The 72089-nt window shown below is 30.3% G+C and overlaps 7 protein-coding genes across 7 annotated transcripts in view; 1 reads left to right on the top strand and 6 right to left on the bottom strand.

Annotated features, from left to right (window-relative positions):
• Positions 1-5279, bottom strand: part of LOC114422374 (lysM domain receptor-like kinase 3) — a 7117-nt gene extending 1838 nt beyond the window's left edge. Inside the window, exons 1-8 of the mRNA XM_028388691.1 lie at positions 4234-5279; positions 3111-3188; positions 2062-2364; positions 1057-1202; positions 886-975; positions 676-781; positions 219-370; positions 32-129 (exon numbers count right to left, since the gene is read on the bottom strand). Coding sequence (XP_028244492.1) covers positions 32-129; positions 219-370; positions 676-781; positions 886-975; positions 1057-1202; positions 2062-2364; positions 3111-3188; positions 4234-4837 — 1577 coding nt within the window. The 5' untranslated portion in view covers positions 4838-5279. The remainder of the gene's footprint in view (positions 1-31; positions 130-218; positions 371-675; positions 782-885; positions 976-1056; positions 1203-2061; positions 2365-3110; positions 3189-4233) is intronic.
• A 10922-nt stretch (positions 5280-16201) lies between these two features.
• Positions 16202-19398, bottom strand: LOC114423341 (auxin-responsive protein IAA16-like). The gene is made up of 5 exons (XM_028390066.1): positions 18771-19398; positions 17746-18032; positions 16964-17153; positions 16637-16701; positions 16202-16519 (listed from the first exon to the last, which is right to left on the bottom strand). Exons 1-5 carry the CDS (start codon positions 19148-19150, stop codon positions 16500-16502), a joined length of 942 nt encoding a protein of 313 aa, XP_028245867.1. The 5' UTR covers positions 19151-19398; the 3' UTR covers positions 16202-16499.
• Positions 19399-22512: 3114 nt separating this feature from the next.
• LOC114424667 (hexokinase-1-like) lies at positions 22513-28697 on the bottom strand. The gene is made up of 9 exons (XM_028391530.1): positions 28394-28697; positions 27357-27507; positions 27030-27212; positions 26385-26459; positions 26058-26213; positions 25837-25935; positions 25624-25754; positions 23755-23836; positions 22513-23000 (listed from the first exon to the last, which is right to left on the bottom strand). Exons 1-9 carry the CDS (start codon positions 28654-28656, stop codon positions 22662-22664), a joined length of 1479 nt encoding a protein of 492 aa, XP_028247331.1. The 5' UTR covers positions 28657-28697; the 3' UTR covers positions 22513-22661.
• Positions 28698-29760: 1063 nt separating this feature from the next.
• LOC114422372 (nuclear poly(A) polymerase 4-like) lies at positions 29761-35006 on the bottom strand. Its single transcript, XM_028388689.1, has 12 exons — positions 34443-35006; positions 34257-34334; positions 33708-33815; positions 33457-33519; positions 33204-33365; positions 32647-32760; positions 32485-32547; positions 32018-32347; positions 31737-31901; positions 30827-31639; positions 30375-30451; positions 29761-30287 (listed from the first exon to the last, which is right to left on the bottom strand). Exons 1-12 carry the CDS (start codon positions 34554-34556, stop codon positions 30260-30262), a joined length of 2115 nt encoding a protein of 704 aa, XP_028244490.1. The 5' UTR covers positions 34557-35006; the 3' UTR covers positions 29761-30259.
• Positions 35007-44860: 9854 nt separating this feature from the next.
• Positions 44861-47233, top strand: LOC114423619 (protein IQ-DOMAIN 14-like). The gene is made up of 3 exons (XM_028390444.1): positions 44861-45680; positions 46132-46338; positions 46455-47233. Exons 1-3 carry the CDS (start codon positions 45297-45299, stop codon positions 47091-47093), a joined length of 1230 nt encoding a protein of 409 aa, XP_028246245.1. The 5' UTR covers positions 44861-45296; the 3' UTR covers positions 47094-47233.
• Positions 47234-60964: 13731 nt separating this feature from the next.
• On the bottom strand, positions 60965-64189 carry LOC114422370 (stem 28 kDa glycoprotein-like). The gene is made up of 3 exons (XM_028388687.1): positions 63750-64189; positions 62299-62508; positions 60965-61367 (listed from the first exon to the last, which is right to left on the bottom strand). Exons 1-3 carry the CDS (start codon positions 64172-64174, stop codon positions 61187-61189), a joined length of 816 nt encoding a protein of 271 aa, XP_028244488.1. The 5' UTR covers positions 64175-64189; the 3' UTR covers positions 60965-61186.
• Positions 64190-66818: 2629 nt separating this feature from the next.
• On the bottom strand, positions 66819-68817 carry LOC114422369 (stem 31 kDa glycoprotein). The gene is made up of 3 exons (XM_028388686.1): positions 68372-68817; positions 67376-67585; positions 66819-67212 (listed from the first exon to the last, which is right to left on the bottom strand). The coding sequence occupies exons 1-3, from the start codon at positions 68743-68745 to the stop codon at positions 67032-67034; spliced, it is 765 nt and encodes a 254-aa protein (XP_028244487.1). The 5' UTR covers positions 68746-68817; the 3' UTR covers positions 66819-67031.
• Between the last annotated feature and the right edge of the window lie 3272 nt (positions 68818-72089).

The raw sequence follows: 72089 nt of genomic DNA, 5'->3' as shown, positions 1-72089 counted from the left end.
TTCAATAAAATTGTGAGCTTATGATACTTACTCTGGAGCAAGATATCCATATGTACCAACAACTTTGGTAGTTGAAATTTCTCCCTCATTTGCTTTTCCAACAAGTTTTGCTAACCCAAAATCTGAAATCTAGAGAAGCAGAAGAGATCCAAGACAAACAAAATCAACAAATGTGAAACACTTAAAAATGATGTAGTAGTGTATAAATTGTTTATTACCTTTGCTCTAAAGGAAGCATCAAGTAAAATGTTACTTGTCTTGATATCACGGTGAACATAATGAGTTTTTGTGTGCTCATGTATGTATTCAAGTCCCCTAGCAGCATCAAGTGCAATCTGGACCCTCATGATCCAAGAAAGTGGGGAGTGGCCTATAAGCAAGACAGAAAATGGACACAAACAATAAAGAGTGCTCTCAAAATTAATGTTGGAATCAGATTGAACCCCTTAAACCTACTGGGAAAAAGAAAATCCTTCATGTTATTTTTCTTATTGCACATTTGCCCATCTCATCACAATAACCAGGTAAAATGCTGCAAGCAGTTAATTTCCAAAATTGCACTGAAGAAAGCATTTCATTAAATTTTCAAAAAATTTGAAAATTTATAAGCACCAAGTCCACACATATAGTGATGATTAATATTCTAAAGACCAAAGCATAGATGCATAATCTTACCCTTATTTTGAGGATCATGCAAATGGCTTTTGAGTGAACCCTTCTGAGCATATTCATATACCAGGAAAAGCTCCTCATGACTAGCTGCATAGCCAATCAATTCTACCTTGACAACATCAATCAAAAGTACGACTCAGACTTTTGAAATGTGTAAAGCTATTGGCTCCAAAATCAATGCATATAATTTATTTTGATTAAAAAAGAAGTTACCAGATTAGCATGATGAACCTTGCACAAAACTTTCATCTCAGACATAAACTCTTTTGTTTTAGTAGCTGTCATTCTTTTAATAGCAACTTCCTACAAAGATTTAAGCAAAAATGATCTGAGATAAAATACTCACTTTATATCATAACAGACTTAAAGTATAATGCCAAAAACCTGATCACGGAGGAGGCTATAATAAACAGAACCATATGTTCCATGCCCAAGTAGACTTGTATCTGAGAAACCATCAGTTGTGGAGAAAATCTCTTCATATGTAAAAACAACAGGCTTATCCATGTCAAATACGTCAGGCCCAAGAGCTGCAATGATAATAAGCACATTATGCATAAATTCCAATTTTAAAGGTCAAATCATTAATATTGGTAGTACACAGAGATGTATAATAAAACCATCCAAGTTCAAAGTATTGCATGTATACAGGAGGTCATACTAATAACATATTAATGAATAAAAATATAAAACCAAGGGAGAGTTAGTTATAAGTTGTTAATAATACATCTAACTTTTGACTTTGCATCATAATGTTGAAAAATTACTATGGAATTCAAGTACAATCATCTTGACAGACAGAAAGAAAATGAATGCAAGTTATACAATACCCTCATATAGGAGTAAAGTTTTCTGATATCATATTTTAAAAATTGCAGGACCATATAATCTAGGACCTCATGTTTTATGCATGCACAACTATATTGGAGACTGGACCATATGACCACCAATCATCCAGTGCAATATCCATCAATACTCGACAAAATCTGATAAAAACCTGGCATTACAAGCAGGCAAACCCTTTCCCCTATTCCTCCATTAATCAAATTTGAAAAGGAATCTTTAAACAGATAAAAAAAAACTTCGTACCCCATTGCCCAGAGGCTCTTCGCTATGCGAAGGTATGGGGGAGGGATGTTGTACGCAGCCTTACCCTTGCATATGCAAAGAGGCTGTTTCCGGATTCGAACCCATGACCAACAAGTCACCAAGGCACAACTTTACCGCTGCACCAGGGCTCGCCCTCGAATCTTTAAACAGATAAGTACACAAAAATATTTTTAGTAGTGTGCTGGAGAAGATAGAATAAAGCATGGAAAACATGATTACATCATACTGAAATCATAGGTACAATATACAACTTGAGAATCGAGTAGGTAGGTTAGTTACTTGAAGCTTTGGGAATGGTAATTGTGTGATTGCTGGATTCACCATCTGTTTGCTTCTTATCAACATGTTTGCCACATATGTACCTTCCAGAACCACAAAAAAAACTTGGGTTCCGAAGAATATGGAATTTATGAGAGACCTTACCCTCAGCATCTTTCTCATGAGTTCTGGTATCAGCAAAACAATTTGATGATCTCAGACAAACACAAAGAATAACAGTTAATATTATTAGAACAAGCGCAACTCCTAAACCCCCAACGATCCATCCATAGGGTACATGAGCCTTATGATTGACTTGATCAGCTGTAACCAAAAAATTAAATTAATTCAGTAAAGTGTGCATTCTATTATAAAACAGATAACTAGGAAATCCGACCTAAGTTGAGTATCTAATCTATATAAAGAAAACCTCAAAATAATAAAAATAAAACTAGGTGAAATAGAGGGGGAAAAAACAAATATATACAAATGGGTGAAGTCCAAGAGATACAAATAACATGTAGTATTGTATTGCAATTTATTGAATAATGGACACAGATCAATAACTCAAAGCAGAATTTACCAAAAAGCTATTCACTAAAATTAATTTGCAAATGAGAGTATGTTTGTTACTCATTTTTATTATCATTGAATTTGCAGGGATTTTCAACAAGACTTGCGGCATATCCAGACCCCTCTACCACCTGATCCAAACCCCAAGACTATTACCATATGTCACAACTAAAGCCCCATATAACTACCTGTCCACACAAGTGTCTCCTTCATAGAGATCTACATAGCTGTTACATGAAGCTCTTAGTTTCACATTAGGCAATGAAGCCACAAAATAACACTGTTTTATTTGATACAATTGAATTAGAAGCATGGTCATTTTAGCACTGAAATTTCTAAGTTTCAAATAAACAATAAGAATCAGCTGAAACTAAAAGCAAAGGATAACAAACTAAACTTTAACCTCTTTAAGTTTGTACATAGATAGAGACATGACAAACAAACTACTAGCTAAAGGAAAAGTCATTTTCCTTTTTACAGCATATGTTGATCAATACCTGAAAAATTATCGAAGGATGGGGAAGGAACAGGAACTGGTGGAGCAGCATTATTTAGGGGATAAGGATCACCAGGAACTGCAATCCAATGAAATAATTCAAATTGCAGTCAGGATTGGAAGGTGCCTAATATTATTGCATTTCACAAATACAATTGGAACATTTGTAACAAATCCAATATTATTGCATTAAAGAATAGTAGTATGTATTACTTTATCATATCTGTCCCAAATGTAAAGAAAATAAAATAGAAATCAGAGATAATGTTCCTAGACTTAAGTTCCATGACTCAGACAGATGACATCAACATAGAGAATAGAATATTCTTCAACTTTCACTGTACGGAGTGACTAACATAAACCACTCTTTAAAAACAATCTTCTTACAAAGATAACACTGTAATTAAATTTAAAAGTTGATTTAATATTAAAAATTTTCTCATTTTGAAACAGTATGTCCAGAGAGAAAAGACAAGATGCAAAGAAAAATCTCAGGTTCAGAAATTTAACTGCAGTCTGCAATCCCTCCAATCTAGTTCCTTGTTAAAGCAACCGATGCATGAAGAATAGACAATGCTCTGTTTCAATTTTTAGCAATTGATAGTAGTAGGTATTTCCCATACACGCATGAGTTTCTCAACACATTAATTGCTACCAGCCTACCACTCATAACAAACCAAGAAATTTCCCAATTCCCAACTACTTGAATGAAATCACTTTCACTTCATAATCAGCTCATTAAATGTACACATCATCTACACACATTTCATTTGCCAGCTGCTTTATAAATAATAAGATATCATGAAATTCCCTATAATCTTGATAAAGTATATTTTATTTTTTTAATTACGTTAAAAATAACAACAATGCTCGAAACCACTATATCCAGTCACTTTTTTTTCCCAAATTCCAAATGCAAAACCCTCAACATCCCCAACTCTCACATCCCATCCAAATATTCCAAAATGAACTCGTTGCATAAATCAATGAAGACATAAAGTCTAAAACATCCTCCACCAAAAATGACCAAAACCAACCAAAGCAACCCTCTCAAACATATATATTCACAAATCACATACACACAAGAAAAGGATTAAAGAAGATTATTGGAAGGAAGGACTAACCAGAATCAAGGGGTATATAATAAAGTGAACCAACAGTGACATTATCAGGATTACCAATGCCATTCACACTCTCAATGCTATCCATACTAACCCCAAACCTGCTTGCCAAGGACTCAACACTATCTCCATCTCTCATCACATAACTGACCAAATAGTTCCATAATCCACTGGAACAGCCACAAAACAACGTCAGTGACACAACAGCACCATTCCTGGCCATCCTGGTTGTGTTGGGAAGGAAAGCTAGGCCATCATAGGCATCCATCACCATGTCATACAGCAACCCCTCATTGGATTTCACAGTGAAAGTGGTGTTGGACACGTAATTTTTTATGCCAGCAGCACAAGAACAGTTCTTCCTTATGAACATGTAACCCCAACCGGTGCCTTCAACTGTGATGTCACCAGGCAAAACATCAAACATGCTTTGAATCAGAGCAAGTGTGTGGTTCGGTCCAGGCTTGAAGGCCATGAAAGAAGTGCAAACACGGCTTGTGTCCGTACAGTTCATGGGTTCTGTGGGGTAGCAGGTGCTGCTGTGAAGCTGAAAGAGGAGAAAGAGAAGAAGCAACCCCCAATGGGGTTTTTGCAACAGAAGCATCATTGGCTGGTAATATACTTACGTGACGAGAATTTTGAACAAAAGGGTCAATGAAAATGAACCAAAAGAGCGAGCTTGATCCGGAGAAAGGAATGAACTAGATCTAAGTTAGAAGGAAAATAGTACAACGAAGTACAAGTTCCAGTTGGGAAAAAAGGGAAGGAAAATCCAGATTGAGCAGAAACTAGAAAGCAAAGTGATGGGATTTTGATGTTCCAGCTTAAAAAAAACTTGTTTTTGGTTCCTTCTTCTTTAACAAATCGATGAAAGATGACAAAAAAAAAATAGAAAAAAATCAGAGTTCAGGAATAGAAAAGGTGGTGGTAAGTAAGGGAATAAGAAGAAGAAAGGAATGAAGAGAGCATTTGTATTTTGTTGTGTATGTAATTGTAATTGTAATTATAATGGTTAATGCATTGTTGTTTGTTGTTTGTTGTTGTTTCTGGTAACTGGTAAACAGTAAAGAGCTTACTGGACACAGTAAAAAGAGAAAGCGACCTGCAAAGAGGCAACTTTCAGAACCACACACCAACCTCACCTGGCAGACTCTAATGTTTGAAGAGACGTTTTCCCTTTTGACACTTTCACCCCTTCCTTATATGGAATTGCCAATTGGAAACAAGTAAACCACCTTCTGAGATAATTGGGCTAAAAAAGGCAAGTAATTTTTTCTGTCTATATATATATATATATATATTATTTAAAAAATATTTTTAATTAATTTGGTAGATTGGCATTAATTTATTTTTTAGTTGTAAAAATTGTAAGAAGTTAATAATCTAAATATACGAATCATTTAACATAAATATAGTGATAATATAAATTAACACTAGTATCCAAATTTTGATATTGGGTATAAATAAATTATGTTGAGAGATAAATCGATAGTGATTAATCAGTTTCAACAATAAATATTTTGTACAAATATTATAATAACAAAAAAAATTATATTACAATTCAATCATTAATAATTAGTTTTTTTAAATATTTCTAATTAGATAATAATCTATTATAAGTTGATTCACACATTTAATATTAAAAGGATGATTTTGAAATTAATGTTAACTTTTCCAATGAAAAATTAGTATTTAATATTATAAGTTTTCTATAGAGTTAAATTGGGATTTAATATAATGTGATGTAATTTGACATTTCTCAAAACTTATTAGCCTCTTAGCACACTCCTGGGTCAATAGAAGTGTTAATTATTATTTATGCAAATGTTAATATATGTTAAAATGTTTTTTTCAACTAAAATAACAGTTTCGTATTTGCTCAAAGATCCAACGTTACAAAATATTTTTTTTAAACAAATTGATATGAAAATAATTTGTAGAAAATAAGATAATCAATTATCTGAAATTTAAAAGTTTCAATTAAAACTAGAGCAAATTATATATATATATATATATATATATATATATATATATTTATTGAGGATAAATGAACATATATAAATATGCACTTTGATGGTAATATTTTTAAATGCATGTATATATATTGATGGTAGGAAAAAAAATAAAACTACTATTAACATTTTATTGAAGGAAATTACTTTCATAATCGATCGAAATTCGAAATAGGCAAAAAAATCTTGTTTCATAAATGTAACAGTCACAAAATTTTAGAATAATATGTATGGTCAATTCATGAAGCCTTTGAGATTTTTATGGTGTGAGGATAATATGGGAAATAAACACATGGTTACGGAAAAGGGAAGGCACTATATAGAGAGCAAATAGCTGGCAATAGGCAAAAGAAAAGGACAGTTTTGGCAGTGGGTCCCACGCCAAAAACATCGCCGAGGAGTTCTCAAATCATCGGAGACTCGTCCCACAATAAGGTAAGAATTCGTTGACCTTTATGCTGTTTGACTGGGGAAACTTTATTATTACCTCACTGTAACACAGAGCACCACTTTCAGCAGCTCGTGATAAAGTGGGGAAAAAAAATACACTAACGAATTAAATAATATAATTTATAATTAAGGATCGCAATAATTGAATAAACATAAAAAAAAACACTGAACAAAAACTGAATTAAATATGTTTTTAATTTTACTAGTATTTTATTCCATCATTTATTATATCATACGAAAAACAATTTCATTATGGATTTTTAAATAAATTTAAATATTGACATTAAATCTGAAACAAGATAAATTAGGACTCCTTAAATTATTACATGTCAAATTACCTATTTTATAATCATTTTATTACATATGACATTTGATGATATTAGAAAACATAATACTTCGTATAAGAATTGTAGTGATTTCAGGTCAAATGACTGCATACATGATTGACTCTATGCACTTCTCATATCCATACCCTATGACATGTAAATGTAATCATGAACTTACACACATATTGGTTTAATACCTTATTTTCATTCTTATTAATAAATACACGAGACAACCAAGTCGCGTACTTATTATTCTTTCCATTTGACCTTAGGGCTTTTATCATGTTTAAATGAAATAACACAATAAATTAAATGTATCACATTCTTTGAATAAAAGCAAATAACAAATGTGAAAAAAAGTTTAGCCAAAAATACAATAACCTCTGAGGCTTCCACCAACATTATAGACTATAGTTTTGAAAATCACACTGAATCAGTCAATTCAACCACATTAATTGGTGACTCAGTCTAATGTTTGATCTAAATAAAAACACAAAACCAACAATATAAAAAATGGTAAAAAAATTGGAAAATTGGTTTAAAAAAACTAGTAAAATTGGACAAACATAAGCAAAAAAAATTACAATATATTAATGAAATTATTTAATACAATGTTGTTTGAATTTTTCTTAAAAAATGGAAAAATCAACCAAAAGTATTTGTCATTTTTTATTTTAGATTTGATTTTGTTATTATTAATGAATATTGTTGTATATTATTAAAATTAAAATTAAATTTAAGCATTATTATTTGATTTAGACATTTGTTTCTACTTTAATATCCAAGAACCTATAAAATGGTATTTTGTGATTATAAATTCCTGATATTATGTTTTTCAATATTATTTATCATTTCTTCTTATTACTACATTTTATTCATATCCGTTTAACCATAATTAAACTATTAAACTTTGAAATAATGTCTTAATCTAACAATTGTTTAAATTTTTTGTTGTATAATGACGTCAGTAAAATTTGAACCTATCATCTTAATACATCACTAGGTCAATTCTAACTAATATTATTTCAATTTTAAAAACAGTGTTATTAACCACTACAGTTTTTCTCTGTCCTCAAAATACCTCTAGAAAATTCAATAACCCTTCCAAGAAAAATTATAAGACTAAGAGAATTATATATGTCGTATTTTTATAACAAAATAATAAGCCAACATAAATTTATTTTAAAATTTTAAAGTGATTTTTTTAAAATATAAAAAATCTGAAAATAATTATGACTAAAAGAAAGAAGAAGAAGAAAATTATGAGTATTTATGAGTGCGGATCAATCCAACAAATCTAATGATTGAAATCAAATCAATTAAATTTGTTTAATTTTTTTCCTAGTTTGGCTTCAAACCAATTAGAACCAATGATTATTGGTTCAAATATTCGATTGAGAATTTTTAAATTTGAATCAAACTGAATGTATTATTAATTTTTTTATTTTTCAAATGCTAAAGTTATTTATATTTTTATGTCATTTTGTGTAGTTCATTTGTATTTTATGTCTATCACACACACTCACATAAACTTATTTTGACATTTTCATTTTTCTTTTTCACATAATCCTAAAAAGGATATCTCACACTCAAAGAGCCTCCTTAGGAAGGTTATTGATGTCGTCCAGCCTACTCGGACTTCCATCCATTTGACATTGGCAATATAATTTTAACCTCTAAACCTTCTCACGATGAATTTGGTTAATTTGGTATATATCACACGAGTATTTGTTAATTTGGGGATAAATTTCTTATGTTATGTTTTCTTTTCGAAACATATTTTATTGTTTCTTTTATCGTATATATGATGATTCGAATTGAACCAATTCGTTTAACATCAATTTGATTGAGTTAGGATTAGGTAAAAAAAATTAAAATCCAAATTAAACTAAATAAATTAAAATTCATCTATTTAAATTTTATTTTCTCTAATCTCAAATCAACTCGACGCATAAAAACCCTTAAAGAAAATGGAAGGAGGAAGAACGGTAAAAAAAAAAAAGACTAGTTTGAAGTCTCACTTTGCCTCTTGACCGAATGAGGCAATAAAACTAAGGACGTAAATTTCATTGTTGAAGTGCAGAGAAAGTAAAGAAAATACATTTAAATACTAGCTGTTGCCATTAAATAGGGAATGCCTAAAAAAGCACGCGACTCTCTAGTGGAAGATGAAATACTGATCGTCTCTACTTCTGTAACTAGACCCACCATCATAATCACCCCTTTCAATTGAAGTTAGTGATGTCATATTGTTAATTTTTTGCTATATACTTACAACATAATCTTTTTAAAAAATAATACTGTATTTTCTTTTACCAGAATTATTATAAGTGATAAAAAATTTCTTTAAAAATTTTAACGCATTATATTGTTTGAATTTAAATTTAACGATATCAATTAAACTAAAATAATCTCGCAATAGTTCTACTTAATTCAAATAAAATTATTTTTATATCTGTGATCTAAAAAAGTTCTCTTATATAAAAAAATAATGTTATCTAGCTAGTTACTTGCACCATATAATTGTTAGCATGTTCGAATTTACAAACTTAACTTCTAATAATCTCAATTATATAAAATTAATTTTAATTCAAAGTTATATTTTTTCAATTCCTACTCAAGTGTACTATTAACAATAAATTTGATTAAAATTATTACAAGTGAACTTATTCCTAAAAACAAATGTAACCATATTACAAAAATATATTTTTAAAAATTTTTATCCGATAAATGTTAATTGTTGGAGAATATTGTAACCTACAACTTTTTTTTTTCTTTTACAATTAAATCAACCTTTATAATCCCTAAAAAATACATTTGTGATTCTTTGAACTACAAGGACCTCACTATCTCTCAAGTGCGTGTGTGAGTAGACTTCAAGTCTCAGACAATGTACTTTTTTTTATATCTCAAATATGATTTTAGAAAGCTAATCTTAAATGCAATTCCTTTATTCTAAACTAGTTTCCCAAGATATAAATGATATGAGGTACCATTATAAGCGCTTTGAAAGGGAGGTTCAATGACAGTGACAAACGAACTAAAATGTAGTACTAAACAAGAAAGCCGAGTGATATATTTTTTTTTTTTTGAGATTTTCTTTTCTTAGATACTGTTTCGTCCAATTTAATCATTCATTTTGAATTTATTATAATTTATCCAGTATATTCTTGACTAATGTAAGAATAATAATAATTGAGTATAAACTAAAGTGATCGATGTTGGAGTAAGGTTGGCACAAAGATGACACAATAGAAATAAAAATGGGGGACTTGTGTGAGACCCGCACGTGGACTCAAGACAACTGTATTATCTATGGGACACACATATATCTCAGCCAGCATCTTAAATCTTAATTACGACAAAATATAATAAACAAAATTGATTTTGAAAACCTAAAAGATTAGACTTAAAACATATATAGGAGTTTGGGTACTTTATACGGAATATTAAATTCAAACTTAATTATTGTTATTATACAAAAAAAAAAATAGACACAAAAAATGACGATAATGTGGTAAATATTTCGTATTTTTAAGTTATAATAACTTTTTAAAAAATCAAATGCCCTAATTATAATTAGACAAATACAGTAGCGCGCTATACGTTTAAACTACCAATACTGGCGTAAAGGTTTAAAAAATAATAAATAAACTGTTCACATATTTCTGCTCCTTATAAAAAGAATGTTTGCAGGATTGCGAGATCAGAGAGTTGATATCATATTCATATTCATAACTAATAAAACACTTTCATTTTCAATATAAGTATCTTTATTTTGTACTTAAAACGATTTTGTTTAAATTCATTTTTTTGGCAGATTTTTAGTGTATAATTTATGAACTAATTAATATTTTATAGAATTATAAATATTTTATTAATGATACTTTACAATAAGCTAAATTAATATTGAAAACTGAAAATCAAAAGTAATATCACTTACGTTAAGAAGCAAAAAGAAAGTACTCTTTGATTTTGGAAGACGAAAACATGAAACAGTTTTAGTTTATATAATAACGATGAAATGCCATCTACATTAAAAGTATGAAAGTATACCCAATAGCAAAAATTGTTTCAAGATCATTTTCATTCACTTTTAGACATAACCATCGGGTATAATATGTAATAAAAATATGAAAAAGAGAGAGGGGGACAGTGCAATAGATGCAGCATATCATCATGAAAGGGAATGGTTTTCAAGTATTCATAAAATATGTTAACCGAGGATAAGAAACTTAGATGTATGATTGAATTAATACCTAATCAACCTAATCCGTGGAACATAATACGAAATCAATGTTTCGGCAAAATAAGTTGGGCCCATAGTTACGTCAGTTGCATGTGAAACCCTTCCAAAGCTTAAATCATTGTCCACAAGCTAAGGCAGAGCATGTGTATCGAAAGAACAATCATCATACACCAACTCATTATCTACGCTTCATCGTAATAACTAATAAATAAATTGAGCAAAAACTATTGAATTTTCGTTATGTGCACAATAACATGCTTCAATCAAGGTTTGCAATTCCACTATTTAATACAGTTTCTCTCACCCATAATTCTTTTCTTGGTTATTATAAGGTCCCCCACAACACTTGGATCTTGTCTGCGAATGCCCCTCACCATTGCGTGAAAACTTTGTCCTGTATATTTAGCATTCCTTACAGCAGAAAGGATATTTGGTTTTGCTTTGTTTTAATGGCGAAATTAATGGTGTAGCTATAATAGATATTTTGTGACAACAATGTACAGGAGTTGAATAGTTAACCGTAGCTTCTAACAAGCTCGATTATTTACATAACGAAATCAATACCGGCTTATAATAATAAAATTTCTTTTTCTTTTGAATATATATATATATATATATATATATATATATATATATATATATATATATATATATATATATATATATATATATATATATATATATATATATTAAATTCAGTTAGTTTATAGTGTGTATTTGTTTTAACATTGCACACATATTGAACATGACTCATAATGAATAGACTTTTATTGAGAACCTCCCAACTAAAAACCAAACATAACTTTTATAGTGTGTATTCTTTTGTCTGAGAAGAGACTGATAATACGTTTTACAAAAAGGGAAGTGGGAGAAAATAAAAAGAAAAGAAATATATAAACGGTAGCACATTACTATAACTCTATAAGAAATTGAATACGTACGCTCATACAGTAATGAATACCATGCGACTTACTCCCTCGGGTCAGAAGTATATATTAAAAAAATATTTTTTTCTCAAATATAATAAAATTTCAACTAATTTTATTTTATTTGATCTATTATCTTTAAAATATTTTTTATTTAATTAAAGTGTTAGTTTTAATATCTCTTTCTTATTATTAACATCAAATTTCAATAAAAATAAATAAATTAAAAAATATTTTTTAATTGAAATTGATATAATTAAAGATGATTAAATAATTTTTTTTAGTTAATGTGTTATTTCTTTTCTTGTATAATAATTTGAGACGAAGGGAGTAATCAATTGGATTGACTCATGCACTGATGCCTTACACTTTACACCAGTGAATATAATTGGACAATTAAAACTCAATTCTAATGCCAAAAAAACTGTGTATCAAGTAGGGGTTGGTTGGTTCATAAATAATAGGGTAAATAATTACTTTTTTTTTAATGTGTAATTTATTGATAAATGTATTGTTGAGAAATGAAAATATAAAATTTAGTTTATAAAAGTGTAAAAAGTGCGACAAATATATTCAGTCGTTAACTTTTGTCTCTTACCATTAATAAAATAGCATACGTGGCACAGATGGATAAATTTGTCACTAAAATTATTGTCAACATGACCATGCTTACTAGATTGAATAAAAATATCAATGTCAGTAACTTTTTGTTGGAAGAAAATATCAGTAATTTGTTTTGAACCTAAATGTCAATATATTGTCATTATTGAAGGAAAATGTTAACAATTTTTTATTGGACCTAAATATGAATATGTTTTTATTTAACTAATTTGTTAGACCCAGAATTTTGTTTCATTTAATGATAAAATATAATTTTAAGATAAATTTTCATCATTTTTTTAACGTTATAAACATAACAATACAATAATCATTTAAAAAAATATATTGACAAACATAATTTAAAACAAATATAATAACAGTGATAATATTGATTATCAACTATAATTTGTTTTTCATAATAGAAATTATCTAAAATAAACATTGTATCAGTTTACCAAAATAAACATTGTAATAGTGTATCAATTATTGCAAATTTTTTCAAATTATAATAATTAATCACAATCTACCATAAATATATCTTATATTTCACTTCTTCGAATCTTGACTATTTTATTAATAGTAACGAATGAAAGTTAATGTCCGAATATATTTGTTATATTTTTTATACTTTTGAAAACTAAATTTTATATTTTCATCTTTCAGAGACACATTTGTGAGCGAAGTGAGAAGATAGAAACTCAAGAAAATATTATATAACAAATATATCCTAAATTTTATATTTTCATCTTTCAGGGACACATTTGTGAGTGAAGTGAGAAGATGGAAACTCAAGAAAATATTATATAACAAATATGTCCCTCCAATTAGAGATGATCACGTTAATAATCATTTCAGTAACAAATTTATCCTTTTTGTGTCACGTAAGTTATTTTATCAACAGTAACGAACGAAAGTTAACGATCAGATATATTTGTTGTACTTTTTATACTTTTGGGGACTAAATTTTGTATTTTCATCTTTTAGAAATACATTTATTAACAAATTATATATTCATGGACAAAAGTGATTATTTACCCTAAATGATAATTAAGGGTACATTAATTTCACAGGCTAGGTATTAAATTGTAACTAATGAGCTAAGCTGATTTATGATTGAGACATTTTTTTTAATCATTATGAAACTGTGGGCTTCATTTTTTTCCATAGAATTTAGGGATTGACATTGACGTAATTAAGCAATACGAGTAAAATGGGTATGCGGATAGCGATAAAGTTGCGGCCCAATGCATTGGCAATATCAATTTGACAAAACTTGTGTTAGAAAAGTTTCAAATTAAAGTAGTACTATGATTTAGTCATTTAGCAAAAAAAAAAAAAAAACCTTACACAGAATGTATGTGTATGCTTTGAATGGTATGAATCATACAAATCTTAATTTTTTAATATACAAATGGCATTAACTTAAAAATAATTAAGTTCAATTTTTTTATTAAAATGTAATTTGATTAAATTAAGTTTAATTTGTTTCTTTTTTTATTGGTATGAATTCAACATAGTATTAGAGAATTTATAATATTCACACACTTGTTTAATTAATTAAACTAGATTTTCTTAGTTCATTTTGTTTCCCTATTTATAAAAATTTAATAGTAACTTTAATTTTAAAATTTAATATTAATTGAATAATTATTTAGTATTTATATAAACCAAAAATTAGATCGTTAACTATAGGAGAAATGAGTGTTCAAAAAATATTTTCACCCAATAAAAATAGTAGTATTTTATGGTAATTGATTAATGTGTCACATAAAGACTTCTATGAAATTAAATAAATTTTACTCTAAGAAAAATACTACATCTCGTTAATTAACTTATACATGTATTTATTATAAAGAGAAAAAAAATTAAAATCAATAAAATTTCTTGTAATTTTTAGTTTTTACGTAACAACCATAAAAGCAGATAAAAAGGAACTAAGAGAGTAAATTAAAGAACATGTCATTGATCATCAAACGTGTAACTCAACTCCATACATATGGCTTAGAAAAAACAACTTAACATTCACATTTTTCCTATATTTGTCGTGAGATATTTTCATTGCGTGATCTGCTGGAAACGAAATCTAGTAGTCCCGAAGCTATGAATAGCTAGCTAGTTGTCATTAGATGGTGATTGAACAGTTTAAATCTCAAATATGTGTTTTACGATTAATTTGTTAAGAACTTAAGATATAATTAATATAAGTGATTCAATCTTCATTTGACTGAGTGCATGCATGAATACGTTATATCCGTGGCAGCAAGGAAACTAATCCAGGTCAGTGATGTCCAATTAACCTGCAACAGCCCTATAATCTAGTATCTATATATATACCTTACCCTAACCTCAATATAGTAGAAGTCATTTCATTTCATATTCAATATCTATATCGATCAACTAAATGTAGTACGTCGGTTAAAAGGGGGAAAATAAAAAAGTCAAACGTGTGTTTGTTGCCTCTTTTTCAAACTAAACAAATACAGGACCATGGTCCATCACCGCCACAAATGTATGCACATGTGGTAGTATGCTTAGTTCTTGGTCCAAACTACTTCAACTGTTGAACATTAAGCATGTCCGTTCCATCGACCTTAAAATAAATGTCACAAAGGGACCATATGGTCGTGGGTTTGTGCTTTACCATTAGATTGGTTGATGTTTCAAAGCTCCAAAGGACAAGATTTAGGTATGCTTAAAGGCGCTTAGGTTTTAAAGAGAAAAGAAAGAGGGAGAAATTTTACAATGTTGATAAATGATTTCTAACTAGACAACTTTGTAATATGATAAATTAATACAAATGTCATTTTTATTTTTCCATTTTTTTATAAATATTATATACTAATTCTTTTCAATTAAAATTTTGGGCTGCAATCTCCAAATTCATGTGTATGGACCAACATTTACAGACAAGGAGAAGGAGATGAATGAAAGGGAATTAGTGAGTTTGCTTCAACATTTACAAACTTAATATTTGTTGTGTTAACTTTGCAGAACTAGTTTAAATTAGTAAATTAAATTTAAAGAGAAATTACTCATTTCGAATCGTTGATCTCAGAAGTAAGTTTGTTGTAAAACTTAATATAAGATTTCTCCAAAAAAAACTTTATTATTTTAGCTTCTAGTTAAACGTGCTTTTGAGAGCAAAATCAACTTTTCGCATGTTTGGACATGCATTTGAAATGAATGGATGCACGTGTTTCAAATTTTAGTAATATAATATGTAGTTTATGCGTCTTTTTCTCTATTTGGCACGAAAATTGTAAGATATGTGAGTTTAAAACGTGAAGGAATACACACATGCTTTAGATATTGAACAACCAAATATTATTATTATTATTACCTAAAATCATATTCTATACCTCCAAACTTGATTTTGGAGTCTCACACCATTTTTCCAAACATGGCGTCGATCAGAACGCACGCCAACATAAGTTAATGGCAAAATCATGAGTGCACACATCCGTAAAGTTTTCCTTACCCTATTTTTAAAATGCAGAAACAATTCAAAACTTCACTAAAGAAAACAAGATACATTCATTCATACAAACATTACTTATAGACTGAACATTTCATTGCCTAATCTTCAATGTTCAAAGGAACCAAAATGTCAAATAAAAACACTCTTAGTCATCAATTTTTAGCATGGAAGAAGACCTCAAGCTGCTGCTTCATCCTTCATTTCTCATTGTCAAGTCAAGTGGTGTAACTAGTCTTGCTTACTACCAACTGAAAAGTGAGAACAAAGAAAGTTTCTTCAATCATTGATCACAGCCAAAACAAAACATGGGGAGGGGGATATTAATGAACCAGTTGCTCTCAATTAAGTTAAAGATTCCAACTCACGTGTAAAAGCAGGAAGATCAGAACTCTTCAACACCCTCAGCCTCTTCACCGTCGATACAAACATGCTGCCAAGCAAACACATTAAAAAAGAATCGCATAAAAGCAGCCATTGATGCCAATCACAGTTTTCTAGTAAAAACTAAATCATATATAAAATGAAAATTAAACAATAGCATAGGGAAAAACCAATTGCAAGATTTATTTATTGTTTACATACAGAAACATACTCCACTGCATGGCAATATTGTATCAAACTATAGTCATGGAATATAATATTGAATAGAATAAGATAAAAATGCATCAGATCCACATTGATAAGATGCTTACTGCCACGGCACATCTCCAACAAGCATCCTGTCTCCTTCATTATCCTCATAAACAAGAGTATATTCCCCACTTCCAACCAATAAACCCTTATTGGATTTCTCTTCCTGTTCCTTGTTTTGAATTCCACCAGCACAGGAATCTCTTTGACCAGAACAGCATTGGGAAGAGCCAATATGAGATAACTTCATCTCTGCAAAAAATTTCATTCTCACAAAAACATTAATATATATATATATAAAGCTAATCGGTATAAATAAAAGATAACAAGGAAAGTTTACTGTAAAACTTTGTTAGGTGATTTATTTTTACTATAAGCTAATGCCTATTCAATTGCCGCAATCATGATTGTGATTTAGGCTTGGTTTAGATTAGCATCTAGCTGTAGAGATCTTTTTGATTGACATAGGAATTTGATTCCTTATAACTTTATAGGTGTTCATAAAAAAGTTAAATCAGAAAGCTTGTGACAAAGTTGAGATGGTAACAAGAAGTTTATCCAAATTAGCTCTTTTCCTAAAAGGTTAAATTGTCATAACTAACACAAGCACTCTTTTCCTAAAAGGTTAAATCTTTTGAGTGACTCGAAACATACTACCTTAAATTGTCATAACGTAAAATGCTTACTAGTCAATCAAAAGATTTAGCTAACAAAAAGATAATAAGTAACTTTCATCCCCAATGAAACAAATCTCCATATTATGTCAACAACAAATGAATAAACAAATGTGATTAAATTGACCACAAGTACACGATTCATAGGACTAAAATGACAAGAATATTACCTGCAAGGAGGCCCCTAAAGAGCTCATCAACAGCAGAGGAAAGTTTTTCATAGCTGTCATAAGCATTGATGTCCACTTTTCTCCCAATGGGGACACCATCCATATTGATCTTCACAAACAAGCCTTTACCAGATTTGTCAGTAGGTTTTTGGCTAGCAACCTTGTATGGAACAACATTTTGATGTTGCTGGTGGGACCCAGAAGGCAACTTAGAAGTGCTTCCACTTGCAATGTTCTTCCTGAAGGAACGAATTGGAGGCCAACCCACTGCTGGACCTGAAGAAGTTCTGTTTTTGGTGGGTCCATGTACAAAAAAGTTAGGCATGAATATGAACAGTAAAAATAACAAGCACTACCCCTAAGAAGACAAAAGCATATCAGTATCATCACAACTCACAAGCGTATAATTGAGAAATCAATAATTCAATTTCTCATATTTACCACTACTCATTTTTCTATTCAAAACCACCAAGCAAGCCAAAATACCCTTTAATTTAACCATTAGGGACCAAAGAAGATAGTGGAAGAAGAGTGGATGAAGGGAAGATAAAGAGGCAGGGTGAGATATTCACATGCCATGCCATGCCAATGTCATGTTTCAAGATTAGATAAGAAAGCCACATAAATAAATGACATGCTATGGTTAAGCAAGTATACAGAAACCATGTTGCGATTATTAACAACGAAATGAAAAGCTTCATAAACAATTCTTCACTGAAAAGTGGTCTATAACATTATAATCTAAAATACTATTAGAAACACAGCTTTGCATGGACTACAACAATATGAAAGGTGATCTGGGAATGAATATATTCTTAAAAAAATTGAATAAATATATAGATACAAGCAAGATTTTAAAAAACGGTCCGTGACCGTGGTATTTGCTGCAACTTTAAGGTTTTTTGACCCACTGTGACCACAATTGCGGTCACATTTGCCTGCAAGTTCCGGTAATATTAAGGATCGCAACAAAACCATAACCACAATTTAAAGCCTTGAATAAAAAAAGAGAAAAGCAGGAATACCTTTTGGACACCGCTGGATTTGCACAAGAGGGTGAGAATACCTTCTTCTCTACACAAGAGAATTGTGACACATCCTTTCCCATCACTATCATGTTTTGTGGACTTGATTGGAGCTGAAGAAATGATGAAGCTTTAGCTTTAGCCTGGTGTTGGTGATGATAGGATGTGGAAGGCCATGCAGAGGGCAACGTAGTCCCACCTGGACCTTGCTTGTCAGAAGTAAAAAAATTTTGAGTTGAGAAGCAACCAAGAGTGAATTGTGATTCATTTCTTTCTCTGTTGCTTTTTCTGATGCTTTCATTGAGAGACTCTTCACCAGGTGGACCAAGCCTAAGCTCCAGCTTTCTCTCCTCTGATGACTTGTGGCTTCTTTGCCACATCTTGCAAGCAAATTGCAATTGTGCTCCTTCCTTAGCCTTTTTTTTATAAACAAGCTTCAGGTTCTGGATTGAAACAAAACAAGTGGTCGAACCTTTTGATATCTGAAAGAAGAAGCACCTGCCACAAGAATCTATGATAACAATGCCACGTACTAAGAGACCAAATCCAAGACAAATATCATCACAGCACAACAGACACCCCACCAAGAGAAAAGAGAATACATTCAAAGGCAAAGCAAAAGGTAGAGAGGGAACTATATATGTGATGGTATGGAATTGTTGACTAACTTTGCCTTTTATTTTAAAGAAAAAGGATTATGCACTCAAATAATGTAAAAAAAAAATAAAAAATCATCCAATTATAATTTATTATATATAAAAAATTTGTTAACTTTTAAAATGATTATTTTAAAATAATTTAAACAATAATTTATGATTGAATGATAATCTAAAACTATTTTACATCACATAAACATTAAATTTTTTATTATATATATTTTATTCACACGCTTGGTGGGTTATCTTTCTTTCCTCTTTTTAAGGAGAAGGGGATGGTCATTTTCAAAAGTGGCACTGATTGATCAAACAAACTAGTGAGATTCCCTTTTGCCTAACATTTACCAAAACAAGAGTGGAATTAGAGCATGGAGCACGCAACATGAAGCAACAAAAAGTTAGGTTGTTTAGCATAGGAAGCAAAGCAATGCAAGCCTTGCTGCAGCTAGCGCTGACCCCTCATAAATATATTCCTCATGCCTTTGACACAGTAAGCTAAGAAATGACTTTGCCCTGATGGCACTCTACTCCAAACATGCCCCTCAAAACTTTTTGCATCTTTGGGTGGAGTCAAAGTTCAAAGTTAGAATAAAAAGAGGGGCACTAGCACACTCAAGTTCCTTTCTTTGTTGACACAAACGCAGCAAAAAAAAAAAAATCACTTTTGTCAATGATGTTAATTAGTATCTCAAAAGCTGTTTATAAGTGCCGGTTAAGTTGGTTAGATAATACTTCAAATTAGACATGAACACGTATTAAGGGATTAATCAAAACTAAATTAAGTTAGTCACACTTTTTTATTATGTCAAGAAATTGAATATTGATGAATGAGACTACCATAAGTGGCTTTTCTCTGAATTTCTTAATTTTTTTTCTAAAAACTTTTACAAGTGAGAGTGATCTGCATGATCCATATTCCGCAATAAACACGCAGATCCCATGATTTTTGTCCGATCTGTAACTATGTCATGTTCTGCACTTTCCTTATTTTCTGTTTCTCCACATATCTTCATACAATATACTATGAGCGTGAGAGTACTAAATAAGGGTGTGCGAGCTTTAATTGAATAGGCTAGATTTATTTTCTAAATATAAAATATGAGATATAACTTACTATTTATTATTTAATATAGGTATTATTTTAGCCATGACATAATTTTTTAAAATATCATTTAGCTTGAAAATATATTTAAAGAAATATTTGACAATGAAGTTCTAAAATAAGTCTGAGTCAAAATATTTAAATAAGCTAGGGATTCAAGCCTTTAAAAGTCAAAATAAAATAAACTAATGGGTCTAGATTTTTAAAATACGTGAATAAAAAAATGTTTAATGAAATTACATTATTTATAACAACAGAAACGATAATCTATGAATCAGACTTAAACAGTTGTTTCAGAAGTTAGTTTTCATCCCTAGTGTTTTCTATACTATACGTAAATTTGACCCATGAAAAATGTTAATTTTTTTCCTTTATACATTTACTATAAAAAAAAGTGTTAGCTGACTTAGCTCTGAAATCTGATCATAAACAGCTCAAAGAAAGATAACTTTTGCAGTTCTTTTCATGTAAAAAAATATTAATTATATGAAGAAGAAAAAATTAACGCGTTAATGAAAATAAAAGGAAAAATGAACATAGGTATAATTTAGGGAAAATTCATTTTAACTATTATTCTATGAATTAAATAATAACACTATTTAGGTTAATTTATGTTATTGACTAATTATTAAAAATTCTATCAACTAAAACGGAAAAGTTGTTTCTAAATTAAAGTGAAGTCATAACTTTTTTTGATAGGGGGAGGAAAAAGGGATACATTCACAATTAAAGTTAACCTATTAATTTACTAATATGGTAATATTGTTAAAGCATGTGCAAAGACATAAAGTTATTTATTATATGTAAGACTAATGCGGGCCTCTAAATTTTTGGAAATTTTAAAATAGTAAATATGTCCTCATAGTTTCAAAATATCTGTTTTGGTTGGATATTTTTAAATTTTAAGACCTGACAAAACACAAGATAAGATACTATTGAAAATAATTTTGAAATTGCAAGGATTCATTTGATTTTTTTATACTACAAGAACTTATTCACTTTCTAACTTGTTTTAAACATTAATTAAATTTTTAGTCCTTAAATTTTATTTAATTTTTAGTCCTGAATAAAAATTTTAACTTTATTATTTTTATTTATTTAATAAAATTTCAAAGATTAAGAATTTTTTTTTAGTTTAGCAATCTTGACCAATTAAATTTTTATTTAATCATATAAGGAAAGGGGTTGAAAAACCTTAACTAATCAATGTTTTTATTGAGAGACTAAAAATTAAATTTCAAAAAACTTAAGGAACTAAAAATTTAGTTAACCCAACTTTTTAACCTAAATTAAAATAAGAAAATACTAAAACAAATGTTCTCATCATCTTGATTGAGGTATTAAAAGTGATTTGTTTTATGAAAAATATTATCAATGTATTCCTATCCTGATTTTCAATGCATTGCATTGTGATTGTTGATATTTATTGATTTTTTAACTAATATCCTTAATACTTGTTTATATGATGCATGTAGATTAAAGCCGACAAGTCAAATAAAAAAAGAGGAATAGACAAGCTAATGAGATGCCTAATTGTAAATGGCTAGTGAAGATAGAACTTGGCCATCGACTTACCACAAAAGGCGAGAGTCACATGGTTGATTCCTAGTCCCACTTTTGCATGTTTGATCCATAAACTCCTTTAGGCTGTGTTGGTTTGTAGAGATAAAAAGAGTGGAAAAAAAAATGAACGGTAAAATAATGTGGGATACAAATTTTTACACTTTAATTTAAAATTTTATCTTAATTTATTTTATTTTCATTTCTTTTCACTCTATCAAATGGATTCTTAGTAATATCATGAACTAGTAATCCAATAATTTTGGCATATATGGTATCCCCCTATCCTAACACTAAAGTATTGGACCAGTTTTGATGTGAAGTGTGATATTGTATGATGTTAAGGCTAACACGACAAGAGAAAATTGCAGAATTCTCCTGAAAGAATTAAATACATGAACTTAAAGAAATGGTGTAGAGTAAGTTAATGTTGCAAAGATTGGCTTAAATTAAAGTAAAGGCTGTGTACAAATTCAACCCTCCCAACTCCCAAGACTACTGGTGCCATAAATGGACAATGACCTCCACAAAAAAATAATAGTAATACAAACCCCAATATCATGATCATTATTGCTAAGCATCAAGGTACTGGGAGTGAGAGGCTGCAAGAAGGGCAGCACCAACTCCTGAACCGTCATTGAAATGCTCAATGATGATACTTTCTGAGATATCTTCACCAACCAACTCTTTAAGGGTATTCTCTAAGCACTTGCTATACTCAGTGTAATGCTCATACAATCCACCATCCATGGCTATCACATTCTTCTGACCCTCAACTTCACTCTTGGTGTCTTTTCCCAACTTCTTCAGGATACCTAAGATTCCAGCAGCAGAAAGACGAGCACCACGGGTGGCAATGATATTGCAGATCTCTACAACCACCTTCCTCACTTCCAGGGAGGTATCAGATATCTAATATCAGAAAAGAGAGAACAAAGTTAAGTTGACAAAAGTTTCAGTCACATTGTAAAGTTGGAAGTTTCTACTTGAATCACAAGTTTAAATAGAACTAAAATATTGAAAATATGGACTCTAATTATCTATCAAGCACCAATACTTTAATTTCCTTCTCGTAATACGTACTCTTGCAATGCTTCCCCAACACGTATTTGTGAAGTATTTAGACCTTTAATGGTATGAAAATCTAATATAAGTACATATGAGACATAGCAGCATGTGTTACATATATATAGAAACATAGTGGCATTGTCCCTTTATGAACCAAAAAATAGAAATTTTCCCCCTTATGGATAATCTCGAAAAAAGAATGAGATTGATACTATTCGTGTTATTAATGACAATAATTTATAACTTTTATTTTATTTTTACTAGTGTCTAAGAAATAAGAAGAATGTTATTATTTTAGATTTGCAGAAATGTAATTATATTATGTTTTATGATTGTTTATACATATATAGATATCACGTATCATATTCTATATATATTTTTAATAATATATAACCGTATTGAATACATATAGTATCAAATAGTATCTAATACATGTATCATATGTATCATATTTGTGCATCATAATTGATAACTAATTATAAATAGAGAACCTTAATATCACCATCGATTAAAATAATGTTCTAAAGTTCAATGTACACATGCTGTAAAAGCCTTGTTGGAAAATCTTAATCCAAACAGAATAGAGAGTTCTATATACCTCCAAAATGTTCTTCAGTTTGCTTCCTACCACATTGAGATCAGTAGATGAATCATGATGCATTGCACACATGTCAGGTGTACTGCACATCCAATGCTGATGGTCATGATACAAAAATTTTAAACAATACCAGTAAATTATAAGAAACACAACAATCTTGGAAAGAAGGAGAAAACATTTTTATTTTCATTTTTAAATTATAAAAATGTCACCTTGTATTTTCTTTATTTCCTGTTTTTAAAAGTTTGGGCAGGAAATGGTGTAAGCAATTATAAAAAGTTATTTTCGCAAAAGAGAAAGTGAAAATGAAAAATGTTTTCTCAAATCAAACTACTCCTGAGTATCACTGATGGACCAATCAGTGAAAGCTCCAAGTTTTCACCATCTTCTATCTTGTCTCATGGCTAGTTAACTTAAAGGACAAGCACACTGAGAATCTCATAGAGATTGAACCAAAACCTCTGAAGTAGATTAACATAAACTGGGCATACTGAAGATTCATCAACACTACTCCACAAGCGAGTGGCTGAGGAGCGACGAACAAAACTCTCCCTTAATTTTCCATTATGATGGCTATGGCAACCTGTTATGAACATTCGTGTAGGATCAAGTCACAGACCGGCCTAGACACAAAAACTTGTTCTTGTGAGACCTATAGTGAAACCAAGAAGCAAACTTGTCCTTAACAAGAGCTCCCCCTAGAGTAACATAATTTTTTGAAATAGTTTCTTCCTAAGGGGACCTAATTGATAGGATCATAACTAACAATTATCCTTATAAAAATCAATACTATAACTTACAAAGATTCTGTTACACCGGAATCTTATCAAGACAAAAAAAAACTCAAAATTTAAGCGAGACAAAAAAATCTTAACCAGTCAAAGATTATGTTGTTTCCCCTGATGATTTTTTTTTCTGTATCGACAGATGTTAGCAGTTGGTATGTTTGGTATGTTATTTTAGTGAGGGGATTCAAACCCATGACCTCCTAATAACTTCAACTCTTATGGCCTTCCGCCCAACCACCAAACCACCTTATGACTCCTTGTTTTCCCCTGATGATATTGTTTCCCCAATATGCATCCCCATGACAACCTTATTATTAGTTGTATGAATCTTTGTGATTTTCTCCTCTCTAGCCACTTTACTTTCTTTGAGAATGGACAATAGCCAAAAGGATACTTCTATACCTACTAGTGAGGTCATACTAATTTTTTGCTTCGATGGATAAATGTCTGTGTTACGGTCCAATTCTTATTGACAGGCCCAAAAGAATTGTTATTAGTCTATGTAATTAAATATAGGAAATAATAATTGGAAAAATACCTAGAATGAGTTTGTTAGGAATCTGTTTTAGCTTGTGGTTAGTGTGTGTGCATAGCAGCTAGGTATGCAATATGCTGCTATATTATGTACACAACCATTGTACTGCTGGAAGATTAGAAAATGAATTCAGTTTAGCTTCCTATTTATTCCTTCTGTGGAGTTCTCCCTTACTCGAAAAGGGTTTGTATCAGTTTACCCCATAGACAGCTATTTCATACAGAATAAATAATGAGGCATAAATTTCTTCTCCTCCGTGTTTGTCTTTTTGCTTGTTTTTCTTTTTCATGTTTTTGGAACCATAGAATCTTTTCTATACAGGAGCATAAAGGAGATGCAATCCATGTACAACATAATGAAGTTATAATATACACATAATACTCAACTTCATAGTTATCAAACAAATGATGAAATAAGTTTTTGTTCAAATTCAACTGCTGACATAAACAGCAGTTTTAGGGAGAGGGGGGAGACAACAGAAAGAGAAGTAATGAATAAACAAAAATCACATTGACAGAGTGGCTAGTCAAATATCTAGCATTATACCTTAATATGAACGGAATTTTAAGTTTCGGGGGAACATTGTCAGCAAAAAAGAAAGCTTCTTCAGCTATTTTGCATAGTACTCGACGAACAATTTCTCCCAAGTACAAGCCAGAAGTCATCTTCTCAAAAATCTGAAGTATGATTGAAAAACAATTATATAGCCTCATTATTAAGGCAGAAAGATGGAGCTAAGAAGTAACACAAAAAACTCACCTGATCACCAGGGCTGAAACTCTCAGCATCTAATGCACAGTCATACTCAGTTAATGGAAGGTGTGATGACCGGAAGTTTCCCCACTCCATGTTGATAGCCTAGAGTCATCTCATATATCAAAGAAGCTTCAGTATTTAATCTATCATTCATATCAAATAATATGTAACCATTCTTAAGACTAAACACACAACCAAAGGAAAATAAGACAAGAACTTCTCACCATATCTCCAGAATCTGGCAAAGGACCGTGCCATTTTGGTATTGCTTGAACACGTTCCACATAGGCTGCATTTGTACCAGTACCTAAAATAATCGCAGCAATAACATTGCTGTTTGTATATCGACCTCCTGCTAATGTCCCAACTGTGTCATTGACCTAGTATATATAATAAATATAAGTACACAGTGCTCACAATAAAAGATAATACCCTGAAAAGGCATAAAAAAACTTCGTACCCTGAAAAGGCATGATCTATAAAAAAAACTAAGATTTGAAAGTCTTGTGATCTAATTGATGTTATGCAAAAGAGTGCAAAACTTCAATTACCAGAGCATTTACACGCATATCAAGACCTTGTCTCCGAATGGCTTTAGTTAATTCTGCCACAACATCTTGACCAACCTATTTAAACAACAACAAAGTTAAGTATAAATGCAAAGGTGAAAGAATAGTAATTTCGGTAGAATCTAAAACCTTCATTCTCCTAAACCATTAGTTTCAACAATATTAACAAGTAAATAAATAAGAACTTCAAGCTATGAATGACGTTCTGCACTAAATATAAACTACTTCCACATTAATGAGTTCAGGGAACATTGTCTACAAAAATTAAAAGAGATAAAGAACATCTTACTAACAAATTACGATAGATATTTAAAATCAACAAGATGAGAGATTAAGGACTTGTTTAAATAAACTTCTCTAGAAGTGTTTCCGGGAAAGTTTATCCAAACATGCTTAAATGTTAGAATCTGTGGAACATATCCTCATTATGTTGTGTAATGCATTAACATTAGACAATACTTGATATATAATATTAATTTGTGAGGCAACTGTAAATTCAAATTTAGGGTTTTGTAATTGGAGACATAATAAATTATATCTCTGAAATTATATTATCCACAGCAAAGGAGATATTCAATCTGAAAAAAATGTAAAAAGCATCAAAGAAATCAGGGAAAAGGGACTAACTGTGCCGTCTATGTTGAAGCCTTTTGTCCACTTGACAAGGTTCCCAGAAGCAAGTGACGTTTGCATGACAGGAAAGGAAAAGGTAAAACCTAGCTCTCTCTGCCTACCAGGAGACACTTGGAAATCTTGATTTTCTTGGGCAACAAATTTTGCAAGTTCTGCTGCAATATAGTCAAAGAGTTCCTGAATCACAACTTTTTTAGATTGGTCTTGTTTCTCATATGATTTATACAAAGATCAACACGTGTTAGGAAAAAAGAGTAACCAAAAACAGCAGGTAGGCTGAAGGATTTTCAAACTGGTAAGAAAAAAAAAAAAGAAGCTTACATCTGATGTTCCAACCATCAAATTAGGAGGAATTGAAACCTCAGTGAATTCTTGACTAATAATACCACCATACTTGCCTCCCAATTGCACACGTAACACGCGAAAATTAGTCCCTCCAAGGTCCAATGCATAATATAGTCCTTCCTCATTCCTGAAAAGGGAAGGGATGCATAAGAACCACCGAATAGTATAATATTTATTCAAGGCCCCCTAAAATTTCAAAATGTTCCTAAACGAATAAAAAAAACAAACAAGCACATTCACCACAGAAAAGTTTAGCAGTTGATGTATGAAATGTCACTAACTTGGTTCTCTTTCACGAGTACTACATGAATATGATTTTTGTGGGATATTACTGCATCTGAAATATGACTATGAAAAACCAATTACTCCTTAATCACCATAAACATTGTTACTTTGCAATTCCACATCATTTTTCAATAGTGTTACACCAAAAAAGTGAAACAGCACAAATACTACAAATTAAAGGTCGGATCCAGCATGCTCTTAACTTTCTTCCTTTTGGTTAAATCCAGGTTATCCTCCCGCCAAGAGACAAAGACTAATATCTTGAATACTGAGATCCATTCAAGAAACTAACCTTGTCCATCGGATTTTTTTTTTGATAATCCATACCTCGACCTAACTTTTTAATTACATGTTTAAGAGACAAAGTTGTCTACTTATTTGTCAATCATGTCACACCATGATGGCATGTTCTTAGCTTTCTAGCAACCTATATTAGTAACACAAAGGTCTATATCATTAAGGATAGCCACTGACCGATATGCAACATGCAAGCCACAACTTCCTTTTATAGACATTGCATTTCAATAATCAAAAAGCAGGAATAATATATAATCCTCATAGTAACAAATCTAAGATCTCAACAACATTCAAATTTTTCTAAAAGAAGAAATGTAATATGGAAATGGATTTAGATAATTAGATTGATCTATTAAGGAGAAAGACATTCAATAATAAGATCTTAAATTAAAGGTAGATTGGATCAAGAAAAGAATGCAATGCACTAATACCCTGTTGGGAGCTTATCAACGTAAGTGATGAGCATCTTGAGCTTGCTACCACCTTCTGAAGCAAGACCAGCATGCATCTCCACGTTCATGGCATCCGCAACCAGCTTCAGCTTCCACGTTGGCGTTGCACACTTCTCCTCCAACTCCTTCAATATTTCTATCGCCTTTGCCCACCGTCGACATTTCCTCGCGTACCTATGCACCACCACCGCCACCACCGTGCACGCTCCGATCACTGTAGCACACACCACCACCTTCCTCATTCTTTTGCTTTCACGGACTGAACGCACAACCAACGGTTTCTGTTTTTATCATGCTCGCATCGTGTATATATATAAATAGAAAGCGCAAATAAATAAATAAATATAGTATTATTGACCACTGCGACTAATTAGGAAAGCGAATAACGAATTTAGTTAAAGTGATTGTAATAAATTGAATGAACGTGCATTGCAATTGTTGTGTGTAATGCAAATTGCAATGATTAGCTGACATTTTTTTTTTCTTAGCTGAAATAATTTTGCTCGTACGAGGGTGACAACGATAGCGAACAAACTCCAAATTTGGAACAGCAACGTGACAAAGAACAAAGCCAGTAATTATAACGTCGCTGTTTCTAGTTTGGAGTTTTTTTTTTTTTATCTAGTCAATCAATTTCTTAATCTCTTACACGTGAACTACTGGTAAATATAAAATATGATCATGCTATTATATAGCTGAATTACTGACTTTCTTCCTACGCAAAATAGCAACATACACAATTTTGCTGGGTGTTCATTTCTTTTAGTGACCAAGTACGAACCACTCAAAATTTTAACTCAACATAACGATAATATGTTTGATGACATCTTAAATCTTAAATTAAATAAAATTGTAAGGCAAACGTAATCTCAAATCCCAAAGGATAAGAGGTATTATTATGTTACTCTTTGGTAAAACAAAATGTAAAATCATATTGTTAATTCTAACAACCGCAATCTGAATAATGTTTAAGAATATTTTTAACCAAAAACTAAATTAAAGTTAATTTTAAAAAGTTGAAGGCGGTTCGAGTCATAAAAATTATTAACAAGACACTGATTTCCACAATTCACAATGTATAAATATATTTGTTGTGAATTTTTTCCCTCACATAACTCATCCTACATTTCACTCGCTTCTCTCCCGTTACCAAGTCCAATATTAGTAGGCGGAAAGTAAAAGTTAGAGGCGGAAAAAATTTGTTGCTAGACAATATTTATACATATCGACGTCAGCAGGATTTAAGCACCGGGTTATTATATTTGTAGAATATGGAATATATTGCTAATTCGTTTCTTGTTAACTAAATTGATGGATGCTAAGCAGAGGCGAGAATCAAAGAAATGTACAACAGATAGAAGGTTGAGATCGCAGTTTATCATATCACCACTGTCAAGTTTATAACCTCTCAGAGGCAGTACAACAATATCAGTATTAATAATGTTGCTGCTAACTAAGCCCCCTCTGCTGCTATAAAACACTACCCAAACCCTCCACCACCCTCCCGGGATCTCCCTAGCCCTAAAATAAAGCAAAACAGCAAAGTACAGCAAGAGCCTTTCAAATATGCCACTAAGTTTAGGAAGAATCCTAAACAGAGATTCTAGTAAAGTTAGTTGAGTCAAATGCACAAAAAAATGCAAACTGTACAAAGGCTGACAAATCTCAGCTCCAACTCTTCAGCCTGATGCAGATCAGTTCCAATTTGCATGCTTGAACGATCAAGCAAGCCTGAAAAAAATAGAGAAATGAAAGCCAGCCATTTAAATTAGTACTTACCCAAATTGCTGGCTCTCTTCTTTCTCCACTTGAACAATTGCCACTTCCAGACATTGCCACTGATATCTAAACTGTCGATGGTAGACTCAATCTCCTGTGATATATCAAAAAGCACAAGAGACAGCATAAAGCCAACAGATAGACCAGCTCTAAAAACAATAATTAATAAACAAGAACATGCCTTATCACCGGCTCTTGCACAGCTTCTGAGAGAACCTTTTCTGCAGAATCAAGAACCATCCCTAGCATTGCATTCGGCTTCAAAATAAAGCCCCAGAAAAAAAAAAAGGTAAATTGGTCAGTACACTGTTGTACAAAATAAGCCAACAAAAAAAATTGAAACAATAACAGTAGATGCGCAAATTTCTTGAAATGTGTACGAGCAGCCTTTATTAAGCTATCTAATGCGTAAGCAATACAATCATTGCATTTTGGCTTTAAGGTATTCCAGGGAAGACCTTGCACATCAGTGCACTTGGCTCTACACAATCTATACAGTTGCGGTAAAAAGAGGACACAAAAAGATGATCAAATGGCTAAGAATACTACACTATAATAGGTGAAAAATATATCATGTCAGTTAAAAAAAAGGAACAGATAGCAAAAAATCAGGAAGAAATTGAAAACCAAAACCTGCAACTGCTGCTGTAGCTCATGCTGAAACACTTCATTTCCACTGGCCACTATATTTTTCACCAGTGTGACAGAATCATTCCCATAAGTAGTATCCTCAAACCTTCCATTGTTCATCATTTCAACACCCCTGGAGTTCTCAACACAACCAGCCACTGACACAGATACAATATCTTCAGAAGAACCAACAGATGTAATCACACTAGAATTTGAAGCAGCTTCAGGAGACTCTGTTCTATCCAAATCATCTTGCCCACTGTTTGACAAATGATTGCACTCCACACTTCTCAACTCTTGACTATCAGATACAGCTTCAACAGACAAACCACCAGTACCAAGGCTGTTGCGTCTTGCCAATCTATCCCCAGGAGGACAAGCATATTGCCTTTTAACTATAGCATCCTCCCTCACATCCACACCATCATTGTTCTTCCTCTTACGGATTCTCTCCACATGTTCAGTCACAGAAACCTCATTATTATGAAATGATTTACAATTCTCAAATTGTGATGTTGGCCTTGATGGCCGAGATCGTTTATAACCATCAGGAAACACATAGCATGGAATTTGCCTTCTACGAACATGAGAAACATAAATCTCCATCCCTGGTTTCCAGAACATGTACATATTAACAGAATGCCGAAATTCTTCAACTGTCCCTCGTATATCAAATTGCTGGCCTTCTTGAACAACTTCTCCCTCTTTCCTATGCAAACCCATAAAGAAAGCACAATGGGCACACTGCCTTGAAGTATCGACAAACTCATGATGATAGGGATGACATTGCAACTTCCCAAAAGTATCACGTTCAATCTGCAAACAGGATACAAATTCATAGTAATTTCTATAAATTCTCATGTAACATTTTTTAAGTTGTCGTGATTTCACCAAGATAAATAAATAAACATACCATCAAAGTCAGCTGGCGAAGGCGTGATTCCACCCAACCTTTCCAGCTGCGCAAGTCATCGGCATCAGCAGCAACTACATCAACTTGCAAGTAGTTTTTATAGCTTTCAAAGAAACTATACTTTTCAAACAGAGCCTTCCAACAATCTTTACTCAATTCTATTTCCTGTGATTTTTAGACAAAGGAATAATTACCAATTATTTAAATAAATAAGTATTATTATTTAAAATCAATAAGTATTAATATCCAAAATGATTCAACAAGAAAAGAGTAATGATTACCCCACAGATTTTATTGCCATATTGGAACTGCTCCATCATCACACGAAGTGTGCTCATAGAAACATTATAACTAGAATTCATACAGGGATAGGCAGGGGTAATGATTGGCATATGATGGGATCTGTCACGAGGATTTTTACCAGGATGCCAAACAGGAAACCCAAGATCATTCTCCTCTATTGGACATAACATGACAGGAGTTGGCCACCGCCACTGTGTATATACCCTGAAGAATCTAGAAACAAGCATACTTGGAACTGCTTTTGGATAAAACTGGCACACTCGAGCTACAAGAAGTGCCAAGTTAACACCACCAAGAAAACCTGTCACCTGAAAATAAATATTAACAAAACATAGCACAAATATTTATAAACAAGCCAATAACCATATTAGTGGATACTGGAAGCAAACAAATGAACTAGCATGATTAGAAAGGAAGATGAAAAAAAAAATAGAATATCACTCACATTAGAATAAATGCCTCGCCTTTTGGCCCAAAATTTCAAGCAACGAAGTGTTGTGCGAAAGTGCTATAAGCCATACAAAAGAAAGTGTAGAAGTATTAGGTGAACAGTAAATATTATGAAATGGAAGGGTTAAAGCAATAAGAAGAAACATCCTAAAAATACCTCAACATTAGGAACAAGCTTTAGAATTTGATCTGCAACCCTACAGCCATTCAAACTTCGCACGGTAGGCTCATCAACATTGTGTAGAACAGAGACATCAGATATATCCAAGTCCTGTTCACAAATTCAAAAAGAAAAAGGTTCCAAAATATGACACAAAAACTACAAAACTTGCAAGATACAGATCACTGAGACTAGAATAAAAAAATATTTAATTTTTTAACTTCATTGACATCATAATAACATCAAGCACAACTCAATCTGAATATAATAAACTTAGTAAGACATTGAGTCTGGAATAAAAAAATATTTAATTCTTTAACTTCTTTGATATCATTATAGCATCAAGCACAACTCAATCTGAGTATAATAAACTTAGTAAGACATTTAGGCAGTAAAGATTCATCAAAAACAAATTGAGCAATTAAAAGCCCATTTTAAAATTTTCATTGATAATAATATACAAAAACACAAATTAGATAAATGTAAGCTTGCCCCTTTCATTTAGAAGATTTTTTTATTAAGGAATAAGAAGAAAAGAAAATGATTTCTCTTACTTCAGGTACAATCAATCGAGAAATACTGGCATAGAGGAGATCAATTGATATTCCATCAAACTTGAATTTCATAACTGGGACATGAGCATCCGGAATTGGTTGCAGTTCTGTGACTTCCTCGATGTTAGCTAAGATATCATGCAATGTGTAGAAAAAATCCTCCTGGTGATGAAAACATGAAAAATCAGATATAAAAAGTAAATTGTGATGATAAAGCACACAATAAAATAAAATATCCGCACTCCCAATATACCTCCCGGTTTACATAGGACGGCCCAATGCATAAAGTGTCTAAATCAGCCCCAGGACCATGAACCTGCATCATAAAATTTAAAAAAACAAACAATGAATATGGACAACAATGTTTAATAACAAAAATCCAATAGAATCCCTTGGAAACTGGTAAGATTATGAATTCTCAAACGGAGTAAAAAGATCATTAATTGTGTTGTTTGCTTCACCAGCAATAAACCAAGACGTAAGCAAGGCGGGTAAGATACTCACACCAAGCCGATAAGAACCAAAAGTCAAAATGACAGCATTTGCATCTTCCACCATTTGATCAGTGTATCCCCTAAGGCGGGTAAGTTGCTTCACCCAATTTTTCACTATCTGAATTAAAGAAAACAAATTAAAAGCAAAATGATTACCCTCCTAATGAAGTAACAAAATAGCTTCTCAATAGATGACAAATGAAAGTACACTCATAAACTGATTGGAGACAAGACCCCATCGTCACAACCACAACTACAATTCAAACTACAATTAATATTGCCAGCAAGATAAAGTAACAAAAAAATAGAACTATTGACAAATGATAAATAATAAGAAGCGTGTATATTAACCACTCAATTAGACTAATCCCCTCGTAAGAGAAATAAACACCCTGATCAATTCAAACACATAGTTCCATATTTCACCCCTACAACTCCTAGGTTGGCATCATCACACAAGTTCTTGTCATCAAACAATCAAATACAACAACTCAGCATCGCAAACAATCATTACAACGAAGAATCATCAAAACAAAACTCTCTCTATCTCTCCCTTTACCTCTCCAAGTCGGTGAAGAACCTCTTCCCTTTTGGCAGCTTCCTCCTTGCTCTCGTAAAGCCCCGAAACAGCGAGAAACTTGCACACAAAGCAAAGAATTTTCCAGACAAATAAATAAACAAACCTTAAAAAAACAAAAAAAAAAGGCGTATTATATCATAATATAAACAAAACAATGAAACACACCTTCTCTAACTCACGAGTCCTCTGCAAATCAGTAACCGTTGGGCCAGCCATTGATATGGGCTTCGTGACACCGAATTGCTTCGACGATGCTCCCACCCCTTCCGAGCCCCCCATGATCTCAACGCACAAATATCCGAAAAAGAAAGATATTTTTAAAAAAATCTAAAAAGAACAGCCTCAAACAAACCGACACCAAGAAAACAAATTTTAAGGAGAAAGGAAAAGAAAAAAGGAACGGATCGAGAATTCAGACACGGCCCACAATGGAAAACAGAATTGAACGACAGATCGGAACCCTAGAACGAAGAAAAGAGAAGCGGTGCGAGTAATTGCGGAAATTAAAAGGCCCTAGATCTCAAAATCGAAGAAAAAACCAAAAGGAAGAAAAATAAAGGGAGATCTGAAAGAGGAGGATGAAGGGAAGGGAAGGGATTTGAGAGAGAGAGAGAGAAGCTTCGAAGAAAGAGAGGTTTGGAAAAAAGGGGCGGCGAATTCAGCACTCAGGAGAGAGAGAGAGAGAGAGAGCGCGCTGAAGGGAATGGTGGGGTTAGTCCCTTCTTGATTTTTTATCAGATATTTATAGCATCACACAATTTAAGGATTTTTTCCTTCGTTTCGATTCAAATTATTCTCTCATAATTATTAGTACTGCTTCAAAATATTTTAAATTCACGTGTTCAATATTGTTTTCGATTCTCTCCGTCCATAATATTGTTTTAATGACGTTATCAAATATCAATTAATAATTTCAAATCATTCTGTTTTTAATTTTCAAAATAGTTAGATAAAAATCCCGCGTTGAATATTATACGTAATATTTTACTCTTAAAGATTCCGGCCGACGTTATCAATAAATTAGTTAATATAAAATCATACAACTAAATATAAATTTTAAGATATTTATTACGATTGTGAATAATGTTACTCCTACCTTATCGCTAGGCTCATTTGATTATCAAGATAACATAAATCTTATCATGTTGTAATCAGTTTTTTTTACAATGTAATCAATTATTTGGTGCATTAATAAAATATGATATGTTTTTTAAAAAAATGATTTGTTTATCCTACTATCTATCTTATTTTATTTAAGTCAAAGTTAAGCTAGAAAATAACTAATAGTAGATAAGATAACTTGTCTTTCTTCCTTCTTCTCTCTCCAACCTCACTCTACCTGTTTTCCTCAAGCCTCCCTTACTTTTTGGCTTCATAATAGTTTGTCAATTTACTCAACAAATATATTTGGATAACCGTAGTTTTTGCATGGCATATATAAGTATAGTTTTTAGAACAGACCTAGCAAGAATAATTCTACATGCTCTATTTAAGGTCTTGGTTTTCCAACCAGCTAGCCGCAAGTTGATACGATACATAATGAAGGCAATTTTTGAATTTTTTACTTGTCCTACCAATTAAGGAATTTCGAGATATTTTCCCTTTTTCATGGCTTGAGTGAAATCAATGATGTTAGAAAATTGGAATATAACCTTTATGCCAACTTTCTTTGATGCCACAAATCTAAACTTTTGAATGTTTTACTTTGAGCCCATGAACCTTACAAAAGATGTCTATTGTTTACTTGGCTATATAAAACTAGAAAAAAGGTTGGTCCATTTTTTGATACTTTGGCTGTTTATCATTCAGATGCTTAAATTTTCTTGATCATTAGAAGAGTCAATTTCTCCATACAAAGCACAGAAATATATCTAAGACAGAGAATTCCTTTGACGCATATTCCTTCTAGGAGAGAGAATTTCACAAATCTCACTAATCCACTTTAAAGATAAAGAAAATGAATAAATAATTACTTTTGTTCTTAATTGTATAATTCATTAACAAATACAATTTTAAAAAATGAAAATACAAAAATTTAATAGCGAAAAAGTATAAATATATCCTTAAAAGATGAAAATACTTTCACCTAGTTTTGTCAAATATAATTCAAGTTTACAAAATTTACCAATCAAACAAATTTTTAAATTTTTGAAAAAAACCGAGAACTATTTAGGATTAAAATTTGAAAAGAGTTTTAGAAAACAATTTGACAAAATTTACCAATCAAACAGATTTTTAAATTTTTAAAAACTGAAAAATGATTTTCAAAACAGTACTCAAACATGCCTTAAATAAAAATATCATTTTTTTTCTCACACGTACTATTCACTGTAACCAACCACTTATTACATTTTTTTAAGACTAACCAATTATTACTTGTTAATTATCATCATAATGTTTGAATGATCATTCTTTAAAAACAAATTTAAAAATGTTATCTCTCATACATTCTTCTTGTGATTGATTCATGTGATAGATTGAAATTTATTAAAAATTATTAATTTTTAATAATTTTTCAAAAAAATGTTTTTAGAAAATAAAAAGTAAAAATGTTATATATCCATCTCAATATTGCCCAGAATAAATATAAACCTTCAAACAAAAGCTGGGTAAACAATGTAACTATGTTGCTGATCACCTAGCTCGATCGTCAGGGTGTTTTGGATATATAGGAGTCCATTTTCTATTTTGCATATTATTTCTCCTGTTTTAGATACCCTTCTTTTGAAGGATAGCTTGAGATAATATAATCTCCTCTCCTTGTTATTTATTTCCACTGAATAGAAAAAAAGCTGCAGCTAATTTAAGAAACAAATGTGCATATATGTAATGAGCCATGGACTGTTTAAAGAATAGGATGAGAGTATATATATCCTACTGTTTAAAAAAAATTGATATTTTTTTGTGTCTTTTAGATTTACCTTAAATTCAAAATCACATTAAAATTATTTGACATGATTTTAAAGGCCTGTTTGAGTTACTCTTGGAAATAGTCTTGTTTGAGATTATTTTTTACATGAAAATTTATAAAAGAAGAAAGTAAAATAAATTAAGTTTTCCTATAAATTAAAATTAATTGCAGTTCAACTTTTTTAAAAGTTAGATAAGAGACTTTTTTATTTTTTATTTCTGAAAGCCAAATACAGCAACATTTTATTTATGAGGAACCCAAACTGGTACAAGTAGTACAAAAGATAGAGCTTGATGTACCCACTAACCACATCACCAATATCAGAATCAATAAGCTGTTACCCAATTAATCCCGGTACAACGTACACCAGATATAATAAATTGACATGTTTTTAAACAAAGTACATTCTTTTAAAATACTTTCCAGTATTATGCTTCCATATGAATTGATCACAACAATTGCACCTTACTAAATTCAGCAGCATAATTTCCACTTTAACCATATCCATGAACAAACTCTCGCATAGTTACACATAACTCTCCATCCCATAATATTTTGATTGGTAGAAATTAAACATGGTATTTAAAAATTTATAACCCTTACACACTTATTCAATCAATTAAATTAGACTCATATCTCTCATAATATAATATAACAAAACTTTCTTACTTCAATATAGACTCTCCCGTCACCATACCAGTTACCGCCCAACCTGATGCCATCTCCACCCTACCATTCACACCCTCTTACCCTTCATCATATTTTTATTATTATAAAAATTAGTTATATGAGTGAATTGTAATATTAAGGAGAAACTCGTTCATTTTTTTTCTATTAAAAGTGTTTTTTAAAAAAGTTTACCCAAAAAAAAAGATAAGTGATTATTCTCATATTTGGTTTTACATTGAGAAGTAGATCCAAAATTAACGTTTTAAATGCATTTATTTTGTGTATTTAATTTTATATTTTATCATAGAAAACAATACTCATAATGAAATTTATTATTATTATTATTTAGAAAAGTAACAAAGTCAGATACACACGTGATGAAGTATTGATCTTTATTAGTTCAGTGTCTATACTTGTAATAATGGATTCCTTGTGTTGAAGTTATGGTGATGAATGAAATGCAATAGTATATTTAATAAATAAAAAATAGTTCAGTGTCATTTACCCAATATGTTCAAATTGTGAGACGTTTATATTTTTTGTTCAAATACAATACTAGACCCAACGCTAAATACACGGGTTGGAATCAAGTTCAGAGATAAGCCCAGCTATAAACACGCCAACACAAGAGTCAAGAGGTTGGCTTCAAGAACATTTGTCACGTAAAAACAACTTGTTAATCCAGCTTTTTGTTTTATATATATTTTTTCTACAACAACGAGACAAAACCAATAGGTATGTCATCAAATTGATATTACTTGTTAATACTTTATTTGAATGTATAACAGAAATAAGAGAGAAAAAAAGGTAAATAAGAAATTAATAGAAGACAAATAAGGTGTTTTTTATATTGTTTTTGGATGGAGATGAAAATTGGGGAGAAAGATAATGGTTAAATTTCTTTTGTTTATTTATAAAAATAAAAATACATACCGGGGGGTGTTTTTATATCTTCGTAATATAATTATTTTTTGTACTGAGTAACAAACCTTATGTTCTTCCTTAATTTTTTCAAATCTAAAACAAAAATATTTATTTTATTTTATCTAGTATTATAAAAATTTATGAATCATAAAATTTAGATTTATGAATTTTAATCTCACTTATATAATAATTGATATCAAATTTTATCTCGTATTTATATTTCAACAAATGAAATTTAATAGTTACTTATGCTTAAAAAATGTATTATCTGGTTGCATTTCTTTCAAAAACAAATATTTTTGGCAGGTTATTCAACCTTATATTATCTTGTTACATACATACAAGCAATATTTTTGGTAGCTTATTCACAATATAATAGCTATATTATGCGTTGAATAACCTTACATAGGTTAATTTAATAGTTTTGATTCCTCTTGACATATATTTGTACATCATCTTGGATCAACCTCCATTCTATGACAATCTGTCTACCATCTACATTGTTCACAATCTTATCTCTCATAAGAGGATGAAAGATGTAAAAATCCAATTATTTTTTTTTGCATAAATGAAATCATGGTTAAATATGTTTTTGGCCAAAATTTTGTATTTGTCCTCATAAAAATGCTTTATTTTTTTTAAGAATTTCATCCATTAAAATTTGAATTCAATTACTTTTGGTCCTTATTATTATATGACCTCAGTTAACTATTTATGTCTAACAAAAGATCATGCGATCATTCTACATGTCAACAAATGACTCCTAAATTTTGTGGAGCAATAAAAATACATTATTAGTTTATCGTAAAATGAATATTATAGACTAAAAACAATTAATTCAAATTTTGGAGGTATAAAAATTAAAGAAAACAATTTAGAATGACCAAATCCAAAATTTACTCATCTTATCAAGAACAAAAACAATTATTTCAAAATTTAAAGTGAAATAACCACCGTACTCAATCCAAATTCTAATACCATGTTTATCACACATTGTAGAGTGACATGTGACCCTTGGCTAATATAATAAGTATGTAGAGGAACTAAGTAGCTACCCAAATTTGAACCCATACTAAAAAGGCTATTCCAATCTCATTTTATCATTGTTGTAATTAACTAATTAAATTTCGTCAATGATATCATAACTAGACAAATTATGTCTTACCTAAACCATTGCTGTAATGTAGTATTTTTGTTCCCTGTGTTGCCCTTCTTTCATTAATGACTTTGAAATAATATTATTTTTTAGATTTAAGGTCACTTTTGATTCATTATATTTCACAATTGTTTCGCTTTAGTATATTAAGTTTTAAAATTTTTATTTTGGTTATGTTTTCGAAATATATTGTTTTAGTCATTTTTTCAATTTTCCATTAGAAACATTAGTGTTCTATTAACTTAAAATTAAAAAAAATAACCAAAATGATACATTACTAAAGTATAAAGAACCATAATAAAACTTTTTAAACTTAATGTGTCAAAGTGAAATATAATGGATCAAAAGTAACATTAAGTCTTTTAAAATGATTGACTATACACAGTGACGGCTAAAAACCACCATTATCTGAACACGGAAGTCACGTGACTCTTTGTGAGGTTTGTGAGCAAGACCTTCACTTTCGCGTAAGATTGAGTCGAACAAGTAAAAGATTTTTCATTTGACATTTACAACTAGCCGAGCGAAGACGAGTAACGCAAAGAGAGGAAACAATGAGACGGTTGTTGTCGTTAGGTGAGGCGGCAATTTCAACCATGTATGGAGGTTGTGGCAGAGACGAAAGCGAGGGTAGGATGACAATTATTTTGGGTCGACAGCGAGAGGTAGAGCAACGAAAGGAGAATGAACCCTTACCAATTGTGATTGAAAATAATTGATGAATGAAATTGTTATTGTTATTAAATGATTGAATTGAATAATAATAATAATAATAGTAATGATAATATTAATAATACGAGAGTGAAAGTTGTTGTTATTTGTGGTTTCAAATATGTTTTTTCTTCATTTACTTAGTGATTTTTAATTTTTTAAATAAAAAGATATTGACCATTTTTAGTCATCACTATGTCAGCTTAACTATTTTAAAATTTAAAACAATAACATTTCTAACAAAAATTTTGAAAAAATGATCAAAATTATGCATTTTGAAAACATAAAGGACAAAATAAAACTTTTAATACATAATGTAACAAATCAAAACATAATGAACCAAAAGTAACGTTAAATCATTTTAAAATTTAAAGTTAACAAAACACTAATGTTATTCTTACACATGTGAACACAAATGGATCTTTTTCATTAACTAAGACTTTAATACAAAATATAAATAAAATCCACATGCCCCCTAAAGTGTATAGATTAGAATGACTTCAATTTTTAAATGCATTGTGAAACAAGTTGGGCTGTACTTCTGTAGAAAGGTATTTTTGGGCTCAAAGATGCTCAGGAATTGAGATGAACCCACCTAACTCATAGCTAGCCCATAACTAAAAGAGCAGAGTCAAAGAAGAAACTTGTTTGTCATAAGGAATTCTTTTATATACCTAAGGCAAATACTATAATGAAATGGTGGTCCAATATTATTGTACCTACTCAACTCTGGTTAGTCTCTTGGTCCCTCCCTTCCCTTTCACTGAATCCCAGTAACGCGTACAAAATAACCAGACCGGAATGCTCATTGCAATGACTCGGGACCATTTTGTACAGTTCACACTATATACAGTAAAGTACATAGATACACTCAAACTATACTTGAAACTCTTTTCATTTTCGTATTTTTTTAATATAATATGTATCAAAAGGGGTCGGATTATACCCAAAGATTCCAACAATCTCTCACGCAAATAGAACCAGGGTATTTCAATGTTGCACAAAAATTTTGCATTATCAATATGAACTATTTGATAACATATATTTAAATGATTCTCAACAAATAGCACCATGACAAAAAGGTTATCTAATATTATAATGTTGCGCATGTTTAATTTGCCGCGTGTTTGGTAACGCACCACATATGTGATTTTTCACGTCAAATGTGAAGCTACTAGAGAATTGAGATAGCTTTCACGTCATTTACGTGATTCTGGCCTCAAAATTGTATTTCCTGATTGAAAATGTTGGATCCACGACCACTTGAAGCAATTAAATGTTGCTTTTATGGTTTTTTATTTTTAAGATTTTGATGTAAAAATGGTGTACGTGTAAGTGTGTAACGCACATTCAAGAAGCTCAACCAAACACAGTTAAGGATATTTCTGATTATTCAATATTTCCACTTTCTTTCTGACTCAAGTCATAGGTATGCAGCTGTTATAATACATTGAAGAAATTTGTGGCAAAGAGTATCCTTTGATGATTAGATGCATTTCAATTTCCTCTTCCATCCTTATAATCACAGAAGGGCACATTGAATTCAATTTATTAGGATTCCGACTGTCTGCCAAAATATTCGGAGAAAATGTTTGTTATCATATCGCAGAGTATTCTGTCACATTATAATATAATGATAAAGCCCCATAATGGGTCCTTACACTAGCGTTTTATTTTGTCTTTGTGTTCATTTTAAGCTTCACCCGGTTAGTATTAGTATTCCCTTATTCAGCCAGTGACTAATTTTAAAAAAAAACATTTAAATTCAAAATTTGAATCTTAACCCACCCCAGTAATTATTAATTATCCAAATCAGATCAAGATCGAGTCTTTGTTTTGTTATGGTGTAGCCCGAAGAGAGAGGAAGTTGAAGGAGTAAACATACAGCATTGATTTGGTTTGTGGATTGGAAAGGCACTTTTTTTTTTGGAGAAGAGAAAGAGAAAGGTGTGGCAGAGAAGGTAAGCAATGGAATGATGATGGCTAAGAAGAAAGTGTTTTCTGGAATCACTGTTGTTGCTATGAGGATACGGAAACTGAAAAATCTTTTGCAATATCTCAGACCCAAATTCGGGGCAGTAGTATTAGTTATCGGGACAAAAAAGATGATATGTTGGCTAAACACGACCGATGTAATTTCTTTCCCTTGTAAATTATAATAAGGATAAAATTTAAATGAATACATAAAAAGGAATAATTCATAGATATCTTAAGACTTTTGGATATAAAGTTGAAACTTATTTTACGACCTTTTTTAGTACGATTTTGAAATTGTAAGTGTTTTTTTGTTTATTTTTGTATTAGAAGTCATACATTATTTAGGACTTCATAATCGTAAATAATTTTTTAAAATTAATTATTAATGAATTTATGTTTGTTTTTATTTTTAGTATTATTTAATATTTTTATATTTTTTATTTAATATATCTAATATATTTTTATATTTTTTCTTAAAGGGTTATTATTTGTTTTGTAAATTAAAAGAATAATATAAAAAACTTAAATTTAAATAAAACTAATGTTTTGTTATTAATATTAATAAATAATATTAAATTAAAACTTATCAAATAATATTAAATTCTTTTTAATTAATTTTTACAGTTATAATTAAGTAAATTAATAATTGCATACAATATTATTAATTAATTTTATTTGATAAATTATTTTAATATTAACAATAGAAAGTAATTTAATAATAAAAGTAATTGTTAAAATAAAAATAAAATAATATATTAATATAAAATAAATAATACAAATTAAGCACAAGTATAAAAATAAAAAGTAAAAATAATATCAGTCTTCAATTTACTTATATAAATAGTTATTATGATTATGTCCTTTAATTATACACAACGAGTATTTCTTAGGTATATGATTAGTGGAAAAATATTAAATAAAATAAAATAAAAAATGTTAAATAAAATTATATATAAAAATATAAAAAATATTAAATAAAACTAAAAATGAAAAAAAAACATAAATTCATTAATAATTAATTTTAAAAAATTATTTATCACTTTAAAGTTGTAAATAATTTATGACTTCTAATACAAAAATAAAAAAAATGAAAATACTTACGACATCAAAGTCAAAAAATAAAAATCTTAAACTTTTTTACAACTTCAATAAAAAAGAAAAAGAAAAAATAAAAGTCATAAAATAGTTTATAATTTTGTACTTAGAAGTGGTATGATACTCTATAACATGTTTTTTTTTTTCTGGATATTATTAATTTAAATTAAACCACATTTAGTAATGTAGAAAAAAAAATTGCAGGTTTTGGTGGTTTCACCTAGTAGTGTTAGTATTATTACAAAGCAGCTCTTTTAGTTGGAATAGCCTTTAATGAATGGTACACACCAGAGTGTACTATCAAATATCAATGCTCTACCAAGTTTTATTTTAGCCTTTAAAGTGGTTTTATTCGGTTACAGAACTTAACTCACAGTCCCAGCTTTTTCTTTCAAATAAAGCAATATAGTAGTAGTAGTAATAGTGAAAGAAAGGGAGAGCTCCCTTTCTTTGAACCCTTTTTACTCAATGCCCGGTTTGAACCAAGCTCACGGGATTGTTGTCAGTGGGTATCTTTCATATGTACTACACGTTGCTCCAGAATGTTAGAGAGAGATAGATTTTTTTTATAATCAATAGTTTAAGTGATGTGGATGCTAAGGATTCATGAGGAACGTACCTTAAAGACTCGCTGAGTACTTATATAATTACTTATAAATTATTTACTAATAAGATTCTTATATTGATAATAAAATTTAAATTTACATTTTTGTATAATTTGTGTTCGATCCTTACCTGATAAATACATAGAGCAACAAAGTAATAATATTGCATTTTTTTTAGCATAATAACATAGTGCAAAGTGAGATAAAGAGAGAAAGAGGAATTGGTTATTGTTGGTAGTACTTTGGTAGTGTTATTGGAGTGAGTGGGGTGGGAAGGGAATTCGGCGCTCTTTCTCTTTTTTGAATTCAAGATCAGGTAAGAAGCTGTTTGTTTTGTTTTGGGTGTTGGGGTTGGGGGGCTTTTCCCTATGATTATTATTGTCACTTATTTCATAGGATTTCACCTTTGTGCTTTGTCTGTAATTCTTGTCTCTTTACTCAAGAGGGGGTGAGATTTTGAAGCGTAATGGTTACTATTTTAATGTTGTTTTTTTTTTTCATTTCATTTGAGCCTCTGCTAACTTTCTGTGACCGCTTTTTGTCCTCTAATGCACTTCTTCACGAGGTCCTGTCAGAGGTTTATTTTCAAAAAATGTTCCATCTTTATCCATTTTTTCGCTCCCCTCACTATAATTTTTAAGGTTTGTTTGTTTGATGCCTTTCATTTTACCCCGTTTTATTAATCTTTTCAACCATCCTGCTCTCATCACTTCTCTTCTGCTAGATTCTTTACACTTTACATTACACCCTCTTTTGTTTCTTTGTCCCTCCAATTTTTAAAACCAAGAATTTTCATTTTCACCTGTCCCTTGTATATTGAACCATCTGTTTTCACTTGGTTGCTACACTTGTTCACTTACACAAGCAAAACCCCTCTTTATCTTTAACCAAAAGAGGCAAAGTTTGGCTTAACTTTGGCACCGTTTTCTCATTCCAGATCGTGACTGAAAAAGTTGTGTGAAGTTATTATTATGGGGAAAGCTAGCAGGTGGTTGAAGGGGTTGTTGGGGATGAAGAAGGAGAAGGACCACAGTGACAATTCAGGCTCATTGGCTCCTGACAAGAAGGAGAAGAAAAGGTGGAGTTTTGCCAAGCCACCACCTTCTTCAGTTCCTGCCACTGATAACAACAACACCTGGCTCAGATCCTATATTTCTGAGACAGAGAATGAGCAGAACAAGCATGCAATTGCCGTGGCAGCCGCCACCGCTGCTGCTGCCGATGCCGCCGTGGCCGCCGCACAGGCGGCCGTGGCTGTTGTGAGGCTCACAAGCCAGGGGAGAGGGGCATTGTTCAGTGGAAGCAGGGAGAAATGGGCTGCTGTGAAGATCCAAACTTTTTTTAGAGGCTACTTGGTATGTGTCTTGTCTTTTTGTGATGTTTCAAATCAAAATTTTGGTGTTGTTTATGTGGGTATGTATGTGTGTGTGTGTCTGCTTTCTTTCATTTTGAAAATGTTGTTTGGTTAATTGCATTGGTTCTTGTCTTGGACATATTTATTTTATTAGGTTTGTTTAAGTGAAGTGTTTTGCTTGATTCCTACTCCTTTGTCTCCTCTCAAAAATTATTTTAGATTCTTAATGAAACAGTGCCTTTCACTTTCTGTTTGGGTCATTCAAACTACCCTTTGCACTTTCCATTCTCCACGTTAGAGTTGACTTGTCTTGTTATTTTGATGCTCTTTTAATTAAACCATTTTCAATATTTGACAATTCTTTATGTACATTTTGTCAATTTCATGGTTTTATTAAGTTCCATTACTATACTAGCACTTTTAATTTAAACTTTTATGTTGCTTACTTTCAGGCACGGAAGGCTCTTAGAGCACTGAAAGGATTGGTTAAGATACAAGCTCTTGTTAGAGGGTATTTGGTTAGAAAGAGGGCTGCTGCAACTCTTCACAGTATGCAAGCTCTAATAAGAGCTCAAACTGCTGTTAGAACACAGCGAGCTCGTCGTTCCATGAGCAAAGAAGACAGATTTCTACCTGAAGTTCTTGCAAGAAAACCTGTGGTAATTAAAAACTGGTTTTCTAGTCCTGAATGATTACCAACTTCACTCATTTTATTTTATCTATCAGCAAACAATGTCTTATTTGCTTGGTGTTGTGTCCTTTTTGTACTTTTTAGGAACGATTTGATGAAACAAGGAGTGAATTCCACAGTAAAAGGCTACCTACATCCTATGAAACATCCTTGAATGGTTTTGATGAGAGCCCCAAGATTGTTGAAATTGACACATACAAGACTCGATCGAGGTCTAGGCGCTTCACCTCTACAATGTCTGAGTGTGGAGAAGACATGTCCTGCCATGCAATCTCATCCCCTCTTCCTTGTCCGGTCCCCGGTCGAATCTCGGTTCCTGATTGCAGACACATTCAAGATTTTGATTGGTACTACAACGTGGATGAGTGTAGATTCTCCACTGCTCATAGCACCCCGCGTTTCACAAACTATGTGAGGGCTAATGCTCCAGCTACACCAGCCAAGAGTGTTTGTGGAGACACTTTCTTCAGACCTTGCTCCAATTTCCCCAACTACATGGCCAATACTCAGTCATTCAATGCAAAACTAAGGTCTCACAGTGCTCCAAAGCAAAGACCTGAACCCAAGAAAAGGCTCTCACTCAATGAAATGATGGCAGCAAGAAACAGCATAAGTGGTGTTAGAATGCAAAGGCCATCATCCAATTTCTTCCAGACTCAAGAAGAATCCTGGAATTTTTTACAATCACAAGGAATATTTGAGAGGCAATTGGAGTCTAAATGATGTTAGTAATATCTAGAATTTGTTTTTTTTTTTTTCACTTGTGCTTACAACTTACAAATTCAGGGATGAAATTCTCAATTCTCAATTCTGCTTGTGTACATTCTTTTAATTAAAGAGTTTTTTTTTTTTTTTTTCAATCATGCCCTTTCTCTTGTACCAAATGATTTACATCTATTAAAGAATTTGGCTTGGTCATTTTTAAGTACATAATTTTGCATACCAATTTTCTGGTTTTGGATTGTAGTTCCAAGTTCCAACAGTTTTACTTTCACAGTGCTTGTTTCTGTATTGCTTTTGGAACACAGTAAAAGACCAATAATACACACAAAACTTAACAACACTTTGTGTTAGTAAACCCATAAAAGGAAAGCTTGGTTATGGAAACTTCATGGTGGTTTTCAAAGTCAAAACAAAATAATGGGGGGTCTGTGTGCATGTGGGGTATTACATATTGCTGACTAGGATTAGTTTCAATCACTAGTAATGGTTGAAATGTCTGTCACTGAAGAATGAGTTATCCATTGATAGTACTTCATGTGTTTGGCAATCAACAGTGGAAGAACAGAAAAATTATTAGTCATGAATAAATTAAGCCAAAACTTGGAACCCAATGTTTTGCCAAAAATTTTATTTACTAAGTTCCAATGTTCCTACTGATATTGCCAGCTAGTTATGTGAAGGCTTTCCAATGTGTAGCCGCTAGAATTCAATTAGTGCCGTTCAAGTGGGAAGAACATATCTAAAAATTGCGTGAAACGGCACAGCATCAAATGGCAATGAGAATTGACAATGACACTACTAAATATGTTCCCTTTCCTTGTCTTTTCTCATGAAAGTTGGCAATTCATTCCAAGAGAATTTTTTATATGATTAAATTTTAGATGTGTGTCGTGTAGAGTTTAAGGGGTGCCCTTGAATCAACCGAAAAAGATCTTTTCATAGAAAGAAAAAAAAAAACTCTAATTCAAGAAGGATAAGAGAATTTGAGTTTCTCTTATTTTAGTGATCATCAATGATATCTTTTAGCCATTGAATGAAATAATAAATATTGTTTTTATTTTAAATTACAATGTGATTAGTTGATAACATTAAATGTTGTATTTCTTAATAAAAAATTATATTTTTGATCCATTATCCTTAAGTGTTTAGTATATATAAAAATTTTCATTTTCAATTAAACTATTTTTTTTAAAGAAGTGAGATTTTTAGGGATACAATTATTGGAAAATTTTTACTAAACGTGTGTGATTATTTTTTAAATTTTCTAAGAATAATACATTTCCCATCAATTATCATGAAAAGACTTCAGTAACTTTTTACTTAATTCTAAGTTTTATTCTCACTTGCATATAAAGTAATATTTTTAAGAGTTTTTTATACTTAAAAATAAATTATTCTATTCTACCAAATATAAAAAAATCTCTTCTACTAAACATCATCTTTATTGAACTAATAGTTATTTTTTTCCTCAACAAAACATCATAAATTTCATTATAACATTCACTTTTTGGTCTCTTTTTTCCCCTTTAAGTCTTTCTGCATAATTCCCTCAACATCAATTGTGTTTTTTCTTTACGGATCCGCGAAAGCATTTTAAAATTCTAATCCTTGGCATACCAAGCCAGTTTTCGTTTATACTGTGGCATTATAACCCTTTACCCCTTCCACGGTACATAATTATGCATTAGATATGATCATATTTCGGTTATAGCAATCATAAGTTACTTTTAAATTGTTTGTAATAAGGATAGTTATTTTTAAATTCAGATACAATCATATCAACGTTTTGAATAGCATTTTTGAAAATACAAAATGCATAAAGTAAAATTACAGTTTACGCAAACCCAATTTTCAATACCAATGAAACGAAATCATCCCTTCATTGTTAACTGTCACGAGCTGGTCCCATAATATATCTTTAGCAACAAGAAATAAACAAACAAATAAATACGCCAGCTCAAATCCAATTCAAGTTTGAACATATGTAAGAAAATGATTAAAGGAAAAAAATAAAGAAAAATGAAAAAAAAAAAATTTGACCACGTGGTCCCACGCGTTGATGAAGTGCGCGTGGGAGTTGAATGGAGATGGAGTCTAATCCGAAGGCACTGTTTGAATCTTAAATTTGATATCAGCAATGATTAAGGTTTCATTTGACTGATGGGTTTTGAGAATATTTTTGTTGTTGGATTTCGAGTTGGGCTTTCTATTTCATGCATGGCATCTTATGATGGCTCACGTGTTTCCAAGTGAAAAGTGAAAAAAAAAACTGTTATTTAAGGGGTAATATAGGTAATCCACACTTTCTTACAGAATAATTATGCCCTCATCCATACATCATCGTCAATAATTTCGTGCAGAGTGTCGATATGGACCTTCTCCCTTTACGATGCTCCTTCAACCTATTTAAATAATGATAATAAAAATAATAAATCAAGGGCTACCAAGTAGCCATAAATTTTTTAATGTACCTTTTTAATGTATTTTTATTAATTAAATCTATTCAAAATTATAAAATTACAAGTAAAATCTACTTATAGAATAAGAGTGAAACATAGATGTTCACAATTGGCTTACATACGTCCCCGCCCCCCCCCCCCCATTAAATTTGGATTTATTTTTTAATCATTCAAATTTAAACTTTTTTTTAAGTTCATTAATTTAAAAAATGTTTTTTTTAATTCTTTTTACTTTTTTGGAAATTTAAATGTTTAATTTGTGACAGTACTTAATCACATGAAAAAATAATTAAAAAGAACATTTTTAAAAATTTAGAGATTAAAAAAAATGGAAAACAAAAAATTAAACAACTTAAATTTAAAGAACCAAAACCAGATTCAATCCTTCACAATTTTATAATTTTCAATAACATTTTGTAAATAATAAGAAAATATTATAAAAAAAAGTTAAAAAAGAGCATTGTTAATATATGTTGTAAATTTTGGACATTCTTAGCAAAACAAAAAAACAATTATCTAAGAAGTATTAATTTTTTTAAAAAAAATTATTTAATTAAAAAATATTAAATACTTTATATTTTAATATGATTAAAATCAAATTTTTAATTAAAAATATTTATATAAAGTTCAATGTTTAGACATCAATCAACTCATTGCTATCATTATAAAAAAGACTACTAATTCATAAAGTTTTAACAGAACTTATATGGAGTTTATTTATTTTTTAATAATTTTACGTGAATAAATTATCAATTTAACCTCTAAAGTTAATACCATCACTTAGTTTTGTGTTGATATTATAAAAAAGATACATTTAATCTCTAACATTAGTTATTATTAATTAATTTAGTCTGTTAATTAATATTATTATTAAAAATTAAACTCTTAATATAAGAAAAACAAATTTTTAAGCTATTTTTAATAATGGATCATATTTCTAGTTTTATATGTGAAATTAATAATAAATATATTTGTAAAACTTATTATTTATAAAATAATTATTTAATAAAAGTTAGATATTTATATAATTGCGTAAAAAAAATTTAACCCCCACTTTGATACACTCCTTATTCATGAAACTATCCCTGCTCTTATACTTCATTTTTTAGTGTTGGGGTAGAAGAAAAAGTGCGACAAAAGGAAAAATAAAGTCCTTTAAAAAAAAAAGGAAAAATAAAGAAGAAGAGAGAAAGGTAGAAAAAAAAAAATAGAGTAGAGGTAAAATAAAAGAGAATTTTTTTGTTATCAGTTACGAAATTAGAAGAGAGAAGTTAATTGGATGTATATTTAAAATTTTCTTTACTCTAATTGGATGTGCAAAACAATAGTTTTGTCTATTAAAAATATTATTAATACACCTCATTATAATTCTTAACACAACTCTAACATGTTTTTCAATAAATAAAAAATTATTATTATTTCTTTCATTAATGTTCCTATAGCACTAATTTTAGATAATCTTTAAGAAAACTTCAACCTATATTTTAATTTTCTGCCCCTATTGTTTGAACAGACAGAAAGAGACGTTGAGAAATGGCCAATAGGGATTAAACTAATAAGTGCATCTGTAATCAAACATTATACCCGTTGTGAATTTGTGATTCAGAAGATTATTTTATACGGTGTTCTGCATAAGCACATACTTCAAGAAATTGGAGGTTCAATTTGTTAGCCGAGGATCTTAATTATGCTGCTGCTTTCGTCACTTTGATGCTATTGTATTGAGATTGTTGCTCCATTTGTTTATACGCACACAAATTCTATCCAACACTTTCATGTTTAGGGTTGATTCCATAGATGAAAAGAAATAAAATAAAATATAAAAATCTGAATTTTATATTATTTTACTATTGTTGTTTTTTCTTTTCTTTCAATTCAAACCAACGCACGCTTAGAGTTAGATCATAGATGTTTAATGTAGGATGGATTTGATTAAGTATTTTAATTAAGTATTTATTTAATAAATAAATTTGTGAAAGGTGTTTTATAGTTTTATTATTACTGTGGTAGCCTCTATTTTTTTTTTCTCTCATTCGTCATGCCCACTAATGTTATTTTATTTTTATACAAATGGGCCTTTCGTTGGCTTGTCCGTAGTGATGTGCTCTACATATCTCCCTGTCTCTAAATTGGATTTCTTCCACTGTGACCCCATATCCAGAAATTGGTTTGGACCCATAAAAAGGGTTTAATTCTTACACCAAAGAATTTTATTTTAATTACTTCGTTTGTATGCATGGTGTGGACCCAGAAAATTAGGGTTTGGACCACCAATTACGAGTTGTTTCCTTTTCTAATACCTTAAAATTACAGCTTAGATGAAAATTATTAAAAAACTCCAAAACTTTGAGTTTAATTTTACGTACTTTCAATTTAAACATCTTTATACGGTCAAATAATAAGAAATTATACTATTTTAATTTTTAGATAATTATTAATAAAATTAATAAATTTATCATATACGATAATAATGAGTAATTGAATGATAGCATAAAAACTATTTATAATTATACTGATAATACATAGATTACAGACTATAGTTTTTAGCAAAAATTATTAGCAGATAATCAGGCTATCATATATACAAGGAATGGGTCTTAAGTGAAAAATTACAAAATTAGAAATTACTTTTACTCATGTTGAGTGTGAACCCTGTGGCTCAGAAATGTAATGTACCTCAAAGTTGCCATCTCTTACTCGTAGTCTATTTAGCATTTTGTGCTTGTAAGTTTCGAAAACAATTCGATGGTGTCGTTGTCTTTTGGAAACAAACAGCATGTTGGTACAGTAATTTGTGAAAAAAAAAGAAGAAAAAAAAATTCCATACTTGCCATTTAGTGAAGTAGTAATTAGTCCATGTTTGGCAGCTGGGAAACAAAAAAGAGATTGATTCCGTCAGAAAATTATTCAACTCGAGGCACCAGTATTGGCCTAAAAGTTTTGATTAATTTTTTTTATAGGTATGTGAAATTAATTCCAACAAGTGGTGTGCACCTCCAAGAACGTGCCGTCTTGTTATTAGATTATAAATATAAACCTATCTCTCTGTAATATTATGTGATATATAATCAGGTTGATAAAAGTAAATAATTAATAAAAATAATGTGAGTTTATGAAGTGAAATATATTTTCAAAAGATTAAAAGAAAAATATCAATTCACATCATATATTAAACTTGTCATTTTAAATTTTATCAAATAAACTTGATGTAGAATATAGAATTTTGTATAATTTAAAGACTAAATAATACTTCAACGCGTGCACTTTATTTTAATAAAATATTAATTATAAGGAAAGTGTACATTTACTCTTATATTTCATATTTATACATATTTTTTCTTTTTATCACAAATTCAAACATTAAATAATTTTTCTGAAGTATATTTTAAGTATACTCTTTTATTTTAAAAGATCTATATCCATGGATAATCGTATACTGGTAGTGGTAGCAATGTTACAGCCCATACCTATCTTGGTATTTCTTATATATGGGCTTTCATTGTGCATTGGGTTGAACCTGGAAACGGGCCTTTCCTTGTACACTTCAGTAGAGTGTATAAGTAAAAATGAAATGCAAAAACTAAAGTTCACTTTTTTATTTTTATTTTTATGTGTAGGAATTGAACACAGGATTCACACATTCTATAAAAGAATTTAAGAGATTAGTAAATGTAAAAAAAGAGGAAAAGAATAATAATGTGGTTAACAAAATAAAGAGATACAATTAATAATCCCTAATGTGACCCGAAAGAGTGATTTTCAAGCGATACCACGTCCATGTAAGTATTGGGCTTAAAATTGGTTGGGGTCAACTTGGGCCTGTCTTGGGCTGTTTGCATTTTCTTTCGTTTGACAAAAAATATTTTATTGACTCTATCTTCTATTTATTTAGAAATCATGTTTCGAATGGTTTCTCTTGTTTTTATTATCTAACGAAAATATGTAAAATTGTAGAAAGTCATGCATAAATTATATTTTCGGTTCCATAATTCATTTGTCCCAATTCTGAAGTTTTAAATAAAAAATACAATATTTTATACCTTGATCTCTTAACAATTAAGTTTTTGTTAAATAATATAATTCTGTTAGGAAAAATATATAAAACTAATTTTATTTTATTTGTCATTCTCAACTATAGCACATGTAGATGGATGTGTGAGAGGACACCATGCTACTTGTGCAATTTAATTAGGGTCATCTAATGCGGAGAGTTTTTAATTTCTTGCTTGAAAATTGTCCGGGAATATGGATATGGTAGGTAAGTTGCTTGTTGAATCTTATTCCAAGGTTGCTGTCACTTTTTTTATTGGTGGTTGTTGAAACCTAAGACTTTTTCTTTCTTTTCTCTTCTTACCACCAAACCAACCTGTCTTATTATATTGATATATAAACGATGGATATATGTCCATTGCATGCATCATCCGTAGTATATCGGTCTTGTTAATTATTCGATCGATTCAAAACCTGATACAGAGGGAGGGCATGCAACATTTATTATAAAAACTAAATGAATGATTATACCTATTATTTATTATAAAACCACGAAAGAGAAAACAACATTGTGCTTGTGCAGTCTCTTACGTGATATCTGTCTCATATATAATATAATTAATGACATGCATGGATGGTAGAGACCTCAACCGAACTAACGTAGTAGAGGGGATCAGGCAGCTTAAAGTTGGTTCCATTGGTCTCCAATGATTTTTGTATCCCTCTCACTTCATTTCTATGTCACTGCCGTCTTACCATGGTATATAGGATACCTGCAACCAAACAAAACCATCATACTACATTCGTCACAGTAAAATTCAATTATAAAATCAGTTTATATGGTGATATATTATTACTTAATTGATGACAAAAATTTAATATATACTCAAATATCAAATTTAATTTTTTATTAAGAATCTCAAATATATTTAAACGTTAATGATAATTAAAACTGCAAATTCCGACGAGCAAGCCCAGGCAAACTTTCTCCTATTACATTATGACTTACACCTTTTTATAGCATTTTCCTGTTATAAAAAAGTAAATATTTAATGTTTTAAAATATATTGTATTTTAGAATTATAAAAAAGTAACAAGAAACTCACTTGGTAATTAACTTTTTCCATGTGTAGAATCCAGCACACTATTAATAAAATATATTTTTAACATCTGTTTTGAACCAAAGTTGTATCAAGAGATGTTAAAAATTGATAACTCAACATAAATTTATCAACCGATGTTAATTATTGACTTCTTCTTGAAAAAATCAATGTAAAAAGCATTAACTTTAAATTAAGAAAATAACTTACTCGTTTACACCGGTCCAACTTAAAATCAATGTTAAGGTACACTTTTTACAACAATTTTTAATAGAACCGATGTAGAGAGTCATTTCTTAAAAAAATATTGATGCTTTTTGGTATTCTTCCTTATCCTTTGGATCTATCATTTACAAGACTCAATCTTCACATAACATAAACTCAAACATCAAAATAAGATAACATAAATTATCTATAGTATTAATGTATTATTATGAAATAAGAAATAAGAAAAAAATGGTCAAAGGATTTTGCTTCTAGGAATGTATCACCAATTATTCCAAATTAAATTCCAATACTTGGCACTAAGGGTGGATAAGCGAGCCGGATCGTCCCTCATAAGGTCCACCTGTGTAAGTTCGCATTGGTAGCGGACTAGGCCAACTTATCCCGCACTCTTATATGGACTTAATACATTGGTCTGTCTTTGTCTCGCGGATCCTACAGGCCAAAAAAGTTGGTCCATGAGCCTAGTTTAAAAAAAAAAATTGCAATTTCAAAAACTAGATGAAGAAAAACCCTAAACAGTGGTGGCATAGTGGTGGTTGCATGATGGTGGTGCGGTGGTGGCACAAGGAAAAAGAAACGACCCGTGTGATGATAACAGATGTTACACAATGCATACGCCTAAAGAGATCCATGCGAGGAGAACAGGTGGCACAGTGGTCAACGCCTGTGTTGCAGTGGCTATGATTGTGAGGTGCAACGTGCGATGTGGAGGGAGTGATGGAGAAGAAGGAACCTGAGGAGAAGAAACAGTTTGTGTTGTGCATTGTTGTGTTGTTGTGGTGGTTTAGGAATTAGGATTAATTGGGTAGGGGGCTTGGCTAATGGCTAGTAGTTGCGAATTTGCGGGCTAACTCATAGACCTCACGAATTATGCAGGACGGATCCAAAATCTTGCATAATCATAAACTCTTATAAAAATTTGGTCCATAATTAGCGTGGACGATAAGTTCTACGGGCCAGTTCATAGACCTAAACCCGATTACTCACTATACCTGACCCACATTACAGCAACATATTAAAAAGAACTTATGCAGAAAAATAAAGCTTATATGTTATAATTGATTGTGCTGAATGAAGAGAAATAAAGTATCTCGTAAACAGAAAAGACTACACTCACCACTTTCCCATAGCTACTAGAACCATTCTTATACTCACAATATAATCTAATGTTATCAAACAAAATAATCCTTTGCATTGAAGCACTGGATCTTACCTTATAAAAACAAATTATAAAAATGAAACCTCTTTTTGCTCCAAGCGCGTATTCAACTCATTCATCTCTTTATCCATGGTATAAGAGTCCCAACCAGACTGTTTCATGAGACCCAAACCCCTTAGTGGCGGTGTGGTTTGCGTATTGTTTCAATCAACACGTAAGGTAGCTCTTCAAAATTGAAGACAAAAATGACAAGTTAAATAGAGGCAATACACACACAAACAATAAAAAAACTCTATATCACTTAATCATAGGAAAAAAATCGTTCCAGTTTTATGCCAATCTCAAAGCACACAGAGAATTAGAGAACAAAAAAAATAAAATCAAAGAGGCCTCAGGAAGAGAAAATAAAAAAATTCACAAATTTAACCGTTGTTATCTTTTTTTTTCAAGCCATTTACATCACACAAATTTAATTCACATTATATATATGAAAGAGATTTAAAATTATAAAATTGTATTAAAGTTCCACTTTCTTGTTACATGTGAAAATGGTCCACCCTAACATAGCTGTCACATAATTTCCTAAGGAAATGTATTGAGTAAGATTATGTTTTGATCAAGGAAGATAGTAATACCTGCGCATAATGCAACGACCCACACAATCCAACTAAGTACTTATGTTGTTTTGTATGTGAAAAGCTGTGAGGAGATGAAAATCAAGATTAAAAACACACACTTTACGCAATATATTTTTTATTATTATATAAATTTATGTAAATCCTATAAAATAATAGGAGAACCACTAGTTAATGAGTTAAGTCCTGGAACTTAAGCAACAAAATATTCCAAATTAAAATGTGTTGATTAGCTTTAGTCTCTCCATTCATACCGATTACAAAACAAAAAAACTGCCAAAACAAACTAACAAGGAAGAATAATGAAATAGCTTAATAGAGACGCTTGGACAAGGTTTACAAGCCACCACCACATCTACAGTAAATCCTAAACTCTCAACAAGGATTTTTTTGAAAAACCCAGCCCACCACAAACTAAATCCTAAGTACAAGAAATCCTAAGAATAGCAAAAGAGCATGTATACGTTAGACAAGAGTTTTAGGGCCTATAAGAAAATCATTGACTCACCAAGGTAACACCGCATACTAGTTGAAAGCTAAACCTATAGTGATAAAGCTGAATGCATGTATTGTCAAATCCTTCATAACTAATCATTTTAATATAATTTTGCAAGAAATCATGAGCATACTACAAGCCAATGATTTGCTAGCCGCATGCAAAACAAGTTAATGAAATAAGCTATTGTAATGAAATATCATGTGATGAACAAGCACAACATAATCCCACTAAGTTATCCTTATTCCATCACCTAATACATGAAATTGAAGAGACCAAGACATTGATATGCAGATAAAAAACAAGAAATGAACAATCAGTCAAGTACAACACAATCTTTCTTAGTTATCATATTTTAAAATTGATGCTTAAACATAAATTTTGTATATTCATTCTTTTCTTTTTTGAGTTTTTCTTCGTTGACAACACATTTGGTAATAAAATCATTCATAATTCATTTCTCACCAATGGTATTGTGGGCAATTTTAATTTGTGTGAAATTAGTGGGTAGGCTATTTAAGGCATATTTAACTATGAATTTTTCATTAAAATCAATTTGGTGAGATTTAAGTTTGGTTTGGATGTGAACCATCTTCATAATGAATTCTCTTACATCGCCAACATTATCATATTTTATGTTCATTAATTGCTTCATTAGACATTCATACTTTACGTTATCACTTACTTGGTACCTCTTTCCTAGAGCATCAAAGAACTTCTTAGTTGTCGCTTTCTCTAATAGACCACTCAGAAGATGCCCAAAGATGGTCCTCTTAATAGCAATCAAACTCAACCTATTAGACATCTTCCACTTAGCCAAAAGTTCCTTTTGTTCAAGCATGCTCTTCGAATTGATCATAGGCTTACCCTCACATAAAGCTATCAAGATCATAAATTCTCAAAGAGAATTCTAGATCTTGCTTCCAATTGCAGTAATTTGATCCATTCAAGATCTCAATGAAAGCAAAGTAGTTATTCACAAAAAAGTTCATTGTTAAGTCAAAACAAGAGTGCATTAGGATATATTATAGCAAAAAAATCCCTCAATTCGGTGCATTTTTCAATAACTACATTCATTCTTAATTCTCAATCCAAATACAAAACAACTCCTTTTGAGCAAACAATCGCATGCAAATACTAAAAATATATGTCAAAATACAAAAAAATAATCATAAATCAATATAAATGATCTCGCTTTAGTGGTAACGACTTATAGTAACTCAAAAATATTTGTATGGGAATCAATTTTCTTTTATCGAAAACCATGATTCAGTCAACACGCAAATCCATTAAAAGAGCATCCTTATTCGTCATAAATCAATTCAAGAGTATTTCCGGTATGTTTTGACCTTAAACAATAATAATTATAAATTGAAGCATCCTAATATTAAATAAATATCAACTATAGAAAGCAACGGAAATTAAATAAGAAGAAATAAATTTTCAATGAAAAATGCTTCTACACGGTAACGACAGGTATGTTATTAGTAATAGCCAAATAAGCCATAACATAATATCATCGTGAAACAAATTGTGCATAACAATTTCAGCACCAATTATTCAGTTTATATTCAATAACAAGAAAAATAAACTAATAATATAATGCATGACAAATTGCTTGAACTGAAAAGGAATAAGGAACGTAACAAAATATTATAATAATATTGAATTCAGTAATAATATATTGCATTAATTGTTCAAACTATTATTACATTGAATTTCAAAATTCAATCAAGTCAAAGCGATTGCATTTGAGAAAAAAAAAATACGGACAACAATCAAATTTGAACAGCATCAAATATTCAATTTTTTTTTTGTTATTGACAATTTATAGTTGAAGAAGCGTACCGATCAATGGACAAGAATTACAACGCTAATAAAAAAAAATTGATCGACAATTTCCGAAATAGAAATTCAACCAGCCAAAATGGGAAATTGTTGAAGAAGCGCCCCGATTAATATTCATTATATCAATAATCAAATATGAATTTACTGACAACGATATAAATTGTCGAAAACCAAAACACAAAAAGTACTTGAACTTTAAATCATATAAATAAGACTCAGATACTAAATGTAACAACAAACTTATATATAAGTTTAAAATACCAATATAATATTTATTTGTTGAAAACATGATTAAGAAGGTGACAATTGTCTATATGCAGTGGAATATATAGAAATCCTATGCACAGCATGTAGTTCCCTAAATATCCTATGCACAGGAATATTGGAGAACCACTCAATGATGTTATGTGCTTCCTCACCAAGCCTCCAACTTTGGCATGACACCTCTGGAATGTAGTGCCCACCATGGCCAGTTTTTATTCTCAGAGGGTATATTTGGTAGGTTGCCCCATGGTCATGGTCATGGTTTGAGCCATAGCATTGCCATGCTACCAGAATGATAGCAACAAAGATAACTAACGAGGACCTTCATTCTCCTCACTGCTTCTACCTATCAGTCTATCACAACTAATTGTTGCATATTCTTGGTATAGTGTTTTCTTTAAATAAAGGAAAAATTATTCTTTTAATGTCTATAATTGAACAAATTTTACCTTTAGTCTCTACTTAAAAATCACCATCCCTTTTATTCAAACTTGTTTTTTAGTCCTTATCATTTTGTAACAACAAGGATAAGAAGAAATCCGAAAATACTTGTATAGAAATAAGAAGAAATGATTTTTAAATGTATGAAGTGAAATATAAAAATTTTATAATTATAAAAATAAAATAATAAATATTGCTCGACCGCTAGAGGATAAAATATCTGTGAACAGTAGGCTATACATACACCTTTATTCTTTTGAGTTTAATAAATGAACACGTGATATAATTTTGAGTTTAATAAAATGGCTTCAAGCCGGAATTTTATTTCCAAAATTATATCATATTCATCGATTATCTAAAGTTGACTACACAATACTCAGTCCACCGGCTCTCTTCCCTTCAGCTTTCATTTTAGTTGGTGGTGCCAATCACTCGGTCTTGAAAACAATGCACAATTTGTTTCTCTTCATTTCATCACATTATATTCGATCTTTTCCGTGGACAATGTTGATAACTACATTACAAAGTTCTATGGTGATGAATTGTAGTAAGAAAACATTTCATTTGTTTTGGGATATTTTTCTTAAAGAATGATGCTGATGCATTTCATTCTTCTTTTATTTCCAGTTGTGGGGTCTATACTTTTTAAAGTTTAATAAAAAAATTATGACAGTTACACATCACCACTACGTTTAGATTAATTATTTTATCATGATAACAAAAATAATTAATTTTAATAGATAAAGAATTAAAAGATATTTTATGAAAAAAGATGGAGGACCGAAAAAGATCAAACGTCAAACTTTTTTTCTTCCTTCCTCATTTCTGTCTACTGTTCCAAAACACATCATAAGGAGAAACATGCCCTCTGCCAAATCACACTCGTTGCCAGTTTTATAATGTTATCCATGCAATTATATGTGGGTGGTTCCACCGAATCCATGGATGGAGCTACTAGCTAGCTAGCACGTGTCTTCAGAAAATTCAAGACATCAATTTGTGTATAAGTCATTTATAGAATTCTATTCATTATTTTTAATAGTTTCTATATAAAAAAAATAACACTAAAAAAATAGGGACGTATATAACTGAGCATGACTAACGTGCATTTGGATAATTTTTTAAAAAATGATATAACTTTTTTAAGATTCTTTATCTTATGAGAATGTCAAGTTTTTTCTCATCCGATTGTCTTAAATATTCTGTGACATGATTTTTACTTCAAAAAGAAATTAAAGTAACACCCCTTAATTAAATTAACGGAATTATAGCACACATGATTTATTAAAACCACGAAAGATAAAACACCGTTGTGCTTGTACAGTCTCTTACCACGTGACCTTTTGTCTCACACAAAGTCACATACATAGCAATTAATTAACGAGTGCTCCTTGGTTTAAGTCGATCTCTCCATTATTACAACATGCATCTTATTTTATTCATAGGAACATGCTAGTAAGAGCCCTAGAGACCTCAACTAATGTAGTACATGGGATCAGGCAACTTAAAGGTCCTATCGCCTGTGTTGGTTCCTAATAGATCGCTCCATTGGTCTCCAATGTTTCCAATGATTTTGTATCCTTTTTCCTCCAGCTTCTTTCTCTCAGTAGATTTGTATGTAACTGCTGTCTTACCATGGTATTCAGATGTATTCCTACAACCAAAACCAATTATATTCTGTTTAGTGTATAATAATAGCTATATATAAAACAAAGTTTGAACTAAAGAGTTGTCACAAAATATCGAAACTTCTTACCACTAAACCAATTCTAGCGGCGAGTTATCAAAAACTAATTGTTAAAAGTTTAGAAAAAATAAATTATATATTAATAATATAAAATAATTTTAAGCTATCATTCCATCACAATACTTATATAAAGAAATTTATTGACTTTTATCTTAAAATATGCTAATGGCCGTCCGGTCATGTTTGATTAGTTGTGTACAAATGCTGTATACAGTTACCCATTAAACTCTTAAAATTTTATTAGTTGAACATGCAAATTATAGTGCACTTCAATATCAACGACATATATCACACGAAAAATCTTAACTCACATATTTGTTTTTTTTGTTTTTTCACGATTCATTGCTTTCGGCAAAGCCATCCGCGACAACTGGCCTTTTCTTTCAAAGAAAGAGGCATACCCTTTTGGCAATTTATTCCAAGTCCCTTTCCCACGGGCCTAGGTTAAGTTTGTCCTATTGTTTTGACAACTTTACCATTACTTTTTTATAGGGGCTGGAACATTATCACTACTTAACAAAGCTCATCCTATGTTTTTTATAACACTTTCCTGTTAATCTCTTTTATAATTTTAAATATACTTGCATATATAATTGTGAACAGATAACCAATAATTCGACTATCTTATTATAGATTTAAAATATATAGTGATTAGCTTTTATATCTTTAAATTAATAATTCATATCGCATCAACCAAAGTTAGTTTTATTCATAATTTATTCAATGTCATGCATTTGATGATACTATCGTATAAAAGAATTAAACAATTGAAACATGTTCTAACAACTCAACAAAACAATTGGAATTATAAAAAAAATATAGAGAAAAAGAAACTTACTTGGTAATTAACTTTTCCCATGTGTGATATCCAGCAAGCTTTAAGTTGGTAGCAGTTACAGCCTTTTGATCCAGTGGTCTTCCTGTTATGAATACAATCTTGATGCCAAGAGACAACAGTTTCTTGTACAATTTGAGACTCTCTGGCAGTGCCGGTGCCTCGCCAAGGTCAACCCATTTATTAAACGATGTTTCATTATATAACTCCACCCTATGATCGGGAAATTAATTATTGTTTTAAGTAAAAAAGTTTAACTATAAATATATAATGAGATATGAATTTAATAATTATTTTAAAATTCAATAAATTTACAAATATTATTAATTATAATTGGATAATAAAACTTTTTATAATGTTAATAACCATTTTTCTCATAAGATATACTGTATACGGAAGAATGTTTAGCTGGATGAAAAATAAAATAAAATTGAACCGTTTAATTAATAATTCGATCCCAAAAATCAATGTAATAATCAGATATTTAATTTAGATGATTTAACACAAACCACTACAAAAAAAATTGGGATACGTAGAAATAGTCAGGTTTAAGAAAATAAATCTGACTAATTAATCACAGAATCGGTCGAGCCTGCACTGCACATAAGAAAAAAAATTAAGGTCTGTTATTATTTCTTTTAGTTTTAGCTAACACTTTGTTTTATCCGATGCCTAGCTTTAAAGATTCAAATTCACTTGAGTTATTATTATTTAGTCTAAGTGGTCATCTAACGTTAAAAGAAAAAGGTATATGTTTTTTTTAAGTGATTATATATGCAATTAACTAACAACTTACTAAAAGTACGCAGTTGAAATTTTTTGACAAATAAGTAAAAATAAATTACAAAAATCTCCCTGTAGGTTTAATATGCTTCCTCTTCTTTTTTAAAACTCATACAAAATTCTTTTCACATTTAAAGAAATAACACATGTTTTTTTCTCTATTTTTAAAATATATTTAGATTTAATGTTATTATTGTTGGTATGAAATTGATTAGGTGATTTTGTGTGTTGGATCATAATAATTTGGTTGGAGTAATTTCATTTGATTTGGAAAACTTATAATTGTTCATTTTTCTTATGCTTTTGTTGGTATGAGATTGATTCTACGGTTTTGTTACTCGACATTCATTTGACTCATTTACTGGTGTGAGAACTTGATTGAATTTTGTTGCAAAATATTTTTTTAATAAAAATGTTTTATACTCAAAGGAGGAAAACCACGTTATTTTTGAAGAAAAATACTCAATAAATGTTGCATATGACTTCACTCAACTAGCTGAATAATATTTAAGAAAGTTTGTGTATGTTTTAAAAATTAAGAAAAGTGTGTAGGTGTGTCAAAAAAGGAAGAAAGACGTACAGGTATAATTTCTTTAAATCTAAGAAAGTTTATGTAATTTACTGTAAGTAAATAACTAACAATAACATAGACAAACAAAAGAAAGTCATACCCAAATCCATGGTCAGCATAGTAAGGGAGATTAGAGAGTGTAGTCTCATCTATGTCGAACACCCATGCGGTTTTGGCAGTGATATTGAGGGTTTTAGCATAGAAATAAGCTTGTTGGTTAACTATTTTGGAGTCTGATCTATATTGTTCGCCAAGCATGTAGTTCCCAATATATCCCTCGCAATCTTGAGGAACGGTTTTCCAGTCAATGACGTTGTGTGCTTCCACACCAAGCCTCCAACTTTGGCATGATACCTCCGGAATGTAGTGGCCACCATGGCCAGTTTTCATTCTCAGAGGGAAAATTTGGTAGGTGTGGCCATGGTCATGGTCATGGTCTGAGCCATGGCAATGCCATGCTGCTAGAACTATAGCAACAAAGAAAACAAGGACTTTCATTTTCTTCACTACTACTAACTTTTGCATCTTCCTGGCGTAGGGTTTTCTTCTTTATATAGACATTATAATATCTGTGAACTGTAATATATATATAACTTTTTAATTAAATTTGTAGATAATAACAATGAATAAAACATATATGAAAAACAATTAGTTATTTAATTTATCCCCATTAACTTAATGTTTGTCTTTATTAGTGAATTAAGGATTCGTAAACTTACGTTAATGGTAATTTTTTTTGCTTGATTACATTGGTGAACTCAGAGTGTCTTTCAACCGGGTAAGACTCATTTAAGGATTTCATCTTTTTAAACGTATATTTTGTTTCATTTACACAAACATGAGTATTATAGGGATCTCCAAAAAATAACGTATTTAAAAGATAAGATTATATCTGGTAATCATATCAAATTAACAATGTTTGTTGACATTGTTTTTAGATTTTAATTCTTTCTTTTTTTATACTCCGGAAATAAAGCATCCAATTCGGAAGGTTATGCCCTCTACATTGGAGTGTTTATAGACCAGCTTGATTCAATTTTGATCAAATTTAAAATCAATTTAATCAAATTTGATAATTCAATCCATTCATAAATAATTTAGTTCTTATTTATTTAAATTTAATTTTTTTTCTTCTTAAAACTATTATTTTATTTTAAGTATTAAGAAAACAGTGTGAAAAAATGAAACAAAATAAAATAATTTTAGTCTTATGATTTATTTTAACGAATGAGATACAAAAGTCGTAATTGTTATCTACGATTTTAATAATTTTTTAAAAAAACTTTTTAAAATCAGCACACGTGATGTATAATTTATAATTTTTTATTAATATATATCGAATTGGTAACTTTCATTCTAATTTTTATTGATATCAGTATGTTTATATAAACATCTTTATAAACACTTCTAAAGTTCAAAAACAAGAAATGAAATAAATTTCTTTATTGATTAAAATTAATTTTTCATAAGTTAAAAGTTATCTTTAAAAAAATTATGTGATACAGCTTCTATAATTAGTGCAAAAATTAACTTACAAAAAGTTATTTTTTATTTATCTTCTAGAAGTATTTCGGGAGAAATTAATCCAAACATACCTATATCATTAAAGTATTGATTTTCAAATTTCAATTTACTTTTTATTAAATACTGCTATAATATAAAAATCGTAACTCATTCACAATCATTTATCATGCCAACAAAAATATTTGCAGTCGCTTTTACTGTTGGGTCCACTCTAGTCCTAACTTTTAAATATATAGAGACTAGATAAATGCTCGTGGTCCTTGCTGGTATTTTATATTTAAAAAATCGACGGCATATCTCTACAGTTTATATTTTAAAAGCAAAATATAGTTGGAGTTTGATATAAAAAAATTAAAACTAAAAAAACAACAAAATGACTTTTTATGTTATTTCATGACAAAAACAATTAAAGAGGAAAAAGATAATGCCTTAATAGTAAAACATGAGATATAATATAAATTATAATATTTTTATCTTCGTATTGAAAGAAAAAAAAAACTAATTTTCTTCCCTTTTCGTTCTAAATTAAACGAGATATAAAGTTAATATATGGAACCATACATGATACGTGCATACTTTTATTCCTTCCTTTCTCCAGATACTCCAAAGTCCAAATGTATACACGTAGTAAACATGAAGTTGTTTTTCATCTCTCTATTCTTTGAAATAAGCAGCTCGCACACACTTCTTTTCCAAAAAAAAAATCAATATATCTAACATTACACTAAGATTTATTGGATTTATTGTTAAAATATCAATATTAAACCCAAAACTTTCACGGATGACTACTAGTCCAAACAAATGAAAGAATCGATTATATTTTTCATATGATCTCATCTCCTCTTATGAATAGACTAATTATCTTTTCAGTGAAACAGACAAAGCATTAGAAATGAATTTTTTCCACCCAAAAGCATGATTCCCCCGCCCCCTCTCCCTAAGGCACAACTCGTGTATTTGTGCAGCCATAATTGAGACATCCATCCATCACTCGAATAACTGTGTTTGTAACTATTTGTGGAATTGCATGTATTTCTAGCTAAACCAAAATAATGCAAAGAGTTTATAATTAGTTCGCTTTTGAAATAAGTATAATGAATTTATATAAATTGATAGTTTGTGTGTGAAGTAAATTTTTAGAATTCATTGTATGTGCATTAAAAAAATTAGTCATAAAATTAAACTAATTAATTGAGGGTTAGATTAAAGTGGAATAGAAGAAAATTAGTTGGGTTGAGCTCCACTATCTTTTAATTTTCTTCGGCCAGCCCAAAACTGAACAACCCAATTTGCTTCAAGACGTGCTCAAATCACTATTTCCACACCCCTATATTTCTATTGCACTCCCTTTTAACTGTTTTTTATTACAAAAATGCCCTGGAAAATGCACTCCCTTTTTGTGTTTGTTTTTTTGTGAAACGATGTTGTCAGGTAATTTATTTGTCAGTCTACTATGGTGGCCCATTATATTAATAGCAACTGTCGGTCCAATAGACGACGTCGATTTTCTGCATTTGTTTAACCACGTGGATTTTATGACATTTTATATTAGTTAATTTGTAAAACCTACCCAATTAAAGACCTCATATGTTCTAAAGACTAATACTTAATGATAACAATTTTCTTTTAGTGAAGAAAGGGATAATTAGTAAATATGGAACAAGGGCAGAAGATTTATTAAAGCCGCGTAAGAGACAACAAGTAGGTACGTGGAGTGTCTTAGGTGACTTACCCACATAACATAAAGTGACATTAACAAACATAGCTAATGCTCCTATTTGAATAGTGCATATCAGCATACCTTATTACATATAGATAGGAGCAAACTCTAGCTAGATTGTTGAGAGAGGTGAAGGTACTACTCAATGTAGTACATGGGATTAGGAAGCTTAAAGGTCCTGCTTTCGCCTCTGTGGTCTCCAAGCAGATCGCTCCATTGGTCTCCAATGATTCCAACAATTCTGTATCCCTGCCTCAACAGATTCTCTCTCATTGCTGATTTGTATGAAAGTGCATTTGGAGTGATAAGATGTGGATCCCTACACCAACCAAAAATAGATCCAATTAGTATTTCAAACTCATCACATTATTTGAAATGGTTGAATTCAGTATTATTGATATCAATGACTTGTTAACCAACAGCACTTGTTATATATAAAAGATAAATAAGTTATATCTATAGAGAGAAAAAAGGAAACATACTTGAGAATTAACTGCTCCCATGTGTGGAAGCCAGCCTTCTTTAGGTTTGCTTCTGTTACGGCCATTTTGTCAAGATATCTTCCTGACAAGAATACAATCTTGAAGCCAAGAGACAACAGCTTGTTGTAATTTTTAAGAGTCTCTGGCAATGCCGGTGCGTCGCCCTTGTTAACCCATTCATCATATAAGGTTTCATTAAATTCCTCCACCCTATCAATAAATTATTCGTATATTGAGTCAATGAACACCATCCTCAAAGCACTTTACACTTATATATGAATAAATAGTCCATGCCCGTACATTGTAATAAGAAAGTTTACAATACTTTTATCCAATCAAAACCTGTCACATATGATGAATTTTCTATTTCTCTAATAATTATATTAAAATCACTATTATATTTTCTAACATTTAATTAATAAATAATAATATATATTTTTTTCATACTTATCATGACAATAAGGCTTTCCCTAACAAAATCATGACAATATGGCTGGTCTGGAAGACTGGAACATAATACCATTTTATCCAATTGTTAATCATAATTATATCTTTACTTTTTCTTTCATCTTATTTCTATTCTTTTATATATTTTCTCTGTCTTTAATTTCTCTTCCCTACGTACATCTATATGCTCCTGGAAATTGAGATGGATGGTTAACATCTATATATCTTGTTAGATTTCAAATATAATTGCGCATTATTCTTCATGGTGTTAACATTGCTTCATGTTGTCAGAAGGGTTGGATAATCTGAAATGTTAACAAAGGAACACACGCATATATAGATCCACAACGAATTGTTAGATTTCAAATAATAATATATGCATGACAGATTAATTAACCTTAATTGCCACACATGTTGTTGACAGGGCCAAACCGAAACTCGATCAATACAAAAAATAGTTGAAAATAAGTGACAAATAAGGAAACAAACTAGTAATTAGCATGCAAAAATGGAAAACTGAGGAAAATAAAGATTTAAGAGCATACGTACCCATATCCATGTTTTTCATAGTATGGGATATTAGAGAGTACGGTGTTATCTATGCCGAATATAAATATGTCGTTGTGATGGACTTCGCGTTCACTAGCATAAAAGAAAGCTTGTTGGTTAACTGTTTTAGAGTCTGATCTAAATTGTTCGCCATTAATGTAGTCCTTTGTTGGTTCAACGCACTCTTCAGGAATGGTTTTAAAGGCTCGGATGTTGTGTGCTTCCACAGCAAGCCTAAAACTTGCGCATTTTACCTCCGAAGAACGCTCACCATAGCCAGTTTTCATTCGGAGAGGGAACCTTTGGTAGCCTGCGCCATGGCATGGCCATGCTACCAAAACTACTGCAGCAACAAAGAAAACAAACAACTTCATATTCTCCTCACGATAAACTAGCTTATAGCTCACAACAAACTCTTGCACCTTAATTCCTTGTGGAGGGTTAGCTTCTTTAAATAGGCAACGCCTCTTCCTAGATCTACACGTATCACTTTTATCTCAAAATTAAATCAAAAGTGTTATCCTGTGTAAGAAATCACAAGTTTCTCTTACTTTACTAGATTAAAAATCAAACACAAATTCTTTTATTAAATAAACTATTCCTGATATTCATAGTCTTACTCCTCAATTATTTGGCTTGAGGACAAAACCTTAGTGAGCTGTAAGCTGATTTTAACGGTCCAATAATTTATTGTAGTATTCCTAAATGTTATTTTTTTTTTTGTCTCTTTTTTCTCTTCAACAGAAATCATTATTTTTAGTATAAACAACAGAAATTAGATTAAACATAATTTTATTTTTTAAAATATATTAAGTAGGCTAATTTTTAGAATTTAACAATAAAAACGCATTAATGTATAAATAAATGTTCTTAATTTAGCATAATTTTTAAAATAATAATTGCAATTTATTTCGGGGTCCACTCTCGTGACCTAAAATATGGATAGATAGAGACTAATTAATGCACGTGATACATGCGTTCAACTACAACATCTTGAAGGTTCTAGGGTTTTTTTTTTATTTGTACCTAAATATCCCTTTATAGTTTATACGAAAAGAATATGAAGAAATAAATAATAGAGGTGATTGAGATCCAACTCGTTAGTGTCAGCCTAATAAAAATAGAGTTCGGGGTATATAGATGTATAAAAATTTATGTTCAATCCCAATTGTTTACTATTGTAAAAGAAAATAAAAAATAAAGAGAGAAAAGCTTAAATATAATATGTGATATAATAAATAAATAATAAAATTAATCTTTGAAAAAACAAGGCGTTGTTAACAGGAGTCATCAGTTCCATGGTTGGAATTGGATCAATGCGAATCAAACTAAAATTAATATTTTTTTAGTATAATCCACAGATATTCTCTATTAATATTAAAAATAACTCACTTTACTTGAGTAAGACTATTGTAGATAGTAAATTTTTTTTTTAAATATATTTAACATAACTTTTTGATAGAACTTATTTCAAATTATATTTTAAAAGTGCTAACTTAGTGTTAGTTCGGTTTAAAATTGGGAGGTGAAAATTTTATTTTATGCTAATTTTATTATAAAACTTAGTAGCATCTTTCAGAAAAGGTAGCAATTTAGAAATAAAAGATATTTGATATATAGATATCTTATATATTATGGATTTTAACATAACCGACTATTTAGAATGCGTTGACACCTCTAAATATCAATCTTCTATTCAGTACGTCTACAATTTTCTTTATCAGCAACGATATAAAATTAAATTCTTTTTTCCGATCCCCTAGTATTGAAATATAGAATATAGATATAAATATAAAGAATAAATCTTGTGACATAAATCTAACACATCAATTTTGCATACAATTACTTAAAAGATATGATCATGCTTATCAAACTCTAGAGTTAACTCGTTAATTCTTACGAGTTCACGAGTCCACTTGTCCTCTCCGAGTTGACTCTTGAGTAAACTTTTTTTTAGTAGATTCTAGTAAACTCTATAAATTCTGAGTAAACTCGATAGACTCTCAAGTTTATCACCGAGTCAACGAGTTAGCAAGTTAAAAATATTAAACGAAAATGTAAGTCATTTTTTTATTGTTTTATGTGTGTTCAGCATTCAACATATCTTCATTGAGCATGTTATTCTCAAATACAAAATTCTCACATTTAATAATATCAAATCTCTTGTTCTCTAATAATATCAAACTCTCGATGAGAATGATCTACCACTACTATAACCTCTACAAGTAATGTATTATTACTAGACTTGGTTTAAATATTCGGAACTTTATGATTTACTGTTTTGCTTTATTATATATTTGAAATGTTTAATTAGTATGTTTTTTACAAATATTTTGTTATTATTTTTATATGAAGTAGACTCTTACGAGTCTACGAGTTGAATCTACGAGTCGAGTCTATAAAACTCTTACGAGTCTGCGTAAACTTTCTAATTTGATAACCTTGAATATGATAACTCATAAAAAATAAATTTATATATATGACCGTGGTTAGGAACTTTAGGGCATTAAGCAAATTTTTAAAGAAATATAATATTATATAAATTATTTTTAATCTGTTTTTTTTACTTTTTTATAAAATTTATCAAGAGTACTGTATATTGAGATTGAATTAATTTTTTAACTTTTATTTTTTATTTTGAGTTTTAAAAACCAAATCCCTACTTTCTATTTGATTTTTTTCCTATTACTACAAATTATAACAATAAAATAAAGAAGCACTACATAATATAAACAAAATACTTTTTAAAAAAAATATACTATCAATTAAGGTATTAAAAATATGAAAAAGAGATAGAGAAACAATGAGAATGCTAAATAAATGTTATTTTTAATTAAAGTAACTAATAAGTCGTGGATTAATATCTCTAACATTAATAACCATGCTCCTAATTAACTGCTATTATGTTGATTTTCTATTTAACGAGTTTTTATGTTGATTTTATAATTTTAATGATTAATGTATTAAAAGTTATGTTATCACGAATAATTGATAATGATAAGGATAAGATAAAGGCCCCCTACCTGACAGATATTGATGTAAAGTTGTTGAAACGTGCTTCTTATCAGTTTGTGAATTTGTGGTCCAAAAATTAACTATACGATCTGCAACTATTATCCTATGCTCCGTCTTTTTTTAGCGTTTTGTCACCACTTGGCACTACAGGTTAGGAGCGGTGCGGGTTGATCCATTTTTTTTATAAAAAAAATTCATCTAAATCAAATTTAAAAGTATGTGGGATTCGGTTTAATTTTATTTTTATTTAAAATAAATTTTAAATTGAATCAAAATAATATTTTTCATCAGAAAATCAAAATAATATTTTTCATCAGAAAATCAAAATAATATTTTAAATTTTAAATTGAATCAAAATAAATCAACATATTTGAGTCTCTTTGGGTTGATAAGTTTATCTAAAAAGACATCTAAAATAAATGAAATAATTTTTTTCATCAGTTCAAATTAACTTGTAGAAATTAACTATCTTACCTTTTTAAAAAAAATTACTAAAAAAATCTTATACAAATTAGCTTATGCATAACATTAGAAAAAATCATTTGAGATTTTTTCTTAAAAATTCTTATGCATAAATTTATCCAAACAAATCATTAATCATATACGATAATTTATAATTAAATCATAATATAAAAAATTACACACTAAATATATAAACTATTTATTCATATATATATATATGTATATATATATATATATGTAT

This window comes from Glycine soja, chromosome 8 (genome assembly GCF_004193775.1).
Source record: "Glycine soja cultivar W05 chromosome 8, ASM419377v2, whole genome shotgun sequence".
NCBI lineage: Eukaryota > Viridiplantae > Streptophyta > Magnoliopsida > Fabales > Fabaceae > Glycine > Glycine soja.
This window is presented reverse-complemented; position numbering and strand designations above follow the sequence as displayed.

Excerpts from the sequence above, each read along its gene's own strand:
- LOC114423341 (XM_028390066.1), bottom strand. The coding sequence starts at position 19,150 with ATGTGGCAAAGAAGCCACAAGTCATCAGAGGAGAGAAAGCTGGAGCTT. Across the intron at positions 16,702-16,963 it reads GTTGGAGATGTGCCGTGGCA|CATGTTTGTATCGACGGTGA; the intron begins GTAAGCATCTTA and ends TTTGCTTGGCAG. Across the intron at positions 16,520-16,636 it reads TGATCTTCCTGCTTTTACAC|TTGGTAGTAAGCAAGACTAG; the intron begins GTGAGTTGGAAT and ends CTCACTTTTCAG.
- LOC114423619 (XM_028390444.1), top strand. The coding sequence starts at position 45,297 with ATGGGGAAAGCTAGCAGGTGGTTGAAGGGGTTGTTGGGGATGAAGAAG. Across the intron at positions 45,681-46,131 it reads CTTTTTTTAGAGGCTACTTG|GCACGGAAGGCTCTTAGAGC; the intron begins GTATGTGTCTTG and ends GCTTACTTTCAG. Across the intron at positions 46,339-46,454 it reads TTCTTGCAAGAAAACCTGTG|GAACGATTTGATGAAACAAG; the intron begins GTAATTAAAAAC and ends TGTACTTTTTAG.
- LOC114422372 (XM_028388689.1), bottom strand. The coding sequence starts at position 34,556 with ATGGGGGGCTCGGAAGGGGTGGGAGCATCGTCGAAGCAATTCGGTGTC. Across the intron at positions 34,335-34,442 it reads GGACTCGTGAGTTAGAGAAG|TTTCTCGCTGTTTCGGGGCT; the intron begins GTGTGTTTCATT and ends TTTGTGTGCAAG. Across the intron at positions 32,348-32,484 it reads GGCGAGGCATTTATTCTAAT|GTGACAGGTTTTCTTGGTGG; the intron begins GTGAGTGATATT and ends ATTTATTTTCAG.
- LOC114422370 (XM_028388687.1), bottom strand. The coding sequence starts at position 64,174 with ATGCAAAAGTTAGTAGTAGTGAAGAAAATGAAAGTCCTTGTTTTCTTT. Across the intron at positions 62,509-63,749 it reads TATGCTGACCATGGATTTGG|GGTGGAGTTATATAATGAAA; the intron begins GTATGACTTTCT and ends TCCCGATCATAG. Across the intron at positions 61,368-62,298 it reads TGGGAAAAGTTAATTACCAA|GAATACATCTGAATACCATG; the intron begins GTAAGTTTCTTT and ends TTTTGGTTGTAG.
- LOC114422369 (XM_028388686.1), bottom strand. The coding sequence starts at position 68,745 with ATGAAGTTGTTTGTTTTCTTTGTTGCTGCAGTAGTTTTGGTAGCATGG. Across the intron at positions 67,586-68,371 it reads TATGAAAAACATGGATATGG|GGTGGAGGAATTTAATGAAA; the intron begins GTACGTATGCTC and ends ATTTATTGATAG. Across the intron at positions 67,213-67,375 it reads TGGGAGCAGTTAATTCTCAA|GGATCCACATCTTATCACTC; the intron begins GTATGTTTCCTT and ends TGGTTGGTGTAG.
- LOC114424667 (XM_028391530.1), bottom strand. The coding sequence starts at position 28,656 with ATGAGGAAGGTGGTGGTGTGTGCTACAGTGATCGGAGCGTGCACGGTG. Across the intron at positions 25,755-25,836 it reads GTTTCAGCCCTGGTGATCAG|ATTTTTGAGAAGATGACTTC; the intron begins GTGAGTTTTTTG and ends ATCATACTTCAG. Across the intron at positions 23,001-23,754 it reads AACTGAAGAACATTTTGGAG|ATATCTGATACCTCCCTGGA; the intron begins GTATATAGAACT and ends TTCTGATATTAG.